The sequence below is a fragment of the Polyodon spathula genome, chromosome 10 (genome assembly GCF_017654505.1).
Source record: "Polyodon spathula isolate WHYD16114869_AA chromosome 10, ASM1765450v1, whole genome shotgun sequence".
NCBI classification, from domain to species: Eukaryota; Metazoa; Chordata; class Actinopteri; order Acipenseriformes; family Polyodontidae; genus Polyodon; species Polyodon spathula.
Window position 1 is genome coordinate 39,372,839 of NC_054543.1, and position 61,528 is coordinate 39,434,366.

The 61,528-nt window shown below is 35.9% G+C and overlaps 1 protein-coding gene across 1 annotated transcript; it reads right to left on the bottom strand.

Annotated features, from left to right (window-relative positions):
- Positions 1-23,845: 23,845 nt before the first annotated feature.
- LOC121321475 (G protein-activated inward rectifier potassium channel 1) lies at positions 23,846-60,716 on the bottom strand. The gene is made up of 3 exons (XM_041260440.1): positions 59,757-60,716; positions 57,980-58,196; positions 23,846-26,197 (listed from the first exon to the last, which is right to left on the bottom strand). The coding sequence occupies exons 1-3, from the start codon at positions 60,426-60,428 to the stop codon at positions 25,614-25,616; spliced, it is 1,473 nt and encodes a 490-aa protein (XP_041116374.1). The 5' UTR covers positions 60,429-60,716; the 3' UTR covers positions 23,846-25,613.
- Positions 60,717-61,528: the final 812 nt, after the last annotated feature.

The following is a 61,528-nucleotide window of genomic DNA, read 5'->3' on the forward strand; positions in this document are numbered from 1 at the left end:
GAAACACTGTCTCTCTCTCTCTCTCTCTCTCTCTCTCTCTCTCTCTCTCTCTCTCTCTCTCTCTCTCTCTCTCTCTCTATATATATATATATATATATATATATATATATATATATATATATATATATATATATATATATCTCATTACAGAATGAGGACTTGTCCTGCACTTGTGGGTCCAGGATGCTGAGGAAGGCATGGTGGCAATGACAGTAAACAGTTGGCCTGGGCTAATGTTCACAGAACATTTCCGGACAGAATGCTGGGGTGAGAATTCGCATGGTCTGTGTTCTCCAGGGTTTCTCCCTGCCTGTCCTCCACTCCCTCCTCACTGTCTCCAGCCTCCCTTCTGGGACAATTCCTCTGTATATGTCCCTGTGTTAAACATTTTATAAAATCAAAAGTAATGAAAACAATGTAATCCACTCCCTAGATTTTCTATTTAAGTTCTAGGTTTAGATCTTTTTCTGCATCATTCAGAAGTATAAAAACCTGTCTCCAATAAGACTGTACATGGTTTATTTTCACAATGTCTGCTCTAGTGCATGGTTAGTATAAGGATTGTTAAAAGCATTGTTAAACAGGTAACACAGCAGTAATGATCTATGACGTGGTACGGAACATCAAAGCCAAAGCAATTGTTATACTTGTTCATTGCTCTTCCTGCATTAATTTAGAGGATAGATCTCAAACCCCAATGCACTATAGTTTTGAAAAGATCTTTGAAACAAAGTTTAAAGGTATAAGTGTAAAAAGTTCTCAGGATGTTAACAATGAAAAGAAAACTACTCTTTAAGTTTAAAAGTTTCAAAATATATTGTTGTATTTGTAATAATTACATTTACTTCTTGGTCTTCAGTAATAACTTACGATTTGTAAATACTGATTTCTAAATACTGTATACTGTATAAGCAGCACAGGGAGATTATTTCAAAATCAATCTCTTGAGAAAACATCAAGCCTGTGATTTTAACCCTGAACCCTTGCATTTCTTGTTTAATTCTGTGACTGTTCTAGTTCCTTAGGTGCATCATATTTGGATTACTAGTTATAAATCATTAGTTGTAAATCAATAAGATGCCCAGCAGTTCATTGTAGGGTAGTTATAGAAATCAGAGAAAAGGGATTTTGTTTGTAGTTTTCATGCCCAAAAGATGAATTATTGCCAGCTTAGCTGATTTTCAGAATTATCATCCTACTATGCTTTACTTAAACTTCTGCTCATTCATCTAAACTCATTTACATCTCTTTAAATGTGTTATCCTGTTTGCCTGAGACTTTGTGTTAATAATCATGTTAGAGCAATATCATTTCTTTCTCATTTTCATGTGCCTCCAAAGAATAAGCTGTAAGAATTTATGTGTATGTTTTACAGGCAATAAAACAGCAATTAAAATGGGTTATGATGACATTAAAATTAGTAAATATAAATTTGAAATTAAGTACTTTCCCAAATGTTAACTGTAACTGCTACCCCCTGAGCTCTGAAATATGATCTGTATGCAACCTTTTATATTAAATTGTGGTCTTCTAGGGCTATGCTTTGCTGATATATGATTGTGGGGGTCTACCTAATTAAAATGGCTCTGTCATTTCTGGTATTTTCCATATTTCTACAGAGAGAAATACACACTAGATTCTCACATACAATGGAAAATGTTTGATTTGCATAAACTTTTAATTAGGTAAACTGTGTCAGTATTTAGATCTATTGAATAACATAAATCTAATTCATGCTGGTTATTTTCATTGGTACAATTTTTTAACATGTCATCTGTTTTGCATCATATTTTATACCCTATGGCATGGTAATTTTTGTAATGATGTTTTCTAAACATATTCTTATTTGCTCAGCATATTTAGTATTCAGATTTTAATGTATTTACCGTAATTCCACCACTGGTGCAAAATGCAGTCCAATATATTCCTGAAAGCCATTGAACAAAACTCTAACCCTGAATATGATCAAAGCCATGCAAAGCCAAAGCCCCAGCACCGTTGCCAGATATAATCAGACTTTAAAGAAATGAAATACTGAGTTAATATGAAATATAGTTGATGCTGTACAGTAGAACCTCAGAGTTACGAACACCTTGGGAATGGAAGTTGTTTGTAAGACTGAAATGAAACTGAATGTGCAATGGTTTTATTAAATGTGCACACCTGTTATCTACACCCTCAGTCTGGCGAATAATACAAGGGCCGTACAGGTACAGGTACAGTAATACAACACTCGTGTTATGGTTCTAAAGTCTTTAAAATAGTACTATAAATTTTAAAAAAAAGGCTACATTTAAGTTAACATTAAAATCGTAACTGTAGCAAAAACACAGATTTAAACGTTCATGAAAACCTGGGTTAACGTTGTGCTTTTTTTTAAACAAAATGCATTCGAGCAGCTTGCCCACTTTGGCTTTAAAAAAAAAAAAAAAAAAGGTCTTTGTTTAAAACTAAAATGTTCCTAGCAGAATTGCCTGCACTTGCTTTGAAATCTGCCTCACCTTTCTGGTTACTTTTGTTGGTACAGTAATGTCGCCTTCTCTGTGACCAGCATGTCGTTTATAGGAGCGCCTATGTGGTTGCATTACACTCATTGTTGAGTGATTGCATACATCCGGTTGAAAGCATGGTGTTCGGTAGATCGGTGAGTTTGTGACTTCGGTGTTCGTAACTCTGGGGTTCTACTCTATTTTATTTTAATTAAAAAAAAAACTAAATACGGTCACTCTAAATATTACGGATAACACTTTGTAGCTTCCAACATTTGGAAACATTAAGACTGCATCAAACCTTTTTTTTTGTGCTATTCTGGAATCAAACCTGAATGTAATTCCTATTTTTAATGTACAGTACCATCTCGCTATTATACTATAGAAGTAAATGTAACAACAAGGAAAACTGGGGACAACTAAGGTCCAAGTCCAGTTACATCCAGATTTATATGGGAGAAAGTCCCAGCAAAAAAAAGTCCCAGTACTAAAAATACCCCAAAAATAAAGAACTGCCATTAGTCTTCTAGTGTCCCACAATCAACAGCATAGAAAAGGTTAACTGATGCAAAAAAAAGTCTTTGAAATGGCATGATCTTCTTACAAACATTAACAGTAGTCTCAGCTATTAACTTAAAGTTTTTTTTTTTCAAGACATGTTCAGTATGCTATACTACTAAAAATAGATTTACTGTTGCATTGTATCTTTTTTATTATATATAACTTTTTATATATGTCTTACAAATATTACATCCCTATTAATTTTATTTACAGCTAACTCAGCACTGTATAATAATGATAAACCATGAAACATATTTTAGTTGATGCATTTTAATTTAGCATATCTTCGTAAATCACATTTCCCTAGTGTTACCGCTAAGATGCACAGACCAGTTGTAATATGGTACTATAAGCTAAACATTACACAAAATGACATGTATTTATTCTATGGCATTGGCTGCAGTCGTGCTTATATGGTCTCATTGATTTACTGTAGTCCACCAGCAGCAGCTGTCACTCACTTTTCAGGAAGTCTGTAGATTTCAGTATTATTTCAATTTAGTGGTGTCTGCTCCTGCTTTTATCTTAGCTGTGCTCTGGCAACATGCATGCTGGCATGGAACTGTATGTGCGACACATGCCAAATCATAGATAACACACATTCCACGCACCCCTCTTCATTGTCCTCAAAAATATGTAAGTAGATGCACGTTAAATGTTGAAAACTACAGTATTTATTTAATGATAATTATTATTTAATAATAATAATATTACTATCAACAGAACGATTATAAGTAGGTTGATCCTTCTATCCCCTGATATTGGTTTGACTTGCATTTCTCTGAACAGGCAGTTGCCATCTTTAAGGGGACAAAACAGACTGTGGCACCGTGTTTAGTGGGAGATGTATTATTTAAGCTACTTTGCTTTACAAATAACAGTATTCAGCCAACTACCAAGGTGAAATGCATTATGTATAACCTACAGTGAGTTTATGGCCAAGGATAGATTATTGTTTATAGTAGGGGGCACTATTACAAAAATAAATAAAAATGTCCTAATACAGGACTGGGCAAACTGGCCCAAAAAATTAAATCAGACACAGAGCTGGACATTATTTGCTACTGTTTTGATTACTGACTGAATAAATTAAGCTGGATTGTAGGGTGTGAGAAAGGGCCATAAAGGGGAACAGATGGCTTGTGTATTTTAAGCAAACAGCACTGACTAATTTTCCTGGCACTTGATGGATCCAGGGTGTCTCCTACCAATTATGGAAATGTCATAACACTTTATTTATGTATTTATTTATTTATTTATTTTTGGTAGATGTAGTGTATTTCCCCCTGCCTGGGATGGGACACAAGCGTTGGCCAAAAGACCGTCTTATACAGCTTTTTTCATTCTGTCAAACCTCATCCAATATTTGTTGTATACAATATATATGTAACACTTGCAGGAATTGGTTTTGATTGCATGGACTTAAGTTAAATTGTGTAGTGGTTTTCTTAGAGTTTGGAAAATGAAATGAAATAACCACAGGTTTACAGATGCACTGCTGCTTAAAAGTTACAGATATTCTGGACCACAGGAACAGATTTGGCTGCATACTATGGGGTGTGCAGAGAACCCATTATTCATACTCTTGATCATATTCGTACTTTGAAACCAATATTCATGGAAATACGCATACCCGGATTTATTCTGATGACATCACCGGAAGAGGCTAAAAATGAAAGTGCTGTTAAAATGCATCTCTAACCTGATTTTCACTCAGAAAGTGACCGACCATACAATGTTTTAATGTTTATTTAACCCTGACCCGAATTTATTTTATATATATATATATATATATATCTCAAAACCTTCAACATTACTCTTCCCGTGATCAATTAATGCTGTACGAAAATGAAGGGTTCCATTGGCTCCCAAATTATACTAAAAATCATATACATCAAATCATATTGGAGCAGAAGGGAGGAAACAATATGCTTCTGCAATATGAATGGATATCACATATGTCAATAAACTGAGATCTGGTCATGTGATCAGGGTCAGCAGCCACTAGAGAGAGAGAGAGAGAGAGAAAAAAAAAAAAAAACAGTGTGGCATGGGAGTGAACGCCCTAAACTAGCTGTGAAGAATTTCAAAGGATAAATAGGAGAAAGGACATTTGTTAGGAAACTGGGACTGTTCTGGTCATATTGTGTATGCAATAATTTAATAATATCAAATGATATGGGATGTCTTTGATGGGGCTGTGACCACTCAGACCAGATCATTCAGAGATGACAACAAATCAACAAGGCCTACTATTTATTATTTAAGTGCCATTTAGGGATTTTAGGTAAACGTGTTTAACTTTTAAGTTAAATTATCAGTTTTAACACAATGTTTTGTCTATTTCAAACGTATTTAATAATTCTCTCTAGACTCCCTTCGGCTGTTCAGCAGGTTACAGTCCCACTGCCAGTTGTGCAGCTGAGACAAGCCAGGTGGGTGGCAGATTGTGTGGGCCTGCAGTGAAAAATAACAGTGCTGTGGACAAAAAGAGATTCTCATAGAAGCAGAAAGAGAGAATCCAGAACAGCCAACATTCTCTTGACAGCTAGCCCAATTACTTCCCAAGAGATCTATATGTTGCCAGGACCATCCCGATTGGGCTGAAATATCTCCTGATATAACTCAGTGGAGTGCCCCAGTTTATGGTTTGTGCTGGGTTACAACTGTTGATGAACAACCTTCGGGACACAGAAAATATTAAACACCACTGGCAGCACTGGGCATCCTCTATAATGCTCATCATTATTCTGAATTTGCAGTTTGCGTAATGGGTATGATTATTCTACCAACTCTTTTTAAAATATCTTTTGAACACTGTTTTATATCACCTGGTACATATTGCTGCTTGCCTTTAGACCTAGGGATCAAGAACCATTTTTGCCCAAATCTATATTTTTAAAATGTTTTTTTTTTTAATTATTATTTTTTTTAAACTCTTCGGATTGGGGGCTTCCAATTTCATTGTGGAACTTTAATGGATGCATACTGAATTTTTAACACTTACTGTATGTTTGTTTTTTAGTAAAAATTGCTACATTGTAATTAAAAAAATATGTTAATAATAAACAACAGTTGGAGACAAGTTAAGCACTGTTGGGTATTCTGTACCTATCATAAACCTTACTGTATCTGCAATTTCCATCAGGGACATTTAAATATCAAAAGGCTTGATTATTTAAAAAAAAAAAAAATTTAAATTGACTGCATAACACATTGGGTTACTTTCAAATCGCGGAGGGAGATAAACAATTTCTTTCAACCGACCAAGAAAATGATATTATTCTGTGCTGGACCAGTTACATTGACAACCTTTTTATTGGATACACAGATAAACAAATATATATATTACAGCATGCACTGGAGAGAGCTTCACAATTTAATTCAGCTTCATTATTACCGTTAACTGTGCCTAGCTAGAGGTTTACAGAAATTCTACCCAGACCATTCTCTTTGGAGATCTCTCCTGTTGTCATGGAAACAATGGTTTAAATCATAGTAATTATTTGTGAATTCACGTAAAGACATGCATAATTGTAATGTTACAGAGCCTTATGATATAAATACACAACAAACATATTCTGATTAAAAAAGATGCTGTTGCATACTTAACTGGTGATGCTGAGACAAAATGTTTTGTTCTGACCTTTTTACTGGTGTCAACAGAAGCAACTAAAGATAAATTTAAACTCTTAAAGTATTTTGTTTATTGAAACCTTTTATTAATTTTAAAGTCTGGTGAAGAAATGTGAATAAATAAACAACATCCTGTAAACCCTGTTAGTCTCTAAATGATATGATGAGGGTAGCCAACTGCATTGCAGGAGAGACATACCATTCATCTTGTTTACAAGTGTACTGTATTTCTCAGCATGCTAAGCCATCCAAATCATTTGCCACATTTTCTCCATGCAAAATCCCAAACCAGTTTGCATATTTAGGTTATGGATGTTACAAAACCCTCAGGGTAATGTGTAGCAATCTGTATATCGACAATATGACATGCAATATATTGCAATTAAATGATAAGAGTAAAATGTCACTATATTTCAACGTTTGATGCACCCTTGAGCAAGCGGTGGGTTGATATTTGGATGATGCTTATAAAAAAAGCTCTGAAATTTTAATGTTTTAGTAGCAGTATGTCATTTAGTATATTCCCTCAAACTTGCTCATTGTATATTAAAATGCTGCATGGTTCTACAATATAGGCTGACAATGAAGCAAGAAGAGAAACTGCCTGTAAGGCTTTCATCCTTAATGTCTTTCTCATGCAATGTTCTACTTTACAACTACAGTAGTAACTGATTGGCTGGTATTCACAAATATGCAATAAAACCTTGCTCTCAACAGCCCTGTGACAGGTAGCCGAGATTGGTGACGTCAGACCAGAAACAAATAACATGCAGACTCAGTTGAAAAAGCGCAGTGCGGCGCTGTGTTTATTACACAAAAATACATAAATATATATATATTAACAGAAACACTGCTCACAGAGCAAAACAAAGTTTTGAACACAGAAGAAAACCAATACCTAGATCAGGCTGGGTAGTTGCCTTCACTAATCCTATATAATTTATTTTTAATTTCTTTTTACTTGTTTGCCTCTCTCGCACCCGTTCCTCCTCGCTCAGCCCCAGAACGTACATGTTTTTTATACGTGTGATCATCACGAGATTAAGAATCAATTAATCAGCCCGGAGATGGCCACGAGCTGTTAACACCGCCTCTGCCAGAACACATTCAAACCGATAATACAACAGTGTGTTTCTAACTAAACACAAAATACATTTATTTTAAATAATACTCCACCCATACATTTTGAAATCATAACAATGCATTTCTCTGTCACCAGTAAACAATACATACTGTATTCACAGTATAATACAAATATCTAAATACTGTACTGTTTAAATGTAAAGAGGTCAAATTATGTAAACAGTAATTATTTTGATATTAACTGTAAAACAATAATTACATACAGTCAATGAAAAAAAAGGGATGAGATTCAGACATGGACTCAGACAGACAGACTCTATTTACCCTCATATTCTGGTATTATCAATATTGTGTGCAAAAGGAGCCCTTAGGAAGTTTAATCAATACTGGCTATACAGTTCAACACATATGCAAAACTGTAAAGTGTTACTTATGTACATTTATTGAATATTAATACTTGCTGCATTTTATTTTACCTTTTAGGACAAAAATATATATTATAGGTAATTATTTCTTGGTATTAAATGACAATTTCCTTTTAGTATACTTGTTATGCAAAATTATACTATAGGTGCGATAAGCTTTACCACATTTAACTTCATTATTCAGCGCAAGAATCACATTTTCTACTTCATTTGTGATCTTACAAAATTGTATCCCGAAAGTAATGACGGATGAGGAATGTCAGGTGAGGAGCAGATATTTCATTTACCGTTCATTTTCCCTTGCTTGTTATTAATGGCTGTGATACCTTTGTCTTTTTAATTGTGTGGCCTACAAGCCAGTAACCACTGTTAATGGAAGTGGAATGTGGTCAGGTTCTCAAAGCACTCCAGTCCAGTCTACCAGGGGACTCCCAACATAGCAAAAAGCAAGGTACCATAAATCCCTGCTAATAGGAGATTAAGAACAGTCCAACAAATACACACTTCTATTTAATTCCATCTTCTTTGTTGGTAGATAAACAGGGAATCAAGAGTCTTCAGCACCTCTATAGATTTGTCTGAATGATTTTCACATTCAATACATATAGATGCTCCAGCAACTGTATTTGCTAATTGAAATGCAAGGTCATTCATTGAAAACAGAATATTTGTATATTTTTAGCATCAAAACCTCTCAGTTAATAGGACTTTGGTTTGATTAACCATAATGCTTTAAATCAGGTTTTGTGGAACTTTTTCTGTGTATTTTATTGCAAAGTTGGACTTTCAAAGGCAAAAAAAAACCCAAAACACCAAAGATGTATAGCAAGTCCAACCATAACCGTAATTTACACAGGGGAATTTGGGGTTTCTAAAGTGCATGTAAATCAAACCACAGCGTGATCAGCCAAGTTATTTTAAATGTATTCAAGTAAGAATAATTATGTCCAGTTGAACAGAGATGTCACAGAACACACGTTAAGGGTCCAAGTTGACTTATTTTGTACCACAGTTGCATGAGAAGTCGAAAGAATGCTATAGTGAGGAATAAAAATAAATCCCAGATCATACTTTCTGTTTCAAGTTTATAAATGGGAAATACTTTCTAGGGTACACTGGCTTTGGGAGAAATGAATATTCCCAGCTGGAAATCCTTTACTGTCATTTAAAATGAGCCATATAAATCTATGAGTCCCTTCATTATATTAAAGATATAATTTGATTCTCTGGCTGCTTTTTGTTGCTAGGAAACAGCAATAGGTACAACCTTCATCAAGAAGCGTTTATAAAGCATCATTAATTACTAATTATTGCATGTAAACACAGAACACAGCAAGACATAGAAATTGGAAAGAAAAACTCTTTCTTTTAATGTTGTAGCATTCTTGCTCAGCATGGTTCAGGATGAAGAGACGGGAAACGGATCTCAATTTAGAAGCTAATTAAAGTGTATCTTGCAGGTCAAACACACCAATACATTTCTAAATAGATTTCATCAATATAAATAAAATAGTTTTGATGCAGTTAAAAAATATTAATAAACAACAAAGCTATGATGGATTTTGTATGGCGATGGCCACGGCCGCTCAGAAATCGTGCAGGCCGGCATAAAACCGGAAGTTACGTGGTGACTGCCAAAGAAAACATCGAAGATGAAGTCGAAGACCCAATTAATTTTAGGGAACAGGGGCCACAACCCTACATTTCTGAACAGGCGGTGAGGCAGCGGGATCCCACTATTTAATAGACGTAGCGACTAAATGGGGATCGACAAGAAATAGAGTTGTGGACCCTGCAAAACCTGTGGCGGATCAGCAACATTACATGGTGAGTGTAATTACCACTATTGTAATGTGTTTGATTACCAATAATATACGCTTCAGTATCTATACTCTGTAATTAGTTTATATTAATCTAGTGATTGTCTGTTATGGCCTATAATACCAATTTTTGTCATATTTTGTCTGTGATCACAGGCCACAGAGTGTTACAGAACAGCAGACCACTGACAGTGACTCTGTGAAGTCTTTTCAAAGATGATAAATTGCAAACATTACAATAATGTACAGTAGACATAAGGATTGATAAAATGGCATTATATAAAGTAGATTAGACAATTTCAGCAATGAATATGAAAAAATAAACATTTCTTTACTCACCATTACATCAGTGGTACAAATTTTCAGATTTTTAGTTGTTTGCAATCCAGGAATACAGGTTTTAATTCCAATATGGTAATGCCATAACAACTATTGCCATTTTTATTAAAGTCTCTATATAATTTTAAGACTGCCGATATTATGAAATTAAGTTTCTGTAAAAAATAGTAATGTAGCTGAAATACTGTAACTTACTTACAACCCTCAGTATTCAAATTGGTTTCCCCTGAATGGGCATTCAATAGCAGTTGTTTTGTTCCCATCTGTGTTGTTTTACAAATTTTTCAGTTGGGCGATAATTGCTGGATGAATCAGCTTTTCTGATAACTATGATCTTAAAAATCATAACTTTTTCATAATCCCTTTGATACATGACCCATTTTCAAGCCACTCTTTTCCACATGGTCACTGCAGCTATACATTTTCATCACTGTAACTGTACTCAATCCACACTTTCACAACAGCCTTGTCTTGACAAGGCGAGATGTATTTTTCCAATCTTATTTTTATTTAAAAAAAGCCTTGCCTTATATTTGGGCTAATACAGGTATATATATATATATACCGGTGTGTGTAGGTGTGTTCATGGTGGTTTCCTATAAAACCTCAATGATATATTTATTTTCAAAAAAATAAAACATCTGATGTACACTGAAGGAACCACATCAAACTTCAACCTGCCTGCTTGCTTCTAAATCCCATACTATATTCAAGTAAGTTGCCCACCAGATAATCACTATCGAGAAAGTGCACGCCACAAACGACAGAATTCTTTTGGTGAACGGATTTCACGTTGAAGTCTCAGCTGTACAAACCACACCCAGGAGCGAAATATGGCACTCTTTTTTTCCCTGGAAAGGCATGCACCCGATGCCCTGACATGATGGAGTTCATGCAACCCCTGCGCACGCACAAATTATTAATTTATTTATTTATCTATTTATCTATTTATCTCACAAACCTGTAGGCCTGACAGAAGACTTGAGAACTGTTTCCCTTTTGCTACAAAAAGGTCGTGTTTTTGGTAGGAGTGGTCCGTGATCCAAATTAATCACATTTTAGTGGCCTATAAAATTTAAAAAAAAAATAATTAAATAATGCTAATATTCTTGATAAACACTGATGCATTAATTTCAGTAAATATATCTTCAAATGCCTTTCTGTTCATTTAGAGATGTTTCTAAATTATTTTCAATGGACTTCCTGTCCATTTAAAGATATCTCCAAATGAACAGGAAGTTATTTAGAGATATTGCTAAATGAACAGGAAGTTATTTAGAGATATCTTTAAAACCCTCATTTTAAGATAGCTGTAAATAACAGTTTGGTTTACCATGCTAGTACAAGCCATATGGTTTCCATAGTATTTAAAAATATCTGTAAATCAGTTTGAGATATCTTTATTTCATTTTTAGATATCTCAAATTGATTTAGAGATATCTTTAATTTTAGATATCTTAAAAACTGCACAATTAAAGATACCTGGAATTCTATTTGAGATATCTTGAAATGTTTTACAGATATCTCTGAATATTTCAAGATATCTTAAAATGCAATTTGAGATATCTCTAAATGATCATTTGGCTTGCCATACTACCCTGTGTGAGACACGCTTTGGGCGTGCCTTCGTTCTGCAATTATATACTCTTGGGTCTTGGTGGCTCTGTCACAGCAGGTTCTCACGTTGCTGTATTTGTGGGGAGACAGTCCGACAGGTGATGGTAGCAAGAGTGATCCGCCTACTCGCTATAATAAAAAAACACAATATAAATTCTAAAAAAAGTGGCTTTGTCTATTTATTTATTTTTCTTATCCATAAGCATACTTGCACTAAAAGCCCTGTAAGCAGCGTGTTTTTTGATATTAGATTATTTATATAGATTTTTTTTTTTTATATAGTTTTTTTTTTTTTAATAGAACAAAAATTCAGAATATGTTGTAATGCATCCACAGTGAGTAATATAGCTATATATATTTCCTTATGTTAAAGACTTTATGAAAACAGATGCTTTTTGATACAGTTGGAGTGTGCAGCTTTGCTGATAGGTTAACCTATTTACAAAACCTTGGCTATTTGAATACTTATAGTACAGTTGTTGGTATGTTAAAATAAATAGTCACATGTTAAGGGAAAATTTTTGCTGTGCAGTTGCCATGGACCAGATGTGTTACGTTTCACACAGCTGACTCAATGCTGCACATCATCAATAATATATTACACTATTACCTATTCTGAAAATTACACAACATATGTTTGCTGTTTAGTAAAGATATTCCTGAAAAATTCTGACTCATAGCACACAATTGCAGTATGATGGTGAACATTTTAAACCACATATTGAGAACAGCATTTTACAGCAGTATGCAACAAAGTAGTTTCATTTCTTCAGGCAGATAGCAAACAGATGGACTGCTAAATATGAAATCAATTGCATATATTTGTACACATACGGTGAAAGGCAAGATGCACTGCATGTGTTTGGCACTGATATATGCATTCATTTATGCAATTACTTTTGGAAATTTCAGTTGATCGAAATGTAATGTTAAATCAGGGACTCATTTCAAATTGGTCTGTGGAGAGTTGATCTTCCGAACCAGCTGTTTCAGCTGTTGCATTTCCTGAACAGTGTTGGAGCAGAGCTAGATTATGAGCATCGTAATGGATTCTGTTCCATCTCAAGGACTTACATTTGTTTTAAGCAACTCCCTTGCAAAAACATACATCAGCATTTTCATGACCTACCATTTGCATCATTCTCAGAAGGTCAATTTACTCCTGACTTGGCATTCTGTTTAAGGCATCTAATCAGGTCAATGTTCCTACTGCAGGCCTACTGTATAAGGGAGTAAAGCAACAACACATTTGTCCTATCGAAGTTGCTTTAATAAGTGCCCATGGCAAGCACACGTTGCTAGGTAAATAACGTACTGTGACGAAGTGCCTGCCCCTGTGTGTATTTTCTGTTATATGTTACTTGTGGTGTGATAATGTTGGTATATAGTCATCGGTACATGGGGGATATAAACTGGTCTGTGTAACACGAGTGTTTAAAATGTATATTTGTATTTAGGCAAGAGGATTGCACAGCACTTCACATGCAAGTAAAATGTAATATGTGAGCACGGGGAATTGTACTTTATTAATTCACGTACAGTTGTACCGCGACTCCATTTGTGTGATTGATTAGCAGTCGAGTCTCGTGTCAGCTGCATAAAAGCAGCATGTTTTCACCCACTCGGGGTTGTGTGTTCGGTGAGTGGAGAACGGGATTGGAGACAGAGGTAATTGTAATCGTATTAAGAGAAATAGAAGCTCACCGTGTTTTGTTTGTATAGTCCGTTTTGTTTGTCTCTTTTGTTTTGGCGAATGTGTCCTGTGGTTTTTGTATGTTACAACCTTTTTATTTTCTGTTCTGTTTATTTATTAAATCCTGAACACAAACACTCAGCTCCACCAAACTCCATCTCTCGTTGTTTATTTCCTGGCTCTGGTCTGACGCTACCCACTCCGGCCGTCTTTGTGACACGTACACAGCATGTAAAGCTCTTTCAACAATGTAGGTAGGTTGTTCACTTTGGGCTTACTTTGTACACCAAACCCAACAGACTGTAAAAAATCACACTTTGTAAAAACCTATTTTGTAATTCAGTCACCTATTTTTTTTATCCAGTTAATCGTACATTATCAATTTAATATGTATACTGACAGAGCTTGTTTACGTGTAGAACTGGAAAATATGATAAATATATTTTATATTAATATAATTTATGTATTAGGTTAGACTCACTGATTTAACACACGCTGCCAATTTTTAATTCAGTCACTATTATTAGAAAATGCAGTGCAGCTGTGTGGTCTTCATTATTCTCTCTCCCCTTGTGTCTAATTTATATACTAAAGCCTTCAAACAGGGAAGCTTTACTGCTGCTGTTGTGAAAGGTTTCAGAAACTAAATGCAGCCAATTAGAAAAGCTGAATTGGAATGTTTCTGTTTTGTATGTGCCTCCTTGTTAAATGGATCCGAACAAAATGGATGAAAAGAAATCAAAACAGCTTGGTGTATTTACAGTGGATTAGGTGCCATTGTGGGATATTTGAAGTTTGGGAATTGAGTTGTAATTTGCATATTGGTTGTTTCCTTAATAAACATGTATTTTACTCTAACGTGTATTTAAAAATGCATTGATTCTTATGGCTTATCTGTTGGTCAAATGCAAAAACAAGCCTCTTCATTACAAGATTGTATCCAAAGCTACGGAGCTTTAGGGTTAGGATTAATCATAATGCATTTGGTCACACTTTTTTTTTTTAATGGGCTCTATTTTTAAACAATCTGTCAACTAGTGTACTAGTGTGTTAACAAATTGTGTTCTTCTTTTGTTTATCCTTAGTAATAGCAATCTATTCATAAAATGCCCCTGAAGGACTGTTGTCTTTAAAAATGCTTTTAAACAAATTTAAAGCCATTTGACTGATATGATTGAGTTAAGAATCAATGACACATTTGTTAACGTGTTATCCAAGCTAGTTGTTTATAAAGCATTGCCATAGCTTTTCTGTAATTTGTGGGCAGGTTATAGAAGATATAGGATCCAGTGTGGTCTAGTTGTTAAAGTCCAGGGGCTTGTAACCAGAAGATCACTGGTTCAAATCTCACCACTGCCACTGACTGATTCATTGTCTGACCCTGAGCATGTCACTTAACCTCTTTGTGCTCTGTCTTTTAAACTACTTTGTGATGGTGGTCCACTATGAAAGGTGCTATATAAAAATGAAGATATTATTATTTAGAATTAACAATTATTAATGGCTTATAGAATCTATATTACTATGTTTTAATATACATTTGGTTATAAAAAGTAATTTGTTCTACTGTTTGTGCTCTGTATTGACTGTGAATATAAAATGTGACTCACATGGAAGGATAACAATTATTCTTTGGTACATCGAAACAACAACAGGTTTTCCCTGCATGATTGGAACTGCAGCCTGACAGTATAGATCCAAACACATGGGAGACAGGGTTTCTGAAAGTTTACAAACACAGCTAGAATTAGAGAAACTGACATCTAACCAGTCTACTTTCAAGAGCTTTCAGTTTTGTCTTTGTTTTGCTTGTGTGTCCCTTCTTAAAGACAATAGCTTTTTTTGTTGTTTTTGATTAAGACCATATATGGATAGTTGTTGTTATTAACTCTATTGAGGTTTTATTTTTCTGGGCTCACTGGTATTATATTTGGATTATGATCTAAAGTAGCATGTGCCCTAAACCATTTCCTGATAATACATGTACTGAAGAAACACAATTATTCTGAAAGGTCATTATATATTTAGTCATTACTCACTTTTATCCTTGTTAGTTGCAAATTAACAAATGAAAGGAGATGGCAGAGTCTTACCCCAGTTCTTTGTCTTTTGAAATAAAAAGTGACTATGCTATATATGGTGTGTGTGTGTGTGTGTGTGTCACATAGAAATAACAAAATATAAAAGAAATGTCTCTTGGCAACCTCAGATATTTGCTGAATCCTCCAAATGTATACTGCAATGCAAATTTCTCAATACCTTGGAAATTATTTTACAGGCAGTAATACATTTCCCATCAATACATTGGTAGGCTAGTCAATAAAGGAAGAAAGTGATGATCATGTCAGAAGAATTATGAATAAAAATGCAAGACTGAAGAAATATTTCTTTAGTGAAGATGTAACCTTCTTAAGTATCCCCTTGTAGCTGAACATACAAGTGTTAAATAAATACAGTACATGTGCTCAAAGGGTACGAAGCATTAAGTACACATGTACTGTATGTTCAATTGAAACAAATATTTTATAAACTGTTTATTTACATTGTCTGTTGAATTCTAATCAAAATGCTTTACCAAGAATAATCCTTCACATTTGAGAATCAAAGGTTCCAGTTTCTACTTATAGTTGAATTAGTAGTGTTGACCAGTAAAATAGTTCAGAGGGCTTACAGACATTGAAACATCACTGGAATAAGTACTTGGAAATGAATGCATAGTGAATGCCTGAAGATGTGTACTGTAATGATAATAGTAATATTTACAAACATTTGATAAACCAAAAAAACTAAAAACAAACATGAATTAGGTATGGAAGTTAATACATTAGAATCAGTAATTAACTACAACCAATTTAAAAGCTATAATTTATTCCTCCTATTTTAAAGAATCTTTTGGATACAATATTTTAATTTGTATTTGAAAAACCCAATTTTCCTGGGAATGTAGAAAAAAAAAAATTCAATAGAAGCAATCAAATTCAAGTGATGTCTACTTCAGTATCTGCAGCTGTCAGGGACAAAAAGTGCTTATTTGAAAAAGAACTTAAGGCTGAAGCCATCTGATTATCAAACAAGGAGCCACACAGAGGAGCCAGTGAACGGGTATGGTAGCTCTAAAGAATTAAAGCAAGGACAGGTCCCACTGTCCAAAGCAGGTGCAACATGAGATGAGCAAGCATATGCAATCTGTCAAATTGAGGCAGATTTGGTTTAAGGGAAAACACTATGATTTTTTTTTACAGAGCTCTTATGCAGTCAGAAGGGGGGATTTGGGAATGCTGTGGGATAGGCTGAAGATCAATGGTGTTCTTGTAAGAACTGTGTCTCAGCTAGACTAAGCTGTGTCATGCAACAAAGTAAACATTTTTTTTTAATTTCCAACTGCAGTAATGGGGAGGGGGAGGGGGTCTTCTTGCAGGTGGCCTGTAAACATGCTCTTAAATGGGTTCCCTTTCATCATATTTTATTTATATATATAAATCTAACATAATCTTGGACAAGTGATGACTGACATTTCAGCACACATTAGCATACTAATTAAAATGTTAGTGACACATTATCAAATATATGATCCAATTTGCCAAAAAAATAGCATAACTTAACAAGACTTATTTCTATAATTTCTTTGGCAAACATAATGCAATGTACTGCTACAAAAAAGGGTATGTGTGTGCATACGTGTTAGGAAATGTACTGCCATGTGCAGTAATAGAATTACAGTATGTAGTAATCATTAAACTAAAAGGAATGGCCTATACTATAATTATGATTGTTTTGTTTTTTTAACTGAAATGTAATAATAAAAGCAATTGGTAAACTAAAATTCTGTACACATAATTAATACAGTACTTAATTTTAACCTGCACTGTCGTAGGTAGGCCATTAGTCTGAGAAACAATTGAGATTTAAATTTGGATTATTTCAATCATTTTCTTTATACTTACCTAATCAAAACAAAAACAACAACAAAAAAAAATCTCTTGGACAAAACTGTTCGTGGGCAGGCTTTTTTAAATTGATTTAATATTTACTGGTTGATTGAAACACTATTCAATCACAAAAACAAAGCATACATAGTAAATATATATATATTATATATATATATATTATATATATATATATATATATATCTATAATATATATATATATATCATATAGGGGATTAGTCACTGTGTGCATTTAACTTTTAAGTTACCGTGTTATGCTTCCTATCTATGTAATTATTTTAATTTTCGAAACTTGGTACAAAAAGACAATAAATATAATGAGCTTCTATATTGCTTTCAGAAGCTTACACCAATTTCCCTACAGGTTGGTAGAATCTGTGTTAATTATATCAATTGCTGACAGTATGATCAACTCTCAAAATCAATTCTTCTTGAAAAATAAATGAAAGATAGAATAGTAATAATAGAAACTCTCCTAAACAGAGTAGAGATTCTTAAAAAAAATAATAATAATAAAATAAAAAAAATCTTGTCCTGGGCCTGAAAAAGCCTGTGGGCGGCCCGTGCATTCTCACTTCTGTTAATAATCTTTATTCCTCTGTCTGAACTCCAGTTTGGCTTGTGGTGTAAAGCTGTGCTGACTCAACTTTGATCATTGACTCAAAAGCTGCATTTCTACAAATGTTACAATGAATGTTTTAAAGGCATTTCTGAGGGTTTTTTTTCCCCACTCGCCATGTCGCCTTGGCAACTGATGTTACTGCAGAAGAGCTTTTTTTAATTAAATTGTGACACCCAAATTCACTTAATTGTTGGTGTAACTCTCCATTTGTATAGCTTTCTATAACATATGATAATGTGTTACATTAAGTTCAACCATTACATTTAAATAGGGACCAAATGGGGAGAAGGATACCAACCACTCCCCATTAATTCTAACCTCCAGTCTTGGTAACCTTCTTCACTGTCAAAAATTCAAATTCATACCATAAAATCCTTTGAAATATAATAAAGGATTATGCACATTATGATGTTTTTAACAACAGTTTGGCTTAATAACCAAACATCCATCATGCTTGTCATACACACACACACACAGTGCCTATAGAAAGTCTACACCCCCTTGAACTTTTTTCACATTTTGTTGTGTCAGTGCCTCAGAGTTTCATGCATTTAAAGGATGATTTTTTTTCCACTTATCTACACACCATACTCCACACTGTTAAGGGGAAAAAAGTTTTTTTTGAGAAAAAAATTATATATTAAAAATATAAAACTGAAAGATCATAATTGGATAAGTGTCCACCCCCCTGAGTTAATACTTGGTGGAAGCACCTTTGGCAGCAATTATAACTGTGAGTTTGTTGGGATAGGTCTCTACCAACTTTGCACACCTAGATTTGACAATATTTGACCATTCTTCTTTACAAAAGTGTTCAAGGTCTGTTAAGTTCCTTGGGAGTGTTGATGGACAGCAATCTTCAAGTCATGCCACAAATTTTCGATTGGATTTAGGTCTGGGCTCTGACTGGGCCACTCAAGGAAATTTACCTTTTTGTTCTTTAGCCACTCCAGTGTAGCTTTGGCTGTATGCTTTGGGTCATGCTGAAAGGTGAACTTCCGTCCCAGTTTCAGCTTTCTTGCAGAGGGCAGCAGATTTTCCTCAAGGACTTCTCTGTACTTTGCTCCATTAATTTTCCCTTCTATCCTGACAAGTGCCCCAGTCCCTGTCGATGAGAAACATCCCCATAGCATGATGCTGCCACCACCATTCTTCACAGTAGGCATGGTGTTCTTTGGGTGATGCGCTGTGTTGGGTTTGTGCCAAACATAACGCTTTGCATTTAGTCCAAAAATTTCCATTTTAGTTTTGTCAGATCACAAAACTTTTTGCCACATGGCAACAGAATATCCTGAGTTTTTTTTTTTTTGCATACTTCAAACAGGATTCAAGGTGGGCTTTCTTGAGTAATAGCTTCCTTCTTGCCACAGGCCAAATTTGTGGAGTGCTTGGGATATTGTTGTCACATACACACTTTGACCAGTCTTTGCCATAAAAGCCTGTAGCTCTTGCAAAGTTGCCATTGGCCTCTTGGTAGCCTCTCTGATCAGTCTCCTTCTTGCTCGGTCATCCAGTTTGGAGGGACAGCCTGATCTAGGCAGGGTCTTGTTGGTGCCATACACCTTCCACTTCTTAATAATCGTCTTGACTGTGCTCCAAGGGATATTCAAGCCCTTTGATATTTTTTATACCCATCACCTGATCTATGCCTTTCAAACACTTTGTCCCAGAGTTCGTTTGAAAGCTCCTTGGTGCTCATGGTTGAATCTTTGCTTTGAAATGCAAATTTTGAATTATATTTAAATACAAATTTAAATATAATTCAAAATAACATTCATCCACGCCACATGCATCCGTCTCATTGTTAAGCGGGTGATTGCACGTGATGATAAACAGCAGCACAGGGGATGTAAACTGTCTTCTTGCCACTTTATTAAATGAGAAATATACTGTGCTTAAGGAATAAGAAGTTACTGACAAATTGGGTTCGTGTTCCTTCATATTGTTCTGACTGTACTGTTTAGAGCAGGGGTGCTCAATCCTGGTCCTGGAGGGCCGCTGTCCTCCTGGCTTTTGTTCCAACTGTCCCCTAAATTAGTTAATTGGACTAATCGAGAACTTTAGAAGCTTAATTGGTCCAAATAAGCAATTTAGTGTACAGTTGGAACAAAAACCAGGAGGGACACCGGCCCTCCAGGACCAGGATTGGGGACCCCTGCTTTAGCGCATCATTATTGGACCATAGTCTTGCCTCTAACTCCAAACATTGTTTGGTAAACTGTTTAGTGTCATTGTTTACAATTATTGAGGCACAGTCTCTATGATCAAAGTTCATGCTTGATTAGTTTAGTATAAGGTGCTCTTGTTCTCTTTTTCTCCATTGAAGGATGTGCTCAGGTTTTCATACGGGTCTCCACGACTCCAGCCGCAGGATGTAAGTTCAAAGCCTTTTGGCCGTGCCTATGGTCCCAGTGCACGTTTGAACTGCAATTGTACATATTGTCCTTGTTTAATGCACTATGTCTACTTCACCATGGTCACAGGAGGATCCCATCTGGCTTTCATTATTCTGTGGAGTGAATGATCGAGTGTAGTATACACTTTTATGCAGTTTTTATAACTTTCACTTGTGAAACGAAATACCATTTTATTTATGTAGTTTTATAATAACATTGACCTTGTCGGTTACCGTTTATGGAGCGTGTCATTTTGGGGTGAGGGGTCGCTTTGGTATAAATATCCTGGTCATTATGTTATTTCTTACGTTCATTTAAGAGTAGCATATTTGCGGTCATTTTGCACAATTTATTGTTGAATACCAGCTTAAATTTTGAGCTGTGCTAACCTGCTCTGCACTTGTGTCAAGTATTCAATTAGATTTTTTTTATTTGAGCGCTTACCATTGGATTAAGATCTTTTGGTAGCCTCCTTATTCTCCCTGCCATCATTTCATGTGGGCTGGTCCCTGTTGATTTGGAGGGTGTGGCCCCTATTTTGGCCAAAATGATTGAAATGGTTTAAGGCCAATTATTTCCTTTTTTTAAACATTCTACCTCTTTTTTTGCAACCTTAAAAGTTCATGTAGCTTGTTCTGTCACTTCTAAGCTCTGTGATAATTGCTGGGCGTAGTAACTATTAGCTTGATCAAAAACTGAATTGAAATGCTTACATAAAAATGCTTACATTAAAAATATAATAATTTTAGTGGATGAGGAATCAAGAGAAAATGTAAATCAGTTTATGACTCTTCAAAAGAATCTACAAAAAAACTGACTTTTTTTGAAAATAAAAACCAAAAATGCAGAATATTAATTATATAGTACTCATAAAATAATGGGGGAGAAGAACTGTTGCCTTTCATTCTCCCCCTCAGTTTTCTCCCTAATTTAGAATATTCAATTATGTTCCCTTACCGCAGCAAGACCCCCCCATAGCTCAGGAGAGCTGAAGGTTCAGTGTGCATCCTCCAACTCCACGACCAAGCCAATTTCTTCTTTTACACCCAGGACCGGATGTCACAAACTACTGGCCTTTAGAGGATAAAGACCAGCCCTGCAGATGTCCATCTGAGCTCAGCAGGTGCCTGGCCAGTAGGGTCCGTTGTGAGCATGAGGAAGAGAAACTCCCTACTGGTTTTGCCTCCAGCACCACACAGCTGTGGTTGTATCAGCTGAGCCACTCTGCGACTCCCAGATTTTTTTTAATTTAAACAATCTTTCTTCATAACGCTGTTGGTAACGTTGGGTTCAAACTGCATTCCTTTCTTTCTGGTACACTTGGTTATTTGAAAGGATGACAATGTTATGAAAATAATACAGTGATTAGATTGATGTGGTAAACTTACTTTCTAATCACTCTGTACTTTAGAGGAATCTGTCGATTGAGTCTAGTTATTCTCTTTTCAAAAGTTCATTAAAGATATGCCCTATAATGCTTTAGCTAATACTTCAATGTAATCAGGAGTAACATTTCCATCCTATATTTATGTATGTAAGGATTTTTGCTTGTTCGCAAGTTTAGTAATTTTAATTTCTATACAAGTAATGCAGTTATTTATGGCGACAAACTTTAGATTTCGGAATAGGGATCTGAGCTTTCAAAGTGGTGTGTTGTGCTAATGGTAAGTCTTTTTATTTCAAGAATAATCCAATGCTTTAGATTCAACATAATACATTATTTTAATCTACTCTGAACATCTAAACTAAAAATATTATATATATGTAATATAGTTCTGCTTAATCCATGCTGACCTAAAAAAGTCATTCACCAACAATACTGGCTTGAGTATGAGAAAATGTTTTGAATGAATAATTTAATTAAAATGTTATATAGGGTGGAGGTGTTCTCTTTTTTTGTACCACATTGAATTACTGCTATGTTAAATGAACTGGAAGCTCAGAGCTTGGCTGTTTCTGATTTTGTGGGCAGCAATAGATTTATGATTTATCCTTGAGTGGTTGCAGATGTCGAGTCAAAGTGTCCACCCAACATTCTGCTAACAACCACTACCCTAAGCCCTGATTACCATTGTGTTAGTACATTAATGTCTGCTTGCCAATGGAGTGAGCTCCTTAGATTACCATGGGAGACCCAGGTGCATGGCAGCTTTAATTGTTATTCTGGGTCTATTTATAAATGATTGTGGCTGCTATGAGCGTAGACAGCTGTGCTACTTCTCTTCACAAGGTGTTACCCATGTTCAAAGACATACATAGTAACCAGCTAAAATAGGGACTGCATTCAAAGCTTTGGATACACTGTTTTGATACACTCCATAACACCTGGTCAACTGCATGTGCACTGAAGGTCTGGTATTATTGTAGCCACATGTTTCTGCAAGATCATTATTGGCTTAAGAAAATACCAGCTATCAGACTTCTTTACTGGGAGGAGGTTGGGAAGTGAAGAGGATGGGACGAGGTAGATGTGGGGGAAGGGAATACAGATTATAGTAGGAAATCTGTTGTGTGAAATTGAGAGTAAACATATATACAGTTTCACTGAGAACTATATTTAACTAAATATAATACTGTTTACATCAGGGCTTCTCAAACTCTGTCCTGGGAACCCCCTGTGGCTGCTGGTTTTCATTCCAACCGAGCTCTCAATTACTTAACTGAACTGATAATTTGTTTAATTAGACCTTTTTACTTGTTTCCAGCTCTTAAACAGTTGCAGTTCAAATTACTTATAAAATGTTAACTTGAAATATGCAACTGTTTAAGAGCTGAAAACAAGTAAAAAAAAAAGTCTGTTTAAGCAAATCAGTTCAATTAAGGGTCTCGTTAAGTAATTGAGAGCTTGAATGAAAACCAGCAGCCACAGGGGGTCCCCAGGACCGAGTTTGAGAAGCCCTGGTTTACATTGTATCAGGATGTCAAAGCATCACAGAATTAACATGATTAAGCTAATATGAATAGGTATAAAACTGGAAGAAAATATTGTTTTAAAACTGATTTAAAAACAGCAGCAGAAGCATGGGGTCCAAATGTATTAATATGAAAATTCTGCACGGCCAGAAAAAAAACAAAAAAAAAAAACCCTAAAGCTAAACCCCGAAATAATAAATTATTGATAGCTGCCAAAATGAGTAATTGACAAAAAAGAGACAACAGACATCTATAAAAAATAAAAAATAGAGTATTTGTAAAGATCTAAATTCAACTAGCTGCTGAAAAGTTTAATACAGATTCAGGTTACAGGAGTAATGGATACAAGTCCAACCTGTGTATCTTTACAATAAATATTCTGCATGCCTGAAAAATGTGTTTGTTTGGTAGATGTATTTATACAATTATATACAGTATAATGCAGGCTCAAATTCTACAGAACTGTATGGAAACACAGACCTGCTGTGCAGTCAAGACAAATTACCATTTTATCAAAAGTCTTAAGGCTGAGCAAAAAATGTTAATTGATCATTACAGGGTAAGCCCTGAAAGCTATAGGTTTTCTCATATATATCCTATAACTGGTATATATCCACGTATAACTTGGCTATTGTATCATTTACCCCATATCAAATGGCCAATTTACTGTTTATTTTTTGTCAGTCAATACAGTCTTTTGTGTCTGCAGTGATTTCTTGACTTAAATGTGCTCGTAGGCCTTTCTCTTTCCTCCATGCAAAATAAGCACTCATCATATCCCATGGCATAATCACCTCTACGTCATATGCAATCAAGCCAGAAGACTGTCACTGGGGTAGACTCTTATCTCAAATGCTTTTTTTTTCCGGAGATTTACATTTAAAACTTCTGAGGCGAAAGATTAAAACCACTGTACATATATGTCCTCATATTTGCACTAGTAACATTTCCGCACGTTTTGATCTGCGATTTAAAGTATTTAAAATATAAATCTCCTGGGGTGTTCTTTGGTTTAATATCCTGAATTGGTTATAGTAAAGTATGTAATATTTGTATTGACTGACAAAATAAAATGTTAAATTATCTGTAAAGCCTTAAGATTATAATCATACAGTGATTACAGTATACAGTAAATACAGTAACCTCATGTTTGGCCACAACAGATTTATCTTACATCGATTTATCTAAAAGCATTTACAAAATATAATTGCCTGTATATCATTATTGCTACTTTTTTTGTAGGAAAATTTGAAATGTTTAAAATGTTTAATATTGTACTAGGGAAGTAAGCTATTGATGTCTACCAGCGTTTTGGATTCCATATAAGATTTAATATCTCATACTATACTTAATGCCAATCTATGTTTTTTTTTTTCTTTTTACATCAAATCATACACCTTAAAAAAAAAAAAAAGAAAGTTAGGTATTTGAGATACAATTTTGGCCCAGCCTTAACAATTGCCAGCTCTGCCACAAGATAAACTATCATTAAATCCTAAGAACAAATAATAAACAAAAGAGTTAATAAGCTGTGAAAAAACAAAAACAAAAACAAAACAAAACAGGTAATATAAGTTTTGGCATTTGGCTCCCTCCACTATCTCCCTTCTTCTCTATTTCCACAACCAAAACATGCATTCAAAAATATGATTTTTAAAACACAATTTCACATACATTTAAATAATTAAAAGTAAATCATAACTTACCCTCTTCTGCATCTGTTATTAACATACATCTCCTTTGTTTTAGTTTAGAGCAGAATTGGGCTCTTAGTTTCTTTTTGTGTTATTTTTTGCAAAATAAGCATTGCAGATATAAACACCATGCCAGATAAAAAGTATATGCAGTACTCCATGCGCTTTATGATACTTACATGCTAGTTTATGCTAATAATACAATTACCTTAAAAATTAAAGTCTCTTTTAAAGCATTTATACTTACAACCAATAATGTAATGCTAAATTCCTTTCCCTTATTAAATAATAAATATATATTTTCTGTTCTCAAATTTCAGAAACTTGTCTTTTCTATTCAGATTTAACATAGTGCCAAGAGAAAACAAGGTATTCTAGTTATGTAAATCGGTCTGAATTCATTTTTCTCAGTTTCGGGGGTAGATGCCCCTCCATTCTACCTCCACCAGCAAGTCTTTGCAGTTTAGGTGGCAAGTCCGCTACTGATTGGCTCATAGGGTCAGAGCTCATCTTTGCAGTCTTTAATACAAGTTTTTCCTCTGAGTTCCCAGGGACGGAGCTGATACGCTGAAGCTTCATGGACAAATCCCCAAAGCTGTAGGCTTTTTCGGAGGTTGTGGAGCTCATCCTTAGCAACTTTCTGGGCAGGTCACCCCTTCCTGTCATCTTTTGCAGTTTGGATGGTAGCTTGGTACTTGTGTCCTCAAGGGTGTCCAAGCAGGCAACAGAATTATTCTTTTCCCTACTGCTGCTCAGGGAAGGTGCCATCAACGGAGAGGACATTAGAAGCATTTCCTCCTGTTCTTTCACGCTGTACGCGGGTGTTGGAACTTCAAATGTTGCATGGAACTGGGAGTAGTCAACCTTAAAGAATCCTTCTTCCAGGGAAATAACTGGGAAAAAACGATGACCCCAAAGAACCTCATCCTCAGTGTAGGAAGTCCGTGCCTGACAGGTCATGCCTGAAAAACATATTAAAGAAAAATCATATCAGCGATGGAAGTGCTTTTATACGTCAAACCGAAAAGAGCCGGTGCTTTGTTGCCCTTGCTTGTCTCTTGTGAAATGAGTTCAGGCAGTCTAGTCCTTTGTGTACCAAAAAAATACTCTAAATTAAATAAACATTAACCCTTCATGGTCCTATGTCCGACCAGGTCCGACATTACAATTTTCCCTTTCCGGTCCGATGTCGGAGGTTTTTTTTTGCAGAGCTTTTTGAGATGTTATAGTAATAAAATAATGACTTGGATCGCATTATCGACGGGTTTGGTGATAAAACAAGTGATGAAAAGAGGATTTATCAGTATGCACTACTATGAGGAGGTACGTGATAAATACAGCCAACAAGGGATAGGACTTGGCTGGAGATGCAGTACTGAGTGTCCTGTTGATATGCAGTGCCTTTTATAAACCTGTTTTATTGTGCCATTTATGTCTTTACTGAAAGGGTTACGTACTGTGATTTGTAATGTAAATTTTTGCAATTTTGCAAACATAAGAATCTGCTTGCCTAATCTTTTGTGAAGCAACAATACATGTTCCAGAAATAGACATTCGTGCATCAGTTTGAACCCGCCCATTGAAACACTGATGTAATATTGGGTTCATACATTACAACAAACATAACAGAAAAGGAACCATCACTAGTCAACCAAAGTGACCTCATTCTGAAAGACCTATAATATAATATATAGCAGAAGCTATTCAAATGTATTCTTATTATCTTGTAGCTTTCTTGGGACGTACAACTGCTTTTCCCTCCCCCAAAATGTATTTCTTAAATTGCTTTATGTCAGTTATAGAATTGTTATCCAGGAGCTACAGTATATGGAACCTAGCACTTTAATGAACCGGTTGCATTGGCTTGTTCAATTCTAATGGTGATGCCACTGTAATTCTTCATGGCTCAGAGGGAGTGTTTTTTTGGGGGGGGTATAATACCAGCTGCTTATTGAGGAGAATGCATTGATGTATGTAATCAAAGCACTTCGTTTATAAAATGTTTAATAACCACTTAGTTTAACAGGTTCTTCAATTCAGCCATGCAATTTAATTTAACTAAAGATTCACTAGTAATGCTACTTAAGTAAACATCTTTGTTTTATTACAGTAGTCCCTCGCTAAAGAGGACATGTCTGGAGATTGATATGTTGTCTGAAAATAACGAGGTGTCCAGTTTTAAAAACACATTGACAGTACTTAATGTATTTTATTTGTGCTGAAATAACATAAATGTGCTCTCTGCTATATGTCTCTTTTAATCATGTTCTTAATTTGTGTGATTTAGCAGCTACCTGTACTTGTTGTTCTGTTTATTTTCATCCAGTCTTTGGTGCCAGTATAACTAACAGCTGTTTTCTTTCTGTTTTTTTGTTTTTTTCCAGTGTGTCTAATTGGATCATGCAATTCACTGACCCAGCATCACACTTTTATTATCAGGGGACATACGTTGTATCCAGCATATCATAATGTACAGCATAACAGTGCTTTTAGCGTGGGACTATTTAAGTGTTTACTAAAATCAATCATTCAACAGGGGCAGCCTTTAAAGGCATTAAAACTGAGCACAGGGAGCAATGTAAATCTGGTTGTGAATCCTAGCTGAGCACCAAACTCTGCAAAACCAGTGTAATGGTAAAGGGAATTTATTTTGGACAGTGTTTACTTTTTTTTAAATTTTTTTAACTACAGTTCATGCACTTTGGAAGTGCTTTGAAGTGTTGTGTCAGTGTTCTAGTTTTCATAATGCTGTATTTTATCCTCTTTAAATACACTTCACTCTCATTATAATAATACAGCAGGAAGCCTTGGAAAATGTGTGTTAGAACAAGATGCACTGAAGGAGGTTGTCCTACTGCTTATTGCATTTGTGAATCAATGAAGTGTTCTTATATTAGACAATGACCTAAACCGGCTTGCCTTGAACAAATGTGGAATGTTTTTGCCCTCTACCAAGCATGTGAAATCCATGCCATCAGGATGTAGAGGATGTAGAGTTTGAAATATACTTGCACTTAAAATAGGGAGTAAATGTTCCAGCTCAGCATCCACCACACATACCCTTCTGTATTTAGGCCTGGATGAAGGGAGCTACAAATAGATGGTCAGGGTTGTTCTTTTCTAAACATCTAATATATTAATAATTTGGTCAAAGGATTCTACATTTCTGTAATGTGGTTTTTTTATATAATTTCCCCAGAAAGAACTGATTTCATGTGTAGCAAACAATGTATCAAAATATGTAGTTTACAATGTAAATATGTAAATGTGTTCTTCTGAGGATCATAATCCATCTCTCTGTGTAACAATCTAGTCATCAAATTGACTTTGCTAACTACTAGAAAGGCTTGAGATTAAGATAATCAAATTTCTTCAAATTAATACATTTGATCTAATCTTAGTACTGTGCAATACAGCAAAATCATTTCAAACAATGCAGAGTTTTATTTACTTATTAATTTGTTATTTTTTGACTGACATGCTTTTGCTTTGTTGTCAACATTTCTGTTTTTCTTACTGAATATATGCATTATAAGATAATGCATTAATTTAATAAATTCAACCTTAAATTCATATTGTAGATTGGATGAAAAAATACATCTAAGGTTGGTTTGCTTTGCTATCCAATTATGTTCTTCTTAGGATTCAATTTTGCCAGTTGCTGTTAACAGTGATGACTCCTATAGTTATATACAAGATAGCTACAGTTTGTTCCTTTAGTCGTTATATGTATCTTTTTTTGTATGTGTTACATATGTGATGGCTACTATAAATCAGTAGTGAATGGATTTCAGCAACACCTGGATTTTTGTATTGTTCACATTTTATCCCTTGTGTGACACAATGCCTATGATACAGAAATCCAGTGCTTGTCTCTTTTGTTGTGCATATATTGAGCACAAAGATGTTTTTGCACAAAGAAAAACAAATGGCAGTTGCCACACAGTAGTATCCACAATGACACTGCTTCACTAAGCTTTTATTTCAAATGATCCTAGACTAATTTAAAAATAATTGAACATTGTCTGCTTGTATACACTAGAGCCAGCCCACTACTGAGGCAGGCCCATAACACTGTTTTCTACTTGCAGACCAGCATCAGTGCAAAGGCAACTGGTCTCTGAGGTACTAGGATCGAATAATAAGCATCTTAATTAACAGGGACTACTTATACTATATGAGCCTATCTTTACTAATTGCATTGATCTGATTATATTCTGTGTATTACACACCACTGCTTGCATAACGATAGGTTACTTACCTTAACCCTGGTTCCCTGAAAGAAAAGATGACTTATGGGATATCCCTGCCTTAGGTAGGTATTCACTGAGCATTTTATATCAGAGCTGCTGATAGGCCCCTTCCTGGGGTGACGTCCTCGGTCCCGTCTACCGAGGGATTAAACAGTCAACCCATGGAAGCCATTTTCTCTTTAGCGTCGAACCCGTGAGGGTGACCAATGCGACCTTGCTGGTTGGTAGTTGTCTTGTCTTTCAGGGAACTAGGGTTAACCCAAGGTTAGCGGTGGGAGCATACAACCGCAAGGATACTTGTACCTAATGAAGGCAAGGAAGAATCTACTGCATTAAGGTGATAGAACCTGAAGAAAGTATGCGGCATAGCCCAGCTAACCGCAGTACAAATATCGGACAGCGAGGCCCCTCTGGTAGAGCGCGCAGCTACCCGCCCAGGTGGGAGCAAGCCAGCATTGTCATACACAGTCGAGACTGTGTCCACAATCCAGTGCAACTGTCATTGCTTCGAGAGGGCCTGTCCTAGGGTCCATATACTGTGACAGACAAGGAGCTGGTCAGAATGATGCAGTAACACCTCAATGCCCACACTAGGCAGATGAAGTTCAATCTCTTATCCTCCTCCGAAAAAAAAGCAGAGGTGGATGGAAAGACTCCAGTTCCACAGATTGGTTCACGTGGAAGGCTGTGATCACCTTAGGGAGGAAAATAGGATTTGTAGTTACACCTTGCTGATATCATCCCAAATACGCATACAGGAGCTGTGCACCAACGGCGCCTGCAGCTCACTGACTCGCTTTGCGGAGGTTATAGCCTATGGAATGTATGGGCTCAAACGGGGCCTTCGTGACAGCCTCCAGTACAATATCAAGGCTCCATTCGGGGAGAACGGCCTTCCGTGGAGGGGGTAATCATCGAGCACCCTTGAGAAAACGGGTTGCCAAGAAATGTGCACCCGGAGATACAGAATCAATGGGGTCATGGCACGCAGAAATGTCCACCAAATACGCCTTCAATGTAGAAAGTGACCAACCGGCGCGGAGAAGTTCTTGCAGAATCTGCAAGATAACTGGCATAGGGCAAGAGACTGGGTCATGACCCTTAGACAGACATCACTGAAAATATCGTCACATATAGGTGTATAACAACCTAGTGGAGCCTGCCATAGCGTTCTGCAACGTGCCCACTACTACGTCAGATAGCCCTAAGGCTGACCAATGGTCCCGTTCAGGGGCCAGACCCATAATTTGAACCTGCCTGGTTCCAGATCCCAGAGAGTGCCTTTCTCCTGACTGAGGAGATCCAGGCGAAGCAGGACCTCCCAGGACTGGCCTTGTAAGAGCTGGCACAGGGTCGAAAACCAGATTCTCTTGGGCCACCGGGGGGCCACTAGGAGAACTGTTGCCTGCTCTGACCAGACCTCTCTAGGAAGGCCAGGAGCAGCGGTATTGATGGGAACGCGTAAAGGAACACCCTCGGCCATTCATGGGCTAGGCCGTTGACGCCAAGTGGACCGTCTAAGCAGTGGAGGGAGTACCACAGGGGGCAGTGTGTCGTCTCTGCCAAGGCAAAGAGATTGACTTGCGCCTTCCCGAACCATTCCCAAATGCGCTAAACCACTTGAGAGAGGAGGTCCGCTGCCCAGTTTGCCTCTCTGGGAAGATGCGTTGTCCGCCCGTAGGGACAGCAGGTTCCATTGTGCCCAAGTCAGGAGCCAGAAGGCAATGCAATGTAACATCAGGGACTGAAGGCCACCCTGGTGGTTGGCATACGCTACTGCTGATGTGTCGTCTGTCCGAACCTACATATAAAGTTCTAGTGAGGAAGGTAAACAGCCTGCAATTCCAGCATGTTTATGTGCAGGGATGTCCAACGGCCCAACCAGGTGCCGCGGAATCCCCTGCATTCCCAGACTGCCCCCGAACCCAAGTTGGAGGCATCTGTCGGCAGCGCCTGACGGTTTACCATTATTCCCATCCGCACGCCTTCGTGCAGGTGACAGGCCCACCTCCACCAGCGCAGGGCTGCCAAACATCAGCAAGACACTATCAGCCGACGTGTCTGTCACGCTTTGGATGTAAGTGGTACACATTGAGCCATGCTTGCAGCGGGAGCTTGCAAAGTAAGCGCAGCTCTGCAGCCATCAGACCCAAAAATTTTGGACACAACGCCAGGGTAACCTCTGATCCCTGTCGAAACACTGAGGCGCCACATGCACTGAGGCACCGATGTACCGTGCACACCGAGGTACTGAAGTATCAAGGGCTGAGCTGCACCAAGGTACCGAAGCAGTGGGGGGCAGCAACGGTACCTACCCAGACCGTGTGTAGTCACACACATGGTCAGTGTGCAGCATACACCAGGGAGACACACAGACTAAAGCTGCGGCGAGTTGAAGGCCCGACACACCGGGGTGGGCGGGCCGAGCCAGCCGGTGAGGTTTACTCAACAGCGGGGCAGGTTAGACTGGTTAATCCCTCGGCAGGCGGGACCAAGAACGTCATCCAGGAAGGGCCCTAGCGGCAGCTCTGATATAAAGTGCTCACTGAATACCTACCTAAGGCAGGCATATCCCATAAGTATATTGGTGGTCGTCTTCGAATTGAAAGGGAGCACGTAACGCTGATGAACATTCACAAGCTCCTGATACAGGGTTAATCTTCATATGCTCTAAAGTACATTGCAGCTAACTAAAGCATTCTTAATTATAAAAGTGGCTTTACTAAAGCATAAGAAAGATAGAATCTCAAGGACTGAGCTCCATTATAATAAAGGTTTAGCAAGTACCAAGAGCATTGCAGAAGAATAAAAATAATGCTTTCATGTGAAAATTTCACTTTCATACTTTCACACACATTCCCAAGGTTAATCTTGTAAAAGCTTGATGTTTTTCTTTTGCTAGCAACAAAAATGTAGATATTTATTTGAAATGTCTTATATGCACAGCAATTGAAGTTCACACAAAACCATGTACCATACTGTACATCACAACAGTTTTTTAAAGCCACTGGAAAATATCAGAAAATAGATTTATACTATAAAACCAGTTGTACATGTTATAATACTGTTCATGGATACCAGTAGATGATTTTAAAGTAAAATTAAATACATTACTTCTTAAAGTGAAGTATAAAGTGAAGGAGAACTGATGCAAAACTCAGGGTTTATCAGCATGAACGGAACAGGCTACCTGCATTATTGCTCTCTCAGTGCAACAAATATTGCCAAGAATCGGACACTCTGAATTTTTACCTTATGGATTGTATATTAACTGAAATGTATGTCGGTTCTTCAGACATCTTGTGCTTGGCTCGAGATCTTTTTGTAAATTAAAGAAGTCTTCCTAACTGACATGTAACATAACCCGTTTTTCAGATTTCATTTAGAATGGATTCTAAACCAAAATCAGTCCATATGCATTACGGTATACAATTGCATGGTACTAAGACTAGCTTATATTTATAATAATTCATTAACTAATACTTTGTATGGATCTGTTTCTTTATTACCATACCAGTAAATGATACAGTCACTTCATTGTCAAATGTCAGTTTTAAACCTTGATGACCATTACAAGCGACTTAGTGATTTTCATGATATCCCTTGTGTCACCTGGTGTGATTTTTTTTATTTGTTTGTTTATTAAATGTATCTTTTTTTTTAATAATCAAATTTATATTTGAGAGAACAATACACTAATTCAACCCATCAAGTCTTAATTGTAATATTGCTAGACTGCACTCATATGAATCATGCTGGGGTTTGCTGTGCAGGATATTGAGAAAAAAAAAAGAAAAAAAAAGCAGTTTAATGATATGCTGATTACAGCTTTCACCATACTTGCAGATGTGCGGCACTGAACATCAAGGGATATCTGCAGGCTGTTCTCAAAATTATTTCTGCTTCAAATGCTAAGCATTTTCAAAAGTGTCATTTAAAAATAACTGAGCCATGAATATATATTATATGCAAACTGTACTGTAGAGAGAAAATAATGTTATTTAGTTTTTGGGGTTTTTTTTTGGAATTGAAATATTATGTTGTATGATTTGTTTCTAGCAATGTTAAAATAAAAATAAGCCAGACTAATTTGATAATAGGTTACATGATTGCAACATCATTTGCATGTTCTGCATTATCGGTACAAACAATATTTTAAAGTAATGCATTTGTAAAGAGACGGCATCATTAAACATGTTAATTGTGCAACAGACATAAGTATTTCTGATTTGCTGTTTCAATGTTAAGCATAAGTCCATTAGGTTGTTATCAGAGCATTTTGCCAGCGTGGCGTAAGATATGACTGATAACCAACTTGCTTGTTCTAGAAAGTTTAATGACGTTTCAATGAAAAAACGTCAAAACAAAACCGTTTCTCCAAACGATATTTTGGGCACTCGAAAATAACACAGAAAAGTAGATAGCATGTATATTTTATTACCTAAACATGCATAAAAGCATAACTTTTGCGTTTCATCTAATCAACACCTGCTGCACTGAAATAAGAAAAAATAAACAAATAAATAAATACCTGGTTTTACAACAATTACTGTCTTGCTTTGAATTTTTGCCATGACTACATCTGAAGATTTTAAAATCACCCTTTACATTCCTTTATCTGGCTTGACAAATATTAATATCGTCAATCCTGGAAACAATATCATCTCCAAGAAAACATATGAAACTAGCTTGCAGAGGGTTAGGACCACATTCAAAGGTAAGATCTACCAATGTGTATGGGTTTTGTAGGTCACTGGGCTAGGATCATAAAATACTCTCTGCAGTATTGGTATACATCCTCTTCCTGAATTAGTCATTTCAATACATAAATTAACATATATTTTGATGTATTTTTTTTAAAGATGTGAATCTCTGTTTTTGGCTGGGCCATCCAACACATTTTTTAAAGATACTGAAATTACTTTGTGACAGTCATGACATAGACACTCATCAGCAGAACAAGCATACATTAAAACAGGGCCCTTGTTAAGGAATAACAAACAGTGAGATTTTATAATGAATCCTAAGTAAATGTCACTATTTGTTTTGTATGCAAGGGATCCACCTATGACAATTTCAAAACTATCAACAGTGAGTTTTGAGACTAACATTGGTGTGGAGGTGAGTTGTACTAGTTAAGGGATTCATCTGTTTGGAAAGTTTTGTTGTAACAGCTAACTGTACAAAAATAAGAATGGTGTTCCTATGACAACCAGATCTACCAATGTGTGCCCGGAAGCTCTAACATCAATGTGTTTTGAGTTATCAAGGCATATAATAACATACTTCAGATACACAACAGCTCATCTGTTTTCCAAATTACAAAGCAAACAAAGCAGTCATTAGAATAGCCACAGGCCCTTTTCAAAGGACATGCATACAATTAAGATGCACATAATTTAAATATTGATGTATATTAAATTACAGTGAGGTTTTTGGCTGATCGCTTTCCTTGTTTACATACACACATTTGTATGTAGATCACTTACTGGGCAGATATGTTTGTCATGCAACAAAGCCCATTTAAAAACTTATTTGAAATAGTGACTTGCACAACCCCATATTCAACAGCATAGTCATAAGTGAGCTTGAATTTTTTACCTTTGTAACCAAGTAAAATGTCGCTTTCGTCCTGCCTTTATCACAGACACTCTGTTGCTGCCTCACCATCTCTCATTCTCTTGCTCTCTATCATCCTTTTTTTTTTTTTAAACAATAGCTTTTGCTTAGTATGGCTTGGAGTAAATGGAAACACAAATTTGTCTATTTTTTATTTCAAAGGACAACGAAAATATCTAAAACATGTAAGTAATTAAATGTGTGATATTCTAAACTTTACAAAGATGTTTATTTTGTTAATTTGCATGTATAAACTGTAACACCCCATGTACAGTAATCTCTGTATTTTACTTTAATTCTTTCAATTTATTTTATATAATCTGTGAAACTAATAGTAACTATTTGTATTTGTTTGTTTTTTTTGTCATTGTTAGTGCAATAGTGACAACGTATATTATACGTACATATGCATGTCAAATGAAGACAGAATGTAATAGGGATTCAAGGAAATGCATGCACATGGATTAGGGAGTGGTTAACATGTAGAAAACAGAAAGTACTGATTAGAGGAGAAACCTCAAAATGGAGCGAGGTAACTAGTGGAGTACCACAGGGATCAATATTAGGTCATCTGCTCTTCCTAATCTACATTAATGAGTTAGATTCTGGTATAGTAAGCAAACTTGTTAAATTTGCAGACGACACAAAAATAGGAGCGCCAAACACCGTTGCAGGAGCAAAGGTCATTCAAAATGATCTAGACAGCATTCAGAACTGGGCAGATACATGGCAAATGACATTTAATAGAGAAAAGTGTAAGGTACTGCACGCAGACAATAAAAATGTGCATTATAAATACCATATGGGAGATACTGAAATTGAAGAAGGAATCTATGAAAAAGGCCTAGGAGTTAATGGTCTCTTTAATGTCTTCATCTAGACAAAGTGGGGAAGCTATAAAAAAGGCCAACAAAATGCTTGGATATATAATGAAAAGTGCTGAATTTAAATCAAGGGAAGTAATGTTAAAACTTTAAAATGCATTAGTAAGACGTCATCTAGAATATTATGTCCAGCTCTGGTCACCTTGCTACAAAAAGGATATTGCTGCTCTAGAAAGAGTGCAAAGAAGAGTGACCAGAATTATTCCGTGTTTAAAAGGTACGTTATATGCAGACAAGCTAAAATAATTGACTCTTGAGTGTTGAATAAAGAAGACTGCACAGCGATCTGATTCAAGCATTCAAAATTCTAAAAAGTATTGACAAAGAAACAAGGACCAGGATTCACAAATGGAGATTAGATAAAGGGGCATTCAGAATAGAAAATAACAGGCACTTTTTTACACAGAGAATTGTGGAAGTCTGGAACCAGCTCCTCAGTAATGTTGTTGAAGCAATGGTCTGGAAATAAACACTCTACTGTCTCAAGTAAGTTTTCTTATAGCATTTTAAAGACAGTGTGGTAAAACAGTTATAAAATGCTTGGCTGTAAAGGGGTTAAAGAACTGCAGAAGTCATACTGCCTTCTGCTTCACAATCTTATGGCCCCAGATGCTTTTAAATGGAGGAAAAGAAAAACTAAATCTAATTATATAAACTGATAAAGTTATTATCTTGACTAATCAAATTCTATAACTGTTCATCAATAAAAAGTAATGCCATCAGGATTGATGTTAATTCCATAATTCCAATATAAACTGCCCTTCATCTGTCTGATTATTTATTTTATTAAGGGTGGCACATATCTGGCACTGCTGTATGAATATGTATTCAATTATGTATACCCATCAACAGATAAGATTATTAGACTATTAATAGTTCTTGGAAAAAGTACAGTGCCCACCACTAGGGTTTCGGAACAGAACGGGAACCGGAACAATAAACGGAAAAAAAAAAATCCTGAAATTTTACATGGAACAGAAACAAAAAACTAAACTAAACTATGTATTACGTTCTGGAATGAAAACGATATTCAAGATTTTGTTTATCGGTTAGTAATATATATTTTTTTTCATTCCCTTTCAGGCTTACCATTGTTTTCAAACATACAATCATTTGAAAAAAGCGCTCTTCCCATGGTCTTACACCCCAGTGGTCAACGACAAAGCACTACATCACAGCCAGCTAATGAAATTCAACATTACAGTTTGCTTGGTTTTTTGGAGCAACCAGCAGCGAACCAAATCGCACTATATTTAATTTGCTTTCAGTTCAGGCTTCCATCTTCTGGATGCACGTTGCGTGAACGCTCAGAATAAACAGGTACTGTTATTAACTTATTATTAAGTTATGTACACAGAAAACAAGCTATAAAAATATGTGTGGCAAGTGAAGTCCTTTGTTCTTAAACAGAGGTTTGCTAGTTATATTCCTGGATATTAACAGTTAAGACATTGTACAGTCGTCTTGAGAAAACAGCAATTTTTATTGTATAAAGAATTTATTTAGTTGTATTCTCAATATTTAATGATTCATGATTTAATTGTTCAGTGTTTCATTTTCATTGTAATATCCAAAAGAAGTATATAGAAGTTGCATGTGTTGAATTTGTTGTATGTCTTACTGTGAAATGTGCATACCGATGATAACAGTGTTCCCCTTATTGCTTAATAATAAAGTGTTCATACATAAGGCTATGATTTTGTCACTGAGGTACGGAAATCGTGAAAATCGTTAGTGAAAAAAGTCAGTGAAAATTAATTTTGAAAATGGAAATAAAAACAATTTTGATTAGGCAGTTCCTTTATTTCCCTTAAAATATGCATTATCATGCAATGAAAATATAAATCTGAAAGCACCTGTAAATTGTTTAGCTGTTTCACGCAGGATTTATGTGTAGCTATCTTTAACAACTTCCAGGCTTTCTTTACAACATGCTGTTTGTTTTAGAATCGTGGAAAACTATGAGCTGGGTTCATGCAGGACTTCTGTTGCAGATGAAAGTGATACATCAGGCGCAGACATCTAGCTGTGCAGCTTCACTAGGTGCTATGAGGGACGCATCGTGTCGCAGCCCTTTTGACTGCGCAAAGTGGTCGCAGCTGTTGTTCATACAATACTTCAAATACAAACTGCATTCGCATAATTGGACAACTGTACATTTAAGTAGATGTTCTGAGTTTGAACCTCTAAACAAGGGGATTAAAAAAATAAAAAGCGACGTTGGTTCGTCCTCTCAAACAACAGAGAACCCGAAAGGGATCATTTTAAACATTATTCAGGGAGATGTGGGTATGTGGCAGTGAGAGATATTTCAGGTATTTTAGAATGACAGAATAAAGGTTTGACGATCTGTTAAGGCTGTACGCCTTTGCAAAAAAGATGTGCATTGTAAGATTTTAAATTACTTCCGACTTTTTGCACAGGGTCGGAGACCCTTGACTCCGGACAGAAATTATGTCTGTCAGAAGTACGTACTGTAAGTTTTGTAATCTAAAGTAACACTTAAACTTGTCAGGTTTTGGTGTACAATTTAAAAGCTCTTGTGTATGTTGATGTAGCTAAAACTACATTATTGGTGAACGTTCTGTGAATTCTTGTTTTTTTTCCTAACCTCGCCTGTGAAATGTACTAAAAATGACCATGCCAAAATCATAGCCTTAGTCATGCGTAATTGATTACTTGGAGAGGATTTTTTTTTCTGCATATCTTCTGTTTAAAACAAAGTAGCTATGCAATAAGAAATATGTAGGTTATTGTAAATATATCATGCTTTGAAGAGATATTTGTCACAAAAAAAACCCTTCAAATATACGGCAGATGTGTAGAGCACTGGATTATTATTTTTTTATTAAGTTAAAAACACCACAAAGTTGAAAGGTGGAACAGAACGGAGAAAAAAAGCAAGCGGCATATTTGATGGAGTCATGATCTCGATTAGCTGCAGAGTTTATTTGAGACAAACATCGCAAACGAGTTATTACATTGAATGTAAGGGCGCTAACCTATCGAGATTGTTGGGAAACATCGCTGTTTTGAACAGTTTAAAAAACAAACAAGTTGTAAACTCGAACTCGGGCAAAAGAAGTTGCAATAGAGATAAGAAATCAGCAGACTGCTGTCATTTTCATTTAAAGGCTGCAACGTAGGCATTGTTGTTTCTATAGGAAGTAAGTGCATTTATTGATACAGACGGATAACCTGTCACACCGTTTTCCTTTCAAGTTTACTGTATTTCATGTTTTTTGTTTGATTCAAGAAAATAAAGGCCTATGACCACCAATACAATAGCCTACTTGGCTAGAAAAAAATTGAACCGGTATTAATCTGTATTTCATTTAGTTAGAATTGGAATGGAACAAAAATCAGCTGCTTGGAACTGGAGCCAAATTGGAACGGAAAAGAATCTGGTTCGAATCCCTGCCCATCACAATCAAAATGTTGCTGTACGTCATTTAAGATCGCCAGTATATTTTAGTATAGAAAAACATTCTTAGTTGCCAGCAGCAAAGCACTTGCAACTGTATGCATTAAATATTTCTACTAATTTATTGTCCTGGATACAAGACTGCCAATTAAGCCAATCCAGCCACTCTGATTGAGATCAGTCAATTCAATGGGATGTTATCAAGCAAAAAATCAGCCCATATGAATCGGACAGTAGGTACCTACTAGTCTACTAACCCCTAAATCTACCCTCTACCCCTAAACCTAATGTCTACCCCTAACGGAATCGCTACACCTAAACCTAATATCAACCCCTCAACCCACTTGTGTTACTATTAAAGTAATTTTTACTATTATTTCAACACCGCTTTTTATCGCCCTCTAGTGGCTACCACATCCGACGTCCATTAAAACGCTTAATTGGTACCTACTCTACCTGTTGGGAGGCTAGTAGGTATCTACTGGCCCACTCCTATGGGATGATTTTTGCTTGGTAACGTCCCATTCAATCGACTGATCTTAATCAGATTGGGTAGCCAATCCATTAAACTAACTACCAAGCTGAGTGTTAGATTAGTATGTGCTGGCTGTTAAATTAAAACTGCCATCATAACTTCAGTTTCTAATAAAAGCATCCAGAGGTGAAAGGCATCAGAAACCAGTGAATAAAAAATTATGAAACCTTCCATAAACGTGCGCACACTAACATTGGTCAGAGTTTTAAGTTTCCTTGCTACATAGCATGTATATATATATATATATATATATATATATATATATATATATATATATATATATATATATATATATATATATACACCCCATTCACTGTGCAGTCCAACTACTACCATCAACTACCATGTTTAGCTATTACATAGACATGAAGAAATGAGTCAGATAAAAGAAAAGCTGGCCCAAGAGATAACCCTATGTAACCGGGTTTCAGGATTTTTTTTTTTAACAAGTTGTCTATATTCAATACTCTTTCTGATGACTGGATAATTTGAAGGCACATAACTAACTAGCATGCCCACAAAACAGCCTTAGTAAGACAGTTATATGAATGAATCCTACTGGATCTCCAATACACATTATTAGATCTTGTCACTGTCCTCAGGGTCGTACATTATATTTTGGTTAAAATCAATTGAAGTCAAAAATTGGACAGTGGCAATGACAAATGCGTATACAGTGATAAATGATGGCAATGACAAATGCGTATACAGTGATATATGATGGCAATGACAAATGCGTATACAGTGATATATGATGCAGCAGTCAGTATCTCAAAAGAGGCGGGCCATAGGAAACGTTTGAGGTTACTCTAGCTTGTCAATCAGAGAATGTGTTAATTAAGTTTCTAAATGTGGCTGCGAAAATTGAGGATGTGTACAAAAATTACATTGGATCTCTTGTAACCCAAGTCTGTCACTGGCTTTCAATTTCCTCATGGTGTAAAAATGAAAAGCTTTAAAGCAGTATTTGTGTATAGAGTGGTGTAGTCAAACAGTTCCAGACAGTGCCATGCTCACAAAGTATTTATCCGATGGTTTACGTTTGTACCATTTTTTTTTTTTTTTTGCACCAAGTAAAAATAAACTGCAAACTACTAATGCTATAGAAAAAACAAGAATCAACTATGAGCTCTTGATTAACTTGCCAAGTTATTCAGTTGAAGCTTTGTAACGTCAGTGTTTTTTCTTTTTAGAAAACGTGTACACTACACTAGGACTGGGTCTGTGAGCATGACCCATGGCCTTCAAGCTCAGCCATTAAACATTTCATCAATGCTTTTATTGGCCAAAACAACCAAGACATCCACCTCCCACCACAAATCAACTTTGAGTATGCATTTGTTATAGTCAGTTAAGTAGTTTTACACTGATATAAATCTATTATTCTCTCCAAAAAATGTGATCTTTGTTTACATTATAGTATCATTTATTAGATCTCTGTTTACAGATGCATAGCTCTTTATATTATATTGACAGGTATTTTTCTGCAGATAATTATAATACAGTCAGATTTTCCATGCCTTTTGATGTACTAAAACAAAAACAATTAAATATGAAAATCGTCAGAATATGCAGTCTGTTAAATTTGAGTATTTTTAACACACAGCGTATATGCTTTGTTTCACATACAGTACCTGTACGAAAACATGTCTACTTTTATTGGAAAGGGATTTTCTTTCGAAGTAATACTGTGTCACTGCTGTAAGTCATTAAATCTTAACACCCAATATTTTGAATAATTTTCCAAAAATTACAGGATCTGTAAGATCAAGCCTGATTGTTTCTGATCAGCGAAAACATTTGCTTTAATTCAGTCACCAAATTCAGCTGATGTTGATTTGCTGAGTAACAAGAGTGTTCTGTGTAAATTGATTGCAGGAAGGCTTTACAGCTCCCCGTTTAATGTGAGCAAACATCACAGACACTTTAATTGGACTTATATTCCCTGCAATTCAGCTGTCGAGAGATCAAATTCTATTTTCTGTGATTGTTTTCTACTTATAAAATATATGATTATGGCACCCACACATATCATGATTTTTATAGTAAGTGTACAGCTCAACACAAATGCATTTAATTCAAATGAAGCAATTCATGTCTCTCTGATGCCTTAAATCAACAGTTTATCAATATGGATAATGGCCACTTCTGTTTGGTTGTCTAAGTTAACATAAATGTATAAATATAGTGGCTTCAGGCTAATACAGCCTGTGGTTCATAAAATGTGTAATCAGTTGCTGTCCCATAATATAGTAACCAAGCAGCATCTGCAAATACAATTCCAGCATGTCAACTTTCTAACCTGTTTCACTAACACCCACTAGCTCACTGAAGAAGTCTCTAGTGTCTAGTTTGCATTTGGCAAATGCCAAGCAATTGTAACCGAATAGGAATCAAGGATGTATATGATGTACAGTAATTTAATTCATTGCAAATGCACCTGTACATCTGTGACAGGGTAGCCAAGTGGTGATGACGTCCCAAGACCAGATACGGAAGCTGACAGATACACAACACAGCTAGGCACTCGGATGAAGAAAAAAAAACACACTGCGACGCTGTTTTTATTAAGCAACAATAAATAAAAAGGTTGAACAAAAAAACACTGCTCCCAGAGGGTTTAAACAAAACAAATCTTTCAAACAAATAAACAAGTACTGCGCTAGTGCTTCCAGCACACATGGCAATTGTTATCTTTTACTTCTTTTGTTTCATTTTTTATTTCTTTTTCGCGCGCTCTCTCATACGTTCCTCCTCTCAAACACCCACCCTGAGTACGGCAGGCTTATATACCAGTGACCAGAAGAGCAATCAATTAATCAATAAATGAATCTGGAGATGGTCACCTTCTGCACAAGTTATGCGGATGAGCTTCTATACCCATCCATGCTGCCACGCAACACCAAGCACAGTCGTATTTTTAAATCAACACAAAATGCATTTAAATCATACATTTTTAAATCAAAATACGCTGTGACTCTTTTGTATCTATTTGAACTCAATTCATCAATTTACAAAATAGTGTAACGCTAACCTGTGTAATATTATATAACAATATTCATAATACATTATTTGTTCATGTTTACATGTTGCGAATTCCAGTTCAAACATGTTGCCTAAACCATTATTCAGTGATAAAGCCAATATTATAAAGCTTGCAAGATTTTCAGGCAGGAAATCTATAGTATCATTAATACAAATGCCAAGTACATCATTGGTCAATCTACACACCAATTACTGGAAAGTTCCCATCAACCTATAAGGTATAAACCCATGTCCTGCCATGCTTTCGAATTACCACCTCCTCCCCAACCACCACCACGTCACTCCTAGCCTTGTCTGGAGCAGGGGAGATACAATGCTCCTCTGCCTAATATTTTTTGTTCACTGGGCGGCACTGGGGTTTTCCGCAGGATGAGGCTATGCTCCAACTATTTTTACTCTATTTATTTTTCTTCAACCACTGTTTGGGTTCAGTGTTTTTGAAAATCTGTAATAGTTTGTATTATAATAAAGGTTGTTATTTAATGCAAGATTATCCTGATTGAAATTGCCTTGATCACAGTAGCATATCCATTTTTTGTATTTTCATAAACTCAAACACCTTATTATTTTACAAATGCTTGTGATGAAGACAGCCCAATCTCTGGCAGTATTATTTTGCTTATAGAGCCTTTGTGTGATATTAAGCTTGATAGACATTCACCTTAAGAGATTTAACACAAAATATGGTAAATCAGAACCAGAGCTGGGTAGTTTGAGAAGGAAAGAGGCGCCTCACCATGCTGTAAAAGCAGCTATTACAGATACATCTCCTACGGAGATAATCTGTTTCTATGGTGACCATCATCAAGTATTAAACATAAAAACCTACTGTAATGTTTTTAGTGCCTTGGTTATGCAGCATTATTCTCTCAAGGCTGAAACCAGCACATCTACCCTGTGAATCAGTTGGGCTAAATATGGCAATCAAAGTTGGTGTAAACAATAAGGCCTGTTAAGTTCCACGAGAACATATGTGAAATATTCTTATATGCAGTGAAGAGAACAAAACAAATCTGATGAAAGATTAATAAAGCTGTGAGTTGTAGAAAAGCCCATAACTGAACCCCATCAAATACTTGCGGGATTTGGTTACGAAAATGTCATTTTATCATTCCACATTATGTAAGGAGACCCAGCAAGAAAATCCCAATTTCAAAAATCATTTTCATACTTACAATTTAAACTACAAAAACACAGTATATTTACATGGTATATAATGTATTACCATTTATATACAGTAAACAAGTACCGTAAAGGGTTGTCCAAAATTATGATCAAATACAGCAAGTATACACAGCATGTTTTTTGGGGGTTTTTTTTCTGTCTGTCATGCCTGTTAGTTCAGGTGTGTATATCTAATTTAAATGTGAGCTTTATTTACAGATACAATTAAACTAATGAAGCTAAAGTATCAAAATAAAATAAAAACACTACAGTTGTGAACCTGGAATACGTGAAAGGGATGCAACAGGCACAGGCAACCTCATCCACAAAACAACATGACAGTGGTTTGAGGAAGACCGGGCTTTGATAAAAGAAAGTGTACACTGCCTATGAAACCAAGGACTATGTGACAGGACTCTGCAGAAATACGGTGCCATGCAACCCACAAGGGAATCGTAGAGAACCAGGCTTTTCTGGGATTTATAAAGGTCACCTTGAATCCTAACAAACCATTTGCCTCTGCTTGCATGATGGAGACTATGCCACGCTCAAAAAGAAACATGTTTCAAAGCTTTTTGCCCTTTTCTTGTTTTTTTCTTTATGTTAGAACAGGATCTAATGGTAACACTGCACCTGTTCGCTTACGCTTGAACAGTGACATTAGGTCAATTTACCAGCAGTGGTTTATTCCAAGGATGTCTTATTAATGGGAACCTTCTTTTCTAATCAGGAACAGTTGTCTTGATTACACCTTTGCTTTGTTTTGCTTTGAACATGGCATTAAATATCTATTGGCATTATGTAGTCTATGTTCTTCACAAATTATACACTTAATGATATTGTGTGTGTGTGTGTGTGTGTGTGTGTGTGTGTGGTGTGTGTATATATATATATATATATATATATATATATATATATGCTGATTTTAAGGTGTCATAATGACTCACATATAAGTGACAAAGGATGTTTGCTTTTGGAATCAATTGTAACTTATCTTCTTACATATTTGATCTCAACTTACTGATCCAAACTAGTCAGAACCGCTTAATGTCACATTAAAGGGACAGAGCAAAAACGCTGACAATAGGTGGAGCTATTATCAGAAGTCAATAACTAGGAAAAATTAAATTCATTATGTATCCGCAATTAAAAGAAAACCCCAAACAGTTTTAATAACACTTCCTTTCAGTTTACCGTGTGCAAAATTTTAGAAACTATCACATGTGCTTTTTTGTGCTTTTTTATTTAGTTCCAATCCATATACTGTATTAAATCAAAATAACAAAAATGTTGTTAATATATAAATGCACATGCCTTATCAATATAAATGACATGAATATGTTTAAACAGAAAAGCATGTGTAAAAGTTGCTGTTATTTTATCACTGCACTGTTCAATGCATTTAATACATTTGAAAAAAAAAAAAAAAGAGCTTAAGGACCTACTTACAAACAGCATGCACAATCCAAAACAGTCCAACATTGATATCGCCACAGTATTTCAATTAAACAAAGACAAAAAAACAAAAAAAAACAAAAAAACAAAACAGTTGTATCCTTGAAGTTACAGAAACAAACTGGTTCTGGAGAAATCTCGGAATTGAAACAGCTATGTGTCCAGTAGTCAGACAGAATCCTGTGTGTACGTGTCCAGCAAATCCATGGGAAGAACTTTATTTTCTTATTTTTTTAAACAAACTCAAGGCATCTTATTTCCCAAAGAATAACAGTTAGCTATAGATTGGCATATGAAAGTGATATTACTTGGGGGCGAAATTAATTGTTTGCATGCTAAATTTGATTGACATTAACTTACATTATATAACAATGCAAATAAATAAATACATACAAATATAAATGCATAAATCCTGTAGGAGAAATACACTGTACGTTGTTGATAATATGTTGAATGACTGTGTGAAAGATTATATCGATGCTTGCCTGTATCCTCCACCCCTGAATGTAACTGACTAAATTAAAAAATTATATATATATATATAAAAAAAAAGATGTACAAAAATTGCATTAGAATAATTAGTTGGGGTGTGCCAAGTACGTGGTTCATATGAGTGTCCGGTACATTTATGGTATTTATTTCTGGGTTTCTCCATACAAGATGGAGACGGGACTAGTGCTTCACAGATTTCAAGTAAGAGTAAGAGTATGACTAATATGTCCTAAAAATTGTTTTCTTAAATAAACAGTGTTTCAAATTCAGTATCCAGCCTGTGTTGTATTTTTCAGTGACTATTTTAAAGAAAAAATCTCATTGCTGTTAATAGTGCAACAACGTTTTGAAACTGAAACCTGTATAACTATCTTGTGATTTCCAGCACATTACCACCTGCCATGTGTGGAAGCAAGAAGCGAAAACAGTTTATATAAGCAGGAATGATTTTTTGCAACAGATTTTCATTTGCCCTTGATTTAACATAGATTTTTTGTGATGTGCAATGTCCCTGAGTCAACCAGAATTTGCAGATGCTGTTGCTGCCTTTGTGGTAAATTCCATTTACCTCTGCACTGGCCAGAAATCTCATGGGGTCGTAATAACAAGTATTCATTTTTGCAACAAAGCAGAATCTAAATCGGTTGGCAAAAAACAACATTAAAAAGCAGTGGAACCTAATCCCCCAATTTTTACTTTTATCCAACCACCCTGTGCCCTTTCTTCTGAGCGCCTGCATTTCTCTAATCCTTATTTCTAGCTTCTGTGCTAATCTTGTCCTACTTTTAAGGGTAAGCTTATTTTTTTTTCAGTGCTATACTCTGAATTTAAGTACCAGAAGTCACATTCTAGAGAACTTTGCCATGCTTGCTAATGTCACACCACTTTCCTATATTTTATGTTAAACTCTATAAAGCAACCAAGGAGAAAGGTTAAATTGTTCAGGCTCTTGGATGAAGAAAACCAACAAATATCTAAAATAGGAAAAAAAGCAAAACAACCACCAAACAAAAAACAAATAAAGCACTTGCAACTTGAAACTAAATCTCTCCAAAAAGCAAAAGTTAAATGTAAAATATTTAAGAGAAATTTTGAAATGCGTTTTTCAATGTTAGAAGAGAAATATGAAAATGAACTGATAGTTTTGAGAAGTGTGAGAGAAAATGACAGGCCTAACAAAGCCTAACGAGAGAGACATATGCTGATTGAATTCATGGTTACCAGCCCACAGTTTTCACAGGGGAACAAAGTGACAGACAGCTTCAATAGCACAAAGCACCTGTATATGGACCCAGGGCTCATTAGCTTTAATCAGAGTCTCCTGTATTCATCTGAGCTGATGGCTGACCTCCCAGCTGAACTCATATTAACCCTCTGAACTACCAGATGTAGAGGGCTCTTGCTGAATCCATAGCAAAATTCCTGTTAACTATAAATGTTATCATCCTTGATATACATGTCTTCAATGATGATGGTTTTCAAGGTATTTTTTTAAAGCTGTACTCCTTTATACACCAGGCTGAAAGTGTATACACAGTGCCTATAGGAACTATTCACCCCCCTTGGATGTTTTCACAGTTTGTTGTGTTACAACCTGAAATCTTGATGCATTTAAATGGGATTTTTTTCCTTTGATTTATACAACCTACTCAACACTTTGAAGAGGCAAGAGAATTTTTATTGTGAAACAACAGTTAATTAAAAATTTAAAAAAACTCAAATGTCTTGTTTAGATAAGTATTCACCCCCCTGAGTCAATACTTGGTAGAACCACATTTGGCAGCAATTACAGCTGTGAGTCTTTTGGGGTAAGTCTCTACCAGGTTTGCACATCTGGATCATGCAATATTCTCCCATCCTTCTTGGCAAAATTGTTCAAGCTCTGTTAAGTTGGATGGGGATCATTGGTGGACAGCAATCTTCAAGTCTTGCCACAGATTCTCAATCGGATTCAAGTCCAGGCCTTGATTGGGCCACATTCACTTTCTTGTTTTCAGTATCGCTTTGGCTGTGTGCCTGGGGTCATTGTCCTGCTGAAAGGTGAATCTCCGTCCCAGTCTTAGGTCTTTTGCAGTCTGAAGCAGGTTTTCTTCAAGGATTTGCCTGTATTTCGCTCCATCCATTTTGCCCTCTACCCTGACAAGCTTCCCAGTCCCTGCCGATAAAAAGCATCCCCATAGCATGATGCTGCCATCACCATGCTTCACGGTAGGGATGGTGTTACCTGGGTGATGTGCTGTGTTGGGTTTTCTCCAGACATAATACTTTGCATTTAGGCCAAATAGTTCAATTTTTGTTTCATCGGACCACAGAATCTTTTGCCACATCTTTTCAGAGTCTCCTACATGTCTTTTTGCAAATTCCAAGCAGGAATTTACATGGACTTTTTTTCAGAAATGGCTTCCTTCTTGCCACTCTTCCATACAGGCCAGATTTGTGGAGTACCTCAGCTATTGTTGACACATGGACAGTTTCTCCCATCTCAGCCATGGAACGCTGTAGGTCTTTCAGAGTTGTCATTAGTTTCTTGGTGGCTTATCTGACCAACGCCTCTCTTACCCAGCTGCTCAGTTTGCAAATACTTCCTATAGGCACTGTACATCATAATTCATGGCTGTATGGGAAGCGAGATGCAGTGGTTGCTACAGTGACAGTGTGCCACTAATCAAAGTCAGAGCCCTTATGGGCAGTAAGAAATTCAAATTATTTTCCCAACAAAACTTAATCCACAGCCAGGATTCGAACCTGCGCTGTATGACTCACCCTGCAGCTGTGCTTTTACCAGGTTAGCTTCACTTTTCAAGGGTCAAAAACGTAAATACATATTTGTCCAAAAAATGTTGTTATTGGGGCAAAAGCTTTGAAAACCAGTATGATATTAGAAACCTTGTGCTGTTTTCACATTGAATTACTGGCAAGAGATTCAGAGAAAAATAATTTAATGTAATATTTACAGTTTAGCACTAAAATGCTAAATCAGACAAAAGCCATAGCTAGAACCAGGCTGAGTAAAATCGTCCCAGTTTTATTTTTTACACAGCTGTCAATCTCAGCATATACAAAATCAGATGTAAAACCCAATACTAAAACTGTAAGAACACTGAAAAGACAACATCAAGCTGATACTGTATACAGATCTGGTGGATAAGAGTTGGAGATCAAGTGATTGAATATTGTCCACAAAAGTGGACATGTCAATTTCGATGTTTCTTTTTTATGATGACCCCATATGACCATCTGACATCACAACCTTGTTACCAATCTTATACAATACAGTTCCAATTTTATGCAAAGTTTATATACAGAGGTATGCTAACAGCACAAAATAAATACTTGTGAGGGGCCGAGCCAGTTTTAATCTGCTAACTCGCACCCGGGATGACAATATAGTGGGGTGATGTTAAGCATAAGCTAATTCTCACTACAGGGTGACGGTTAGCCTAGGCTAAAATTCACCAGGGTTCTTAGCTGGCTACCCACGTTTTGGCCAAAAGTCCCTTTTCAGCTGTGTAGAAACAAAAGTAAACACATTTTCTTTAAATATATAAAAAATATATTTATTTTTTACATAGCTGAACAAGGGCTTTTCTTATGTACCTATGTATAGAACTTCAAAGTATAGCCTGTCAATTCTACGCAGCTCCAAATCTCTGGTGACTGTGAAAGCTTGCTATTGCTATTAATCGCTTTTATGAAATAGACTCAACTACACTGTCAGTGGAAGACTGTTAATATGATTCTCACAACAGTGCTGGACATTTGTTTTCTGAACTGTTGTAATATAATTCAGGTTATCCTGCTTATTTTAATGCCAGCAATGAGCTAAGTGATGTTTATGAACATTATGACATGTTTGAAGTGTCTTCAGGTGCTTTACTTACTATTACAGCAACAAGTCTGATTGAAAATCTTGACTTTAATTGTAAAAAAGAAAGAAAATTGTGGTCATATTTATTAATTTATTTATTTTAACTATCAACATTATATCTACGTTCAAATGCCATGTTTAATTATCAATAACTTGATTAAAAAAATGTGGGAAAAACTGAAAAAAACTGAATTGGTCATTTTCTGAAAAAAGGAATTTGCTACTTCCCAGAATGGAAAAATCATTAACCTTATATGTGTGTGTCTTACCTTATATATACACACCACATATTAATATATATTATATATATATATATATATATATATATATATATATATATATATATACAGGACAGAGAGAGAGAGAGAGAGAGAGAGAGAGAGAGAGAGAGAGAAACAAGACATGGAGGTTAAAATCCTCCCTGACAGAAACATGTATTTATTTATTTATTTATTTAATTAGTATTTATTTGTTAATTATCACCTATACCTGGCTGTTATTGTAAATTAGAGTCAGGTGTAGAGTATTTAAAGCCAGTCTGCATAGGGCTGCTATACGAAGGAGCACGACTGCAGGTTTGCTCAATCGGAGAAAAAAAATAATAATAAAAAATGAAAAAAAAGGTACTGTGTAAAAGTTTTTTTGTATTTGTGAAAAACTGTGTTTTTGTTCATTTAACAGGTAAAACAGCTTAGTTGTCCTGTTTTGTAGTCAGTGTGTTATTGTGTTTAGTCAGCACTCCAAAATGGAGTTAGGTGGTTTTGTTTATTAAAAATAGCACGTAAGCGCTCCAAACTTCAAGTCTCGTTCTCTCATTTACTTCATGCAGCTTTTATAACACACTGACTTCGCAACTGCATATTTCTGGCGTATTGAGGCAGAATCGTGACTTTGAAACTGGCTACGAAGCTGCACGCAAAATTGAGATGGATTTACAGCAGACAACGTTGGACAATTTCTTATTATAAAATTGTGTTCTTTAGAATTGATTGTAGCTACAACACTTATGTTTTATGTTTGCTTTACTCATTGTAAGGGCAAGTGTACTACGTCGTTGTGTAGTACTATTTAAGCATACGCCACCTTTTTTTTTTTTTTGCTTTACACAAGCGTAAAAGTAATATGTTTGTGTACTTCGTTTTTCTCATGTACATTTAACACTAACATTTTAAAACACACATATCAGTGCCATATTTGTACAACTACAGTATATATAGTTGTTCATATAAATACACTTGAAAACATTAATGACAATGTTTTGTGGGGAACCGAGAGGTTGTTAATAAGCGGCACCTACTGTGTGTGTGTGTGTGTGTGTGTGTGTATATATATATATATATATATATATATATATATATATATATATATATACACACACATGCCGTGCATTTTTCACGACTTGTTTTTAACCTGTAATTTAGTTCTCTAGCCACACAATGTTGATATAGCCTCCACAGTAAGCTATGTAATGAACAATCATCTCATTACATTGCTTTAACTATATGAATTACTCATCCCATTACTACAAAGTATGTTTAGCAGATTAATAAACAGAACGCTGTAGATGACATTTACTTAATCCTTACATCACCGTGAATACGTATAACAGGATTTTAAAAGGATGTGTTTTTTTTCCAATATTATTACAGAGATAAGTATAAGTATGTTATTTATAGGTTTTAATTTCCCAGTACACTTTTATGCAAATCATTTGTTAAAAAAATAAATTATACTTCCTTGATATCTGGATCTCACCAGGCATGTAACAGACAAAAAAAAAATCCATTCTCAGTTAGTGCATTATATTTTGCTGTTAAACTTAAGCATCGTCAGCTGGTTAAGCCAGTCTTCTTTTGCAGATAGATGTAGCTCTGTGAAAATGTGTCCATATGAAGAAACAGTTCTTTCAGCATCCACAGAATTGGTAAAAGCTGACAAATGTTTTTGCCTTTCTTGCTAAACTGGGAAATAGTTCTGCCTTTCTCCAAAATTTATTCAAAGAAATTCCAGTACTGTTTCCTTTTGCATATAGCTGATATCCCTCCATTTCTGATTTACAGTAAGCATCAAACCCTGGAATACAATCTAATGGGAGGGTTTCTTTAATCAGTCCAAACACATGCAGTTTTTACTTAGGACTAGTTTGCTTTTTATAGTGTGTTAAATTCTTAAAGTTCCTGATTGTGCCACTAAATAAACCTGGTTCCAGCGGGTCTTAACACAGTGCTCAATTGTCTACTGGAGACCCCATTGTGCTGTCATCAGAATCGCTTTGGCGATTTTGTTTACTTTCTTATTCTCTGCTTGTATTTGGCAGTAGGTGAAAATTACACCGCGAGGTAACATGCAATAACATTTTACAACAGGCACACACTTCAGCAGAACAACCTACCTTCTTTAATTTCTAATGTGTTGCGTTAGGACCTCTGTTATTTTACATTTCGGCCTAATGCAGGGGTGTTCTGAGCACAGGTACTCCAGACTTGACAGTATTATCACTTATGTGGCGCGATTGCATACAATTATGAAAACAAGGCATCTATGGCAAAACTTGCTGAGAGCACCAAAACTCATTGCACCCAGAACAGCATCCTGATTCCACATGGTATTCTTTATTGTGTAATAAACTGGGATTCCTCCCATAATGTTCCAATCTGCATGCCTCTTCTTCGGTAGTATATATTAGATATAGAATCAAACTGTGCTCCTATAAGACATTAAAAAGGTAAATACATAAAGATTGTACATGTTTACAATTCTAGTTTTATACACACAAAAGACCATACTCCCTGCTGTCTCCTAACAAACTGCACATGTTTAATTCAGAGACATTATCTTTCAAATATGACACTCTTCAGAGTGATACACTTGACCTTTCTGTCGTGAAATTTAAAGGGAACTTTTAATCTGCTCATTAACTACAGAATTATGTACTTGAAGAAAAGTACTGCTTCTCTGAGGAGAACAAGAACTGCTAACGTAGAGAAAAAAAAATCTTCAAGTGTCAATATAAAATGCAAACATTGTTTTCTTTTAAAATAGCAAAACAGCATATATTTTAAGATACTGTATTAATCCAGTACCTGTATTCAGTTTCTCCAACTGGAAATATAATAATTTAAGTAAACAAAGGATCCAGGAACAGCTTGTCACTTTATGAACACACACTGGAGGATATAAGCCTAGCTGCATATCATTATTGGACTTTTCAAAGTCAACTACAATGCAATACAACAATATACTAGTTTTATGATCCTGCACAATTATAAAAGTTATAAAAACAAAAACAAATTTAAAATGCAATAAAAATAAATAAATAAATAAATGAAACGTCTACTGCTGCCAGAATGTAATGTTGCTGGCGCTATATGAGTAGTACTCTGGCACTAGAATCTAGCACCACAGCACCAAAAGTGTCTATTTAATACCCTGTAATCTACATTGCTACTGGAAGTTAGTTCTTCTCCACACTTGTAATTTACAGTCACACTAAGAAATATTGTAAACCGTCAGACATTATATTATCATACATTTCAGTTTGCAGCCTTTAATTAAGGTTTTATAATTCTAAACGATACCATTAAACAAGAAATTAAAGGGAAACAAATGTTTTCAAAGATTATAATCAATATATTATATGACATGCATATTCACGTCATAATTTCTAATTCAGATGTTTTACACAAATTTTAGGACAACTCAAAACTAAAAGTGTTAGGAAGCATTGCCATATATAATACATGCACATATAAAAACCCCTAAGTGGTAATAATATCAACTTCTATTAACAGCATTGAGCATTAAAACAGTAGTGTCAATATATCTGAGCACCACTGCATACAATGTATTTCTGAAGGACAATGTGACATCCGTGTTTTACTGTTAGGGGGTTATTTGCAACATTACTGAAGGTATTTTTAAACTCCATGTGAAAAACTTGCATCTTGTAAACAGAAATAGCTACTGCAGAAGGACTATTTCTAACATTTGGAATGAAACCCATTCAGCCATTTTGCAGCTATTGCAATAACAAGATTTCTTAGGACTATCCAATTAGCCAATTTTCCCATGGGTATCTGCTTAAGGTACCCTTTTCAATCTAACTGGTCCTACATCATTTGAAACCAAGTTTGTCCTTGTAGGATAGAGCTTGGCCAATATAGTTAATGGATAATGTTGGGGATACCACACTGTAACATATATATATATATATATATATATATATATATATATATATATATATATATATATATATATATATATATATATATATATATATATATATATATATATATAGAGAGAGAGAGAGAGAGAGAGAGAGAGAGAGAGAGAGAGAGAGAGAGAATTTAAAACATTACTTAATATCCACCAAGATATTTTTAGTCATAAATTTCAATTTTACAACCCCTATCTTATGATAAAACCTTTATCCAACCTTTTTTTTAAGATTATACGCACGTGATGGAGAGGCTCTGTAGATCTGTTGGCGTTATGAAGAATTAGGCTAAAAGAAAATCTAGTCATATTCCACCCAAAAAAGTGTTTACATGTGTTTTAAGAGATTTTAGTACGAGATTGTTGAATGAGCAAAGCAAAGCAGTCCATAGTACATAGTGGTGTCAATCATCAATGCAAATGCTTACAGACAGTGTTGAAATGCTATGGGTTAAATAAAGGTGTACTGAGTCCAACAAGTTTGTTCTTGAGGTGATCTTGAGAACCTGACATGGTGTGTCTGGTGGGAGGGATTTCCGGGGGGATTTTGGTTCAGGGACCCATGTAGTTGCAAGGAGAGCTAGCAGAGAGATAACTGTAGCCAGGATTGGCAATGAGGTCTAAAAGTCAATAAATAGCCCCAGATTGTTAAAGCTTACCCGAGTCTGTTGTCCCCTCACCCCAAAATGTGCGTAATATAGAGCATGCGCATGTCAAGTAGGTGAGCACCCTACTTTATCACCAAAAAAGAGCTTTACTCAGCCATCCTTCTAGCATGAGGTATATTCATGGCAACATGATCAAGAGATAATATCACGAGAAACTCATTTTGTATGTTACATGTAAACCTTGCCACATGTCAACCTTTGTCTTTGCTATTGAGGGTTACTGTCTTGACCACATATACAAATATTCATATTGATTGTGATTTTGGCTTTCAATTTACAGTAATGGTGCTTTAAATCCAGAACAAAAAGTACAGTACATTGACAGTCCCTAAAATAACAACCAGTTTAAACATCTTGTTCCTTTTCTTCAAAGATTATAACTTCAAGCTTGGTGCTAAGGCCTTGTGATTTAAAGGCAAAAAAGACGGTTACTATGGAAACAGTTTTACAATGGAGTGAACTGTACTGTATACGCCAAAGTTTGATCTGTGTTGCTCAGTGTTGCTGTATAGATGCATGGGACTGCACTTTCAAACAGGTCCCAGGATGCCATGGTCCGTTTGGGCTTTTAGCTGCCAACACTAAATCTTGAATATGTCAAATTAGTGAGTTCTGCTCAGGTTCAGATTTTTTTCAATTTAAAGTACATATGAAGCAATCTCCTTGGGGATGGATGTTGTTCGTAAGTCTGAAATGTCTGTAACTCTGAACATTAGTTTTCAATGGTTTTAATACATGTGTACACCTGTTATTTACACCCTCAATAATACAAGGACACAGCATAGTAATGTAATACTCATATCAGTCTTGTTCTGTAGCAAAAACACAGATTTAAAATGCATTCATGCAGCTTGCTCAGCCAGTCAGCCTCCTCTGGCTTGAAAAAATAAAAAAAGGTGTGCTTTGCTTAAAACTAAAATGTTCTTAGTAATTATCTGTATTTGCTTTGAAATCTGCCTCCCCTTTGCCTGGATACATCTGTTTGTGAGTAACTGTGTCTTCTTCATGACCAGCACACCGCTTATAACACTGTCTATCTGGTCCCACTCCACGCATGGTTGAGTGTTTGCATTCTTCTGGTAGAAAGTGGGATGTTGGCTTGACCAGTCAGTTAGTAAGTTTGGTGTTCGTAACTCTGAGGTTACTTGCATACATTTATATATGTGAAAGGTTTGGATTATTCTGGTCCATATTTATTCTGTTAATATTTCTGCATAATTATTATTCCCAGTTAAACAAAAAGTCAATTGAATTGGGCCCCAAGTGTCAGCAATTACTGAAAAAATATAGAATACAAAAAAAAAAAAAAACATTTATCATAAAATAACTGAAAAGGGGATTTTGTGCCAGACAATGCTATCACAGCTTGTTCACAGTACATTTTAATATTGCCCTTAAACTGTCAACCTGCAAAGTGATTTCATTTGAGTTCAAAGACAACATTCTGCCTTTTCTTCACTTGAAACTAATTTCTAAGGTTTTATGCTCCCCAGCGACTGATAAAAAGATTTAGAAGTAACATTTAATTAGCTTTAAGAGTGAGTTCTCAGTATAATTCACTGTGATTGAGCTTAGCTCTGAACTGAAGAAGCTTCTGATTCTGATTAGTCATTCTCTACTGTACATAATCCATTTCTTCACCTTATCAGTAACTTGCAGGTAATACAAGTCGCTTAAACCTACACACCCTTTCATAGCGGCAAAGATATTTCTACATTAGAACCCAAGCCATCTTGAGGTTAGGGTTATTTATGCAATTTCCAGATTGTAGAATCACATGAACTGGACACAAAGGTGCTTCACTGTTGTATCAATCATTATACCACAAGCTGTGTGATAATTCTCAGGACGCAATGAAGATACAGAACATAACCTACATTTCTGTATGAAAGTGCACAATTGAAGACTGAATGATCTAAATTATTGAATGTTTGTGTAGTATTTATCAATTAAATAACAGATCTTTTAACCCTATAATCTCCCTAGTTTATTCCAGTGCAAGGTCATATAACCATAGTTAACATCACAGCATGCTTACAAGAACCAATTTACTAAAAAGGTGATTTTACCATATCTATTTCAAATATACTTTTTTTTAAATTATTTTTTAAATCAGTCAGTATCATATGCGCACCACTCCTGGCTATAGATAGAACAAGCAAGTCAATATTGGAAAGAGTTTAAGAGATTAGCTCATTATTGTAAAATTACCACAAATAAATTTGGCAACTGGAAACTTCTAGAAAAAACCACAGGAACAGCACAGCTGATTATTTAATAAAAGGATCAATTTAAAATATTTAAATTAAATGAAATCTGTATATGATATGTAACGTACAGTTACATAATGATGTAGCACTGTTACAAGAAACCCAGGCTTGTAACGAAAAGGCGAGTACATATTTACATTCATGTAAATTAAGCATATTCAGCCCTTTGATCTTGTGATTCATAAGCAAAAAAAAACATTCATGTGAACACTGCTGAGTGTAAATTATTCAAAGTCATTATATAACATGCTGCAGTATAAATAGGCACCCATTGAAATATTTAAAGGCCTTCCTTACAGAATCACATTAATAGTGAGTAAATAAAGTAATAAGCTGTTACCATTAATTATTTTAAATGTATTTTCTTAAGATGTGTGGTTTCTCTATGCTTTCTGTTGCCAAAAGAAATTAAAGTTTTAAATAACATATAAAAACACTGATATCATTTTATTTTAGTAATAACCTGTACAATCCAAATTAGCCAGTGATTGTTTATAATAGTTGCCCTTTACCAGGCACTACTGAGACCTTGCTGATTTGAAGCTAACTATAACATGTTCTAGCTATCAATTAGTGTTTTCAGGTTACAATCCTCAGACATCGCAATCAAAATCCTAGAACGGATTACTTTACCTGTACAAATTCCTAAAACGCTGTTTCCAAAATCTGCCATTATTATCAATTTATTTAACACAATTATTAACAATACTACAGTTGTATAGATCGATACGACACAGTTCCATATGCAAGTCACGTTTTCAAAAGTGTTTGATATCAACACTTCCTTATTTAGAATAGTACAGCAGACTATATATAGTCAGTATATTTAATATGGAGAATAGGATTACTTACCAGTGGTTTCCACAATGCCCTCCAAGATTACAACAATTTCAAACTGCTCGGTCTGCATAAATCTCTGGGAGAGCTCATAGAAGGGGCTCTTGGTGTCGATCACATGACAGATTGTAAGGGGGGATACGAGGAATAGCTGATCAGCCCCGGTGCTAAAGCCCACATCCAACTCCAACTGATCAAGGGGGAGAAACTCACCCTCAGGCGTCTGCCGGGACTAAGGAAGCGTGCAGAGAAAGGAGAAATATCAGCATAGCCACAGCAATTCTTCAAGACACCATAACAGCTATTCACATTTTGTCAGCATTTTCTGCTATTAAAAATAAACTCAACAAATCATAACATTGAACTATTACAGGGTACATAAAATACATACTTTTTTAAAATCTACGTGAATAACAGGAAAAAGCCATTCCATTTGGTAGTTATAGCTTTTTCTGTTACCTGGAAAAGTGCCAACATTTTTAAATGACCCTTGGGAGGTACTGGGAAATATGTTTACAGTTAGAATGTGTAAACCATTGTCATAAATGACTGTAAACATTGACTCTTCATGCCCTTTTCTTACTTTCTGTTAACATGACTGTTTAATCCGGATTATTATTTCAGGGTGTTCTGAATTTTAATTAGGATTACAATACTAGCAGTGCTCCTTAAAATGCAATACCATACTGTTCTGTTCATCTCTCATTGAAGGCTGAAAACTGTAAACAGCCATCAAGATTTTAAACACCACACTACAGTTTTCTGACTTTTAACACACATCTCAGAATGTGGAATGCACAGTAATTCAAAAGTGAATAGTCTAAGAAGGATGGCAATTCAGTCACCACAAAAAATAACCAGCATTAGTTTGCTTAATATTACAATTGTATATTGTAAACCAAACATAATTAATGTACTGTGGGTTAAGTTTAGGGTTAGAATAATAAGGTTAGTCGAGCTAAAAAAATTCCCCATCCAAATGTTCCACCAACAGGTATCGATCCAAATGAATGCCAGACACTCTTGACAATCGCCCCTTATTTTGGGGGGTAAAATGATCAGCAAATGCCCTTCCTGGTGCTTTTGTATAGAAATAGACCATTAGTAGTAAGTGCATACTATTTGGGCTACCACAATGCTTGTGGACAAATTGTTCATTAAAATTGATGATTTTCTATTCAGGAATACCAGATATATAGTGAGCAGGGGTTGTCATTCTGTATTCCTAAACACAAATGGATAGCATTTGGGGGTTACTGTATCACTATGCTTTAGATCTTTTTCAAGTATTTGAAGAATGGGCAATTATCAACTGAGGGGTACCAAATTATTGTCTAAACATAGGTAAGGTGGAGATCTGGTCTTGGCTATAGACTTTAAATAAAACATGTGGTGCGTATCATTAACCTACATTTAACGAAAGAAAGAAAGAAAGAAAGAAAGAAAGAAAGAAAGAAAGAAAGAAAAAAGAAAGAAAGAAAGAAAAATAATCTGATGCTCTTACTTTAAAATAGGACAGTAATAAAAATACCAGATTAAACTATCTAGACAGTATGTTGTGCTCAAGAGAAGGTCACTGCAATTATGTTAACTATTGATTCATATTAAAAAAAAAAAAAACTTACATTAAAACACCGCAGTAGATGACAAATACACATGAGATTGATACAAACGTATCAGATTACTGAGAACTGAAGAAAGAAAATTGGATCAAGCTTAAACAAGTAAACAAGTGGGACAGGTCAAGGGGGGGGGGGGGGGGGGGGGGGGGGCGACTGAGAAATATACTTACTTTAAGCAATTTGCAGCGGATTTGAGCAGAGACCATGTGGCTGTTGCGGAGGTTGCCCACCCTGAACATAAGAGTCAGTTTTCCATCTCTCATAGAAATAACCGCATGTTCGCTAAACATCAAGGTCTCTGCTCGCTTCTTGGGTTGAGACATCTTTATAAACATACAGCCGATCAAAAAAGCATCTACTATCGATCCAAGGATAGACTGAAAGAGAAATAAAATGATCCCCTCTGGACATTTGTCTGTAATGTACCTGAAGCCGTAGCCTATTGTGGCTTCTGTCTCAATAAAGAATAAGAAAGCTGAAGGAAAGTTGTAGACATTAGCAACACAGGGTGTATACTTATCATCGTGGGCTTTATAGAGATCGCCTCGAATGTAGGCTATGACCCACCACATTGATGCCATGAAAAGCCACGCTACAGTGTACGTCAGGACAAAAATAAATAAATTCCAGCGCCATTTCAGATCTACCAGAGTGGTAAATAAATCCGAAAGATATCTGCTGGTTTCACTCCCCAGGTTACCGTGCTGAACATTGCATCTCCCGTTCTTGTCCACAAACCGTTGTCTTTTCCTCTTGGGTGCTGGCTGATTGAATCCAGAGCCACTGGATGAAGTGGTCACTACTTGGTAATCGTCCCCTAATTTCTTTCGAAGTGCAGACATAATATGATGAGAACAGCCAGAATAACGAGCCTTTGAATACAATTAGAAGTGTTGTTTCCAGTGCCTTAATTAAATATCTGATTCTGTTCCTGTTCGGCTTTACCAACGTGTTAAAACAATCAGCATGACGCAGCTTTTTTATTATTACTTTCTGTTTGTAAATGCTCTATTAACATAGACTGGCTTAAATAACTATTGTATTTAAATGTTCATCTAGTCCCTCTTTCTTCCTGCTAGAGTCCTTTGGAGAATAATCACACTGATGGATGCATTCATCAAAACACAAAAATAAAAGAACCCCCCACCCACCCCCCCTCCAGCTTACTATATTCCTCACCTCTTTGCAAGAATGAGCTACAAAAGCATAGCTCGCAATACCGCAGCTTCCAACTGGTGATTACTGGTAATCAAGCCTTCCCTATTGTGGTGCAGGTTGGTTCGGAGTTATAATTTGACCCGTGTCCTGAGAAAGTCCACATCTGACGTTAAAAGTTCTAAATGTGAAAAGTGATTTGTTAAGCAAGTGGCATTCTTCAAAACAGATCAGTTGACTTTAACTACAAAATAGACGGTTTCATACTTCTGCTATTACTAGCTCAAATCGTGTGCGCTGGTGACGCATGTGCCGGTCTCTAGACCCCTGTACTACTGTAGAGATACACATGTATTCGCTATGCAGGATGGAGTTGCGTGAAGACCTGAGATCTGATCTTGGTGTGAGTTGCCGCCTTCGAAGCTGTCAGGGTCTGACGCTGATCTTGGAAATCGACTCGTAGCTTTTCAGGTGAGTGAAATGAAAAAAGCTATAGCTCAGGGTTTTTTTTTTTTTCCCCTCCCTCGCTCTCCCCCTGCGCAGCTCCTGCGCAATATATGCTCCTCCTGCTGAGTTGCACTGCTGTGCTTGTCCTTGTGGTACATCGAGGCAGTTCTGCAGTGCTAGCTACTATATGGGGCATAAACAACATTATACATTGTGAAATACATTGTGATCAATTCCCCACCGTATTACCAATGGACCTGCAAGCTTCTAGGTACTAGAACGCAATGTTCACTCGAAAAAAAATAAATGGAACTTGGAATATCAATATTGCCTTCAGCTA

Coding starts and splice junctions, on each gene's coding strand:
- LOC121321475 (XM_041260440.1), bottom strand. CDS start 60,428: ATGTCTGCACTTCGAAAGAAATTAGGGGACGATTACCAAGTAGTGACC. Junction 58,197..59,756: donor TCCGCTGCAAATTGCTTAAA/GTAAGTATATTT, acceptor ACGCTTCCTTAG/TCCCGGCAGACGCCTGAGGG. Junction 26,198..57,979: donor GGGCATTGTGGAAACCACTG/GTAAGTAATCCT, acceptor TATGTTTTTCAG/GCATGACCTGTCAGGCACGG.